We start from the raw sequence: 72,089 nt of genomic DNA on the forward strand, positions 1-72,089 counted from the left end.
GCCTCTTTGGAATTGCTCCGCTCCACCAAAATTATCTTCACTCAATCAAATTTACTTTGGAGCAGTTTCAAGTAACCATCCATCTCTGAAGGCCGTGGAGAAGTCAGTGTACTCTGTAATCCTTCATTACACAAGCCGTAAGAAAGGATGGGCTATAGTTTATCCACAAATAACGCTTCCTAGAGGAAAGACATTGCTTCGCGCAAAGATGCGCTAGTTCGTTTGCTTCTCTCATCGTAAACACTAGGTGGAATTCCTCAAAATTCCCGCAAAGCTCTTGAATTTCATTCAAGGTGGTAGCTCTCTCCGAACGATTAAATCCATGAGAATTCCACTGGTTCACCACAGCCTATGCATCGGTTTCAATTATCACTTTCCCCGGTCAAGTTCATAGGCAAATTGTACTCCATCCTTTACCGCTAGTGCCTCCATGATCAAAGAGCTAGATCCCACTTCATACCAGAGGGCCTGAGCACGGATGAGAGCTTCCATAAAGTTACAGTCATCGAAGTATTAATTCTAGCACAAAGAGAACTTGGGTTGGTGAGCACACTACACGTCATATCGAGAACACAATACAACATGTGATGTGCAGTTGTACGCCTAACTGGCAGAACACCAAATGTGTATGAGCAGCAGAAGCAATAATTTGAAGTTGTAATTTTGTATGGTGGGTAAGTGATATTTACAGTTTTCCAAAAGGAGCGGTTTGAGGTTTATTCGGCAATAGCATGGGAGTAGTGTGTGTGGTATTAGTGAACCCAATGTAAATCTGGGTTTGGGGAGTTCAAAAGCAAACTTTGTTAGTAGGTAGTTGTTTTGGAGAAGCAAGTTTTTGATGCTAAGACCACCACCAATTTTTGGTTTACAAAAAAATCCAAACAATTAAGACACTGGGCCCATACATGTATTCTCGTTGGTCCGGAAAAGGTCCCGTGAATCACGTCTAACTCTTCAATAAGTTTTCTTTGAGATGGAACCAACATGTGAAGAAATTATGGAAGCGTCTCAACTCCCGTAACATGGGAGCCCGCATGATTTATATTGATTAGGCGAGGCCAGCTCTCACAGAGGCATACAAGTTGCGGTTTAAACAAACCAGAGATATACATGGAGAGATAGAGGCTAACAAACTAGATTCTCCTAACTACTCTAACATGATAATGATAATGTGTGATATATGTTTAACACTCCCCCATAATCACAACTATGACAAGTTGAGATTACGTTTAAACTCTTCAAAGCTTCTGGCTGGCAATGCCTTTGTGAATCCATCTGCAAACTGATTTTTCGATGGTATAAATCTGATCTCAAGATGTTTGTTGGCAACACGTTCTCTCACAAAATGAAAATCTATTTCGATGTGCTTTGTCCTGGCATGAAAAACTAGATTTGCAGATAAATATGTGGCACCAAGATTATCACACCATAAGCACGGAGGCTGAGTCTGAATCACTCCAAGTTCTCTGAGCATGGATTGAACCCAAATGACTTCTGCAGTTGCATTTGCTAGTGCTTTATATTCTGCTTCTGTACTTGACCTGGAAACAGTGGCTTGCTTTCTTGCACGCCATGATATTAAGTTAGATCCATAGAAAATAGCAAAACCACCTGTCGACCTTCTGTCATCCAAGCAACCAGCCCAGTCTGCATCTGAGAATGCACTAACAAGTGTTGAAGATGACTTGCTGAGTGTGAGGCCCAAGTGTATGGTGTTGCTTATATACCTGAGAATTCGTTTTGCAGCTGTCCAGTGGGCTGTGGTAGGTGCATGAAGATACTGACACACCTTATTGACTGCAAAAGAAATGTCAGGTCGAGTAAGAGTCAAGTACTGAAGTCCACCAACTAGACTTCTGTAACCAGCGATATCCTCTTGATGCAACGACTCTCCTTCTGTCAAGGACAAGGGTTCTGAACTAGACAAGGGTGCAGGTGAAGATTTACAATTCTGCATACCAATTCTACTTAGCAGTTCAGTGGCATACTTTGCTTGAGATAGATGAATACCATTACTATGTTTCTTAATTTCAAAACCCAAGAAGAAATGCAGATCTCCCAAGTCCTTCAGAGCAAACTCAGAGCCTAGGTCCTTAAGCAGTGCTGTCACGGCTCCATCAGAAGAACTGGTGACAATGATGTCATCAACATATATTAAAACAAATATGGATGTTTTGTGCTTGTTATAAATGAACAAGGAGGTGTCAGATTTTGATGGAACAAAGCCAAGTGACTGGAGTTTCATACTTAACCGTGAATACCATGCTCTGGGCGCCTGCTTCAAACCATACAGGGCTTTATCAAGCTTGCAGACATATGATGGTGCATCTTTATCTTCAAACCCAGAAGGTTGTTTCATGTACACTTCCTCTTCCAAAACATCATGGAGGAACGCGTTCTGGACATCTAGCTGCCTCAGACTCCATCCCCTGGACACAGCTATTGATAACACAAGACGGATTGTTGCAGCTTTAACAACAGGACTAAACGTGTCCTCATAATCTATGTCATACCTTTGCTTGAACCCCTTTGCCACAAGTCTTGCCTTGTATCTGTCTATGGTACCATCAGATTTTTTTCTTGATTCTATAGACCCACTTACAATCAATCAGATTTCTGCCTGGTCGAGGAGGCACTAGGTGCCATGTTTTATTTTTGCACAATGCCATGACTTCATCTTCCATGGCTGCCTTCTACCTCGGATCATCAAGTGCTGTCATTAAACTGTTAGGCTCACCAGTTGTGCAAGACATGCCAATCTTAGAGAAATTTTTGTAATTTAAGCGAGTAGTGACTCCCTTCTGTAGTCTTGTGCGTGGCGCCACAGGAGAAACCACAGGAGGCGGAGTCACAGGAGATCCGTCATCTGCATCAGGTGCTGGCGACTCAGATCCTGAGGGAGATTCTGTCGCACCTGCTGGCGACCGCGATCGAGGCGAGGTGGCGGGCCCGGGCGAATCTGGCACATGCGGCCGAGCGGAAGTGGTGGGCCCCGATGAATTTGGCGCGGGCCAACCAGGCGAGCGAGGCTCGACCGCGCGGGTGACCTCCCGCCACGCGTCATCAGCCGGTTGGTGCGGTGCAGCGACGTCACTTTCCCGATCGCACGCTCGCTCGAGCCGCTCGGGGCCCGAGGCGCGACCAGGAGCTGTCTGCCCGAATCCCGGAGGGGATGTTGTATCCTGCCGTGGGGATCCCGAGGCAGATCCTCCTCGGTGCGCGTCCGTGTCGCCAGCTGGGGGGCACATGAAATCTCGCCCGTTTTGACTCGGATTTTCGTCATCTGAACTGAATTCTGCAGCAGTAATCTCAGGCATAATATGATGATTAGGTGCAAGTTGATTAGTACTATTATTCTCTTCCCCATGATCAACGCCGGTTAAAGTGGAGGGCAAGAGAAGAATTTCTTTGCGAAGTAATGCGCCGGCATTTGGGTGAAGTTTGGCAAAGGGAAAAACTGTCTCATCAAGAGATATACACACGTCCCGTAGCTACGTCAAGACACTTGATGCCTTTGTGTTGTGCACTATAGCCTATAAAGACACATTGTGTCGACCGAAACATGGGCTTTCCGTTGTTATAGGGACGGATGTTTGGCCAACACGCGCAGCCAAACACTCGAAGAGATGAATAGTCGGGTTTGATGTGAAGTAGACGTTCAGTGGGTGTTTCGTGATTAATGACACAGCTAGGCAAAATATTTATGAGGTGTACTTCTGTGAGAAAAGCCTCATCCCAAAACTTTAGTGGCATAGATGCGGCAGCAAGAAGGGAGAGACCAATGTCAACAATGTGCCTGTGCTTGCGCTCCGGTGAACCGTTTTGTTGGTGAGCGTGAGGACAAGAAACGTGATGAGAAATTCCTATCCACTGGAAAAAGGAGTTGAGTTTTTCATACTCACCTCCCCAATTCGACTGCATAGCAAGTATTTTGCAGTCAAATTGTCGTTCCACAAGAGCCTGAAAGTTGAGAAAAACTTGAAAAACGTCGGAGCGTTTTTTAAGAAGATATATCCAGGTATACTTGCTAAAATCATCAATGAAACTCACGTAATAGGTGTGGCGGCCAACAGAGGAGGGGGCCGGTCCCCATACATGTGAAAAAACAAGTTGCAAGGGTTTTATGGACACACTGGTAGATATAGGATATGGTAACTAGTGGCTTTTTGCTCTTTGGCAAGAGTCACAAATAGTTTCACGATCATGCTCATCAACAAATGCGAGCTTATTTTTGCTAAGAATCTGATAAACAATGGAAAAGATGGGTGGCCTAAACGATTATGCCATCGTTCTGAAGACACTTTGAAAACTCCATAGGCTTGCTTATTGAACTTGGAAGTTTTGGGGATCAGTGGGTAGAGGCCTTGCACACATCTACCGCGATAAAGCACCCTCCTCGTGACCTGATCCTTGATCAAAAAGAAGAAGGGGTGAAACTCTATGAAAACACCATTATCAAGTGTAATGCGATGTACTGACAAAAGATTTTTGGATGCATTGGGAATGTGAAGCACATCATCTACAAGAATACCACGGTGTGGGGTTTGAATAATAGACTCTCCAACATGACTTATCATCATACCTGGACCGTTTTCAGCGGTGTGAACTTGATCTTGGCCGTGATACTCCTCGTGCATGGCCATCTTCTCAAGCTCAGAGGTGATATTCTCATTTGAGCCGGAGTCAAGATACCAATTTGAATCAACTCCGTACGAGGCATCTGCCGCAGTTGCAACACGCCTCCTTCTAGAATTATCCTCTGCTTAGCGCCACTTACATTCTTTTTGCAATATGGTTAGTTTTCTTAAAGATCTGGCACTTGTTTTCATACTCCTCATACCCGGCGAAGCGGCCACCTTGATTGTTGTTGTAGTAGTGGTGCGAAGGGCCGTTGTTGTTGTAGTAGCCCTTCCCCCTCGCCGCCGCCATGGTGGCCACTGCCTTGGCCACTGCCGTTGCCGTGGTTGTTGTAGCCGCCGTCGCCGCCGTGGTTGTTGTAGCCACCGCCGCCATGGTTGTAGCCGCCGCTGCCTGAGCCAGGATAGCCGCTAGGGTTTTGGCCACCACCTCCAGAGTACCTGCCGCCGCGACCACCTTGCTTCTTGTTGCGGTAGCCGCCTCTGCCGGCACCTGAGCGACCCCTGGAGGCAGCGTTCGCCGATGAATTGAAGCCACCAGCACCGTTGAACATCTCAGCGCGTTGATCGAAGTTTGCCACCATCGAGAAGAGCGCGTCGACGGTGATGGGCTCGGTGCGGACGTCGAGTGCAGAGATGATTGGCTGATACTCCATATCAAGCCCGGCAACGATGAAGGAGATGAGCTCGTCCTCCCCGATCGGTTTGCCCGCCGCCGCAAGCTCGTCGAAGAGGGCACGCATCTGCCCAAAGTAGGTGGAGGCCGACTGTGATCCCTTCTGGGCGTTCGTGAGAGCCGATCTGATGTTATTGACATAGGACAGGGAAACTGCAGAAAACATGTTTGCTAACGCAGTCCAGATTGCATGTGATGATTCAAGCGAGGCCACTTGAACAAGCACCTCCTTGGACAGATTTCGGAGGAGATATGCTACGATTTGCCGATCTTGAACTAGCCAGGGGTTATGAGCAGGGTTGGAAACTACCTGATCCTTGCCATCTTTATCTTTGCTAGTGATTGTTTTGGGAGGCTCCTCTATAGTCTGATCTATATAGCCAAACAAGCCGGCGCCCAATATCTGGGATCGTGCTTGGGCTCGCCAGAGAGCATAGTTCGTCCGGCTAAGGGGTTCTGATGTGTTGTAGTTGAGGCCAGAAGAGGTGACTGCGGAGGAGGAGGACATGGTTGCGGCGTGGTGGATTTGGGAAGGGAATAGATGGAGGAAGATGAGCTAGATGTTATGGAAGAGGCTTGCTCTGTATACCATGATGAAATTATGGAAGCGTCTCAACTCCCGTAACATGGGAGCCCGCGTGATTTATATTGATTAGGCGAGGCCAGCTCTCGCAGAGGCATACAAGTTGCGGTTTAAACAAACCAGAGATATACATGGAGAGATAGAGGCTAACAAACTAGATTCTCCTAACTACTCTAACATGATAATGATAATGCGTGATATATGTTTAACAACATGAAGTAGATGGCAACTGAGTCTATGACTGCCAAAAGTAGGGATAAGAGAGTACCTCTGGGTAGTAGGCCAACGTCCAAGCAGGTATTTGTGTGAGTGGTAGAAAGGCGGAGGAGGAAGTTTGAGGTGGGATAGGTGCATCCTAAGGTAGCTTTGGGGGAAAGAGGAAACCACACACATGAGGGTACTGGCAATGGGGAGGGCTTCGTCATGTGAGATGTGTAGAGGTATAAAGGTAGTCTTTGTGGAAGTTGACTGTGAAGCTCTGGCAAGCGCAAAGTCATCGAGAATGATCTTGAGTTTGAGTTGAATTGCCGCGTCTAGGGATGCATGTGCAAGAATGAGAGTGTCGTCGACATATTGGAGAATCGAAGGGGGACGATCATGAGTTGAATTTGTGTTTTCGCCCCCTTGATTGCCTTTACTTTGCATCTTTGTTTGCAATAAAGGACCTTTTCAGAGATCGTGCATTGAGGTTGGTGACGAAGGAACGATCTTAGTTGGGCCGGCTTTAGAGTTTTCGCCAAGCCTTAAGCCTATTCTCGTTGTAATATCTTTTCAGTATGGAGGGGGGCTGGGCTGATCGGTTGGGACCCATAGTATTATGGAACATATTGTGGAGGAACGAATGAATATAAGGGCCTCTTTGTAATTGCTTTGCTCCACCAAAATTAGCTTCACTCAATCAAATTCACTAAGGAACAGTTTCAAGTAACCATCCATCTCTGAAGGCCGTGGAGAAGTCAGTGTGCTCTGTAATCCTTCATTACACAAGCTATAAGAAAGGACGGGATATAATTTATCCACAGACAACGCTTCCGAGGAATGACATTGCTTCGCGCAAAGATGCGCTAGTTGGTTTGCTTCTCTCGCCGTAAACACTAGGCGTAATTCCTCAAAATTCCCTCTCCGAACGATTAAATCATGAGAATTCCACTGGTTCACCACAACCTATATATCGGTTTCAATGATCACTTTCCTGAGTCCAAGTTCATAGGCAAACTGTACTCCATCCTTTACCGCTAGTGCCTCCATGATCAAACCGCTAGATCCCACTTCATACCACAGGGCCTGATCACGGATGAGAGCTTCCACATAACAGTCGTGGAAGTATTAGTTCTAGCACAAAGAGAACTTGGGTTGGTGAGCGCACTCCACGTCATATCGAGAACACAATGCAACATGTGCTCTGCAGTTGTACACCTAACTGACAGAACACCAAATGTGTATGAGCAGCAGGAGCAACAATCTGAAGTTGTAAACTATACAGCCGGATGCAAAATAATCCAGGGGGCATTACAACATCACTGACAAGTTTTAGTTACCTACAATACACAGCAGCAAGCAGGTCGATGCATGGGCAGATTTATGAGACCATAAACACATGCCAAAACGAAGAGGTTTTATAGAACATAGACCATGCCGACCTCCAGGAGCGACGCCGGCGGCACCCGCAGCACCACGTCCGGGCCACGGCAGTTGCGCCGGAGGAAGTTGTACCCGACCACCGTCAGCTTCTTCACCACCGACGAGCCAGGCTTGCACTGCACGTGCGAGTGCCCCAAGATGAAGGCAGTGCCGGCCTCCCTCGCCGCCGCCAGCGCCTCCAGCTCCTCCGCCACCTGCTTGTCCGCCTCGGGGCTCACCACCAGGCTGTCTATGAAGAACCTCACCTGCTTGGACGAGTTGTACTCCAAGCCCGTGCCGCCGGGGCTGTCGGCGACCTCGACGGACGCGGCCGAGTGCTGGACACTGTCCTGCAAGTCGTAGCTCGCGTGATCACGGAGCGTGTTGCTTCCGATGACGGTCAGCCCCGGCTCCCACTCCTCCAGCTGCTCGCTCTGGCTGACCTCGCTGCACCGGTAGGAGGCGTTGAGCTTGATGAACATGGCCAGGCTCTCGATGAGCTCCGTCTCGAACGAGTCCACGTCCTGGTGAACATCACGGTAGCCGTACCGCACGATGCACCGGTACGACCGGTGGCCCGGCGGACCCACTCGGCCGACGAGATAGCGCTCGGCGGGGAACACGTACGGCACCGGGACCGACTTGACGCACACGAAGACCAGGACCTTATGGAACGCCGGGAGGTTGGTGACGAAGCGGGAGAAGTTGGCAGGGACGCCCGACGTCAGGTCGGTGTAGACGAGGCCAATGCCCGGCACACGGACCATGCCGAGCTTGTCACCCAGGGCCAGAAGCCACTCCAGGGTCACCTTGTTCTGCAGGTCGAACTCGTACTTCTTGATGGTGGTGATGTGCCACACGAGCATGACGGCCATGAGGATGAGGGCCAGGAGTATAGGGAGCCAGGCGCCCTCCAGGAACTTGATGAGCGACGCCGAGAAGTAGAGCGCCTCCACGGAGCCGAAGAAGAGGAGGAAGCCCAGGGCCAGCAGGGGTGGCTTGTGCCAGCACACCATGATCACAAGGGATGTCAGGAATGTGGTAACCAGCATCACGGTGATCACTGCTAGTCCTGCACAACACCACAAAATTCAGAAACTAACTCGCCGTTCCATTTTAAAGCAATCTGAGAAGTACAAATCAGATTGCATTGGCGACACTAGTTAGTTTATCTTACCGGATGCGTTTCCCATGTGCTTAGTGTCTCTGAATCCAACAGTCACGGCAATGCAGAGGATCATGAGTAGCCAGTTGATCTCAGGGATGTATATCTGCCCATGAATTTTCTCAGATGTGTGTACAACTTTTACCCGAGGGAAGCAGCTTAGGGACTGACTCTGATTGATTATTGAGAATGTTCCGCTGATGATTGCTTGGCTTCCAACAACTGAAGCCAGAATAGCCAGTACAAGAACAGGCCATCTCACCTTATCTGAAGTTTTAATTAAACAAAACTATAAGTTCATATACATCAGATGGTACATAATTTTTACTGCCTTTCTTGAACAAGTAAGAAATGGATTTCAACAAAATAAGAAACTACTATGAGAGTTATCACTAATCGGTTTTGTGGCATACATCTTCACCAAGATAGACAGGAAAGAGTACACATGCAAGTTGTAACACATTTTATTAGGAAATGATTGTGCATCATGAGCATCTCATAAGCATCATTTTTCATTCATTCTAATCTGAAAATGAGGATTAATCCAACCATCATGTGTTTCTTAAAAGGATAAAACCCCAAAAAAATCTGGCAATTGTTCAAAATGCCCTTCTCAACCCTAAGATTTTGGTATGGCCTTCATATCTATATTCATATGAACTCATCCCAAAAAAACTACAAGGGTTAGAACGGTTCAAACCATCAAATTCTAAATAAAATGCAAATTTAATTAATTACATAGATTTTTATCTATTTCAAATTGAGGGATTTCACATGGTTAAATATCTTGAGAACCTATATTTAGCCTTCCAATATTTTATCTTTTTCACAAATACGCACATCTTGTGTATCTTTTCACTGATAGAAGGAAAGAAAATGAGTACAGGGGAGGATACACCACATGACACGAACGCAAGAAGGTATGAACATGGTGCCCAGTGCAGAGAGATAGGGGATGGTCAGCCCAAACAGAGAAAACAACACATCTAAACCCACCAAGCCCCAAACTAGAGAAGCAAGCCGAAACCAATAAGACGTTCATCCACGGGGACGCCGCGAGCGATCGAGATGGCGCCTCCATGAAGGAGAACGACGTGGTGACGCCGTCACCATCCGATTTGACTCGGAGTGAGGAAGTCACGTCGTTGGTCGAAGCCTCCACCACAGAAGGGGGGTGGGGCTACACCTGCCGCTGGAGGGAGGCATCGGGCGCCGCTAGACGCGAGCTTTGGATGTAGCGCAAGGCGAGGCGTGGGGTCATCTTCATGAGTTGGACTCGAAGAAACTCAATGGAGGAAGATGTGGTCAAGCCCACGGCCACCGTATCCAACGTGTTCAACGAAATGTCGCAAAGGTAAAAAAATCTAATTTCCTCTTGTTTGTTCTTTCAATTTCCGATACGAATAGAATGTGAGGTTGATTACGTGTACGTCCATTTGTAGTCTTGATGGTGAAGCTTTCATGCACGCCACAAATGTGTCAAATGATGATTATTTTGTTAAAGATATATTATGGCGGCTGTTATGGATATCCTATGGCGGATGTTATGGATGTCTAGTTAAAGATCAAGATTAAACGTACATGGTTTATTAGAAGTTGATGCATGTAACTCTCTTCTTTAACTCTCTTGTAAACCTCCGTGTATCTCTCTTACTCTGAACGTGCTATGCACAATTGTAACAATCAAGTGTATGCATTTATGGGATAAGCCCCATCCTATGAATATATAATATGCGGGCTCTCCACCAGGAGAGTTGAGACGCTTTACCCATCTTGACATGGTATATAGAGCCTCCTTCTTCCATCGCATCTAGCAAACCCCTCACCACCGCAGCCTTCATCTTCCACCTTGAGCCGCCATGTTCTCCTCCACCCAAGTTTCTCCCCTTGGCCTCAATTACACCACATCCGAGCCTCTCAACCGAACCAACTATGTCCTCTGGAAAGCCCAAGCTCGTTCCCAAATCATGGGGGCTGGGCTATATGGGTACATCGATCAATCCACAGTCGAACCCACAAAGACCATCATGACCAAGAACTCCGATGGGAAAGAAGAGATTGTTCCCAACCCTGCCTACAACCCCTGGCTCATCCAGGACCAACAGATTGTGGCCTATCTCCTCCGGAACCTCTCTAAGGAAGTTCTTGTTCAGGTTGCATCCCTAGAAAAATCCCACGCGATCTGGTCAGCACTCGCTAACAAGTTCGCCGCCCAATCCCTTTCCTGCGCCAACAAAATTGCCGCATCGCCCTCTCAAACGCCCAAAAAGGCTCACAGAGTGCATCTACTTACTTCGGTCAGATGCGAGCCCTCTCTGATGAGCTCGCTGCAACTGGCAAACCCATCAAGGACGAGGAGCTTCTCTCCTTCATCATCGGGGGGCTGGATATGGATTATCAGCCCCTCATCTCGGCGCTGAATGTCCGCGTGGAGCCCCTGACCGTGGATGATCTCTTCGGCATGGTCTCAAATTTCGACCAACGAGTCGAGATGTTCCAAGGAACGGGGGCAGGTGCCTTCAAATCCTCTGCCAATCTCGCTGCCAGAGGTCGTGGCGGGTCTCCCAAGGGCTACCGCAAGGGTGGTGGTCGTGGCGGTGGCTATGGTGGTAACAACAGTGGCAACAACTACAACACCGGTGGCAACAGCAATTACAACACCGGCGGCGGCGGCGGCGGCGGCCACTACCACAACAACAACTACTACTACTCCGGCAATAACCGGCGCCCCTCCTATAACAACAATAGGGGTCATCCGTTTCAAGGTCATGATGAGTATGAAAATAAATGTCAAATTTGCAAAAAAAAAAAACCACATTGCAAAGGATTGTGATTGGCGCTATGTCGAGAACAATTCCCAACGCAAGAAAGTTGCAGCAGCTGCAGATACATCTTATGGAGTTGATACCAATTGGTACGTTGACTCTAGAGCCACAAATCACATCACCAATGAGCTTGAAAAGGTGACCATGAGCGAGAAGTACCGTGGCCATGATCAAGTCCACAACGCAAACGGTGAAGGTATGAAGATAGATCATGTTGGTCATGCAATTGTCAATACCCCTCATCGGAATATTCATCTTAGAAATATCTTACATGTCCCACAAACTGAGAAAAATCTTCTTTCTGTTCATCGTATTGCCATAGATAACAAAGTTTTTCTTGAGTTTCACCCCTACTTTTTGATTCGTGATCAGGCCACGAGGAAAATTCTCTACCGCGGTAGATGTGTGCATGGGCTCTACCCTTTGATTCCTCAGTTTAGAAGCTTCAATAAACAAGTGTGTGGTGTCATCAAAATTTCATCGAAACGGTGGCATGCGCGGCTAGGGCATCCTTCTTTTGATATTATTCAACAAGTGCTTCGAAATAATCAGCTCCCATGTGTTGGTGAGCGTAATCTTGAAACTATTTGTGTTTCTTGTCAGAAAGCGAAAGCTCATCAATTACCATATCCTGTTTCCACTAGTATTTCTACCAAGCCATTGCAACTTGTTTTTTCTGACGTATGGGGTCCAGCTCCTTCCGTTGGTAGACATACTTACTATGTTAGTTTCATAGATGACTACAGTAAATTCACTTGGATCTACCTTATTAAAAAACGTTCTGACGTTTTTCAAGTTTTTCTTAATTTTCAAGCACTTGTTGAACGCCAATTTGACACTAAAATCCTTGCTGTCCAATCTGATTGGGGTGGTGAATACGAGAAGTTAAACTCGTTTTTCCAAAAGTTGGGTGCTTTGCATCATGTTTCATGCCCCCATGCTCACCAACAAAACGGATCTTCCGAGCACAAACATAAGCATATAGTTGAGGTAGGACTTGCTCTCCTAGCCGGTGCCTCCATGCCTCTCAAATTTTGGGATGAGGCATTTCTTACTGCAGTTCATCTCATCAATATGCTACCCAGTCGTGTCATCAACAATGAAACACCCATGCAACGACTCCTTCATACTCGACCAAACTATAACTCTCTTCGTGTCTTTGGATGCGGTTGTTGGCCAAACCTTCGTCCCTACAATACTCGCAAACTCATGTTTCGCTCAAAACAATGTGTTTTCCTGGGTTATAGTGCGCAACACAAAGGCGTCAAGTGCTTTGATGTTCCTACAGGTCGAGTATATATATTTCTCGTGATGTGGTCTTCGATGAAACTGTCTTCCCTTTTGCTCATCTACATCCTAACGCCGGTGCCCTACTTCGCCAAGAAATCCTTCTACTACCACCTCATTTGTCTGGTTTTCATCAAGGGAATGACAACTGTACTGACCACTTGACTAACTCTTCTAACCGTGCAAATGAGATTTGTGATGACGCAGGCTCAAGTGGTGAAGCAACAGAAAACAATTTGGCGTCAAATGGTGAAGAAAATGGCCAAAATGGCCCATATTTCATGTGTCCCCCGCTACGTGACAGGGCTGCTCCCGCATCTGCCTCGGGAACGGCAGTGTCAACGCAGGCGCGATCCGCTCTGGGACCGGAGCGCTACAGCACAGAATCCACGCCAGGAGCGGCTGCTCGCCAACCCCCACCTGCCACGTCCTCACCTGGGGGGCCATGATCCACGCGTGCGTCGCCATCAGGGGACTGGCCGACCACGCGGTTTGGCCCGGACCCACGGGTCTACGTCAGGTGGACGGTGTGCCAGCCCGCTGCAGGCACGGGATCCCAGCCTGATTCAGCTGGCTCGCCTGGGTTTTCTGCGCCATCCACTGAAGCTTCGCCCACATATATGGCCGGAGAAGATCCGACAGCGGCACATGTCACAACAGCAACCTCGGGATTGCCTGGATCCTCTGTCCAGGAGCCGTCTATGGTATTTCCTGCGCCTAGATCATCTACAACAGTCCAGCAACATAGTACACCACCCCGTACAAGACTTCGAACATGGGTAATTCAACCTGTAAATTATAAAGTTAAATTTGGCTTGGCGTGTTCAACAGGAGAACCTAGTACTTTTCAAGAAGCAAGTGTGGATCCCAAGTGGAGGTAAAAATAAGACATGGCACCTAGTTCCTTCACATCGAGGTAAAAATTTAATTGACTGCAAATGGGTGTTCAGGATAAAGAGAAAATCAGATGGTACAATAGATCATTACAAGGCTAGACTTGTTGCTAAAGTATTCAAACAGAGGTATGGCATAGATTATGAGGATACATTCAGTCCTGTTGTTAAGGCTGCCAGTATCCGTCTTGTTTTGTCTATTGCCGTATCCAGAGGCTGGAGTCTCAGACATCTAGATGTGCAGAATGCGTTTCTTCATGGTGTTCTGGAAGAGGAAGGGTACATGAAACAACCTCCTGGGTTTGAAGATAAGAATAAACCTTTTCATGTGTGCAGGCTTGATAAATCTCTTTATGGGTTGAAGCAAGCCCCTAGAGCATGGTACTCACGTCTGAGTTCAAAGTTGCAAACACTTGGTTTTGTTCCTTCTAAATCCGACACATCACTATTTATTTACAACAAGTTCAAAACATCCATATTTGTGCTCATATATGTTGATGATATCATTGTCACAAGCTCATCAAATGAGGCAGTAACTGCATTGTTAAAGGATTTGAATTTAGAATTTTCCCTCAAGGATCTAGGTGACCTGCATTACTTCCTTGGTATTGAAGTCAAGAAAAACAAGGAAGGTGGTCTTCATCTTTCCCAAGAAAAATATGCAACTGATCTTTTGAATAGAGCTGGATTGCAGGGCTGTAAACCATCACCAACACCATTGTCCATTTCAGAAAAAACTCTCTCTTGCTGAAGGAGAACTCCAGAGTCAAGAGGATGGTACTAAGTATAGAAGTTTGGTGGGTGCACTTCAGTATTTGACTCTCACCAGGCCTGATATTTCCTTTGCTGTCAATAAGGTTTGTCAGTTTCTGCATGCACCAACTACAACTCATTGGACTGCTGCCAAACGTATACCGAGATATGTGAAAAATACTTTGAGTATTGGCCTAACCTTTAGCAAGTCATCATCCACACTTGTTAGTGCATTTTTTGACTCTAACTGGGCAGGTTGCATACATGATAGAAGATCAACAGGTGGTTTTGCAGTCTTCTTTGGACCTAATTTGATCTCATGGTGTGCAAAGAAGCAAGCCACAGTTTTCAAGTCAAGTACTGAGGCAGAATACAAAGCATTGCAAATGCAACAGCAGAGATTATATGGGTCATGTCCATGCTTAAGGAACTTGGCATATGTCACACACCAACCCCATGTCTTTGGTGTGACAATCTTGGTGCTACATACCTATCTGCTAATCCTATCTTTCATACAAGAACCAAACACATAGAGATTGACTATCATTTTGTGAGGGAAAGAGTTGCTAATAAGGAGTTGCAGATTCGGTTTGTTCATTCAAAGGATCAAGTTGCAGATGGTTTTACAAAAGCATTGGCCACACGACCATTTGAGGAATTCAAGTGTAATCTTAACTTGGGGAGTTCAGATTAAGGGAGGGTGTTAAAGATATATTATGCCGGCTGTTATGGATATCTTATGCCGGATGTTATGGATGTCTAGTTAAAGATCAAGATTAAACGTACATGGTTTATTAGAAGTTGATGCATGTAACTCTCTTCTTTAACTCTCTTGTAAACCTCCGTGTATCTCTCTTACTCTGAACGTGCTATGCACAATTGTAACAATCAAGTGTATGCATTTATGGGTTAAGCCCCATCCTATGAATATATAATATGCGGGCTCTCCACCAGGAGAGTTGAGACGCTTTACCCATCCTGACATATTTCTCTCAAGATTATGCATCAGAACAATATGATATTCAATGTGATGATGATAATCTTGACATGGGCGAAGAGGGCTTCGTTATGAAGGGAAGAACCACAAATTATACTAACGCTGAAGTTGTGTTCATTTGCATTGCGTGGAAAAAAGTCTCTCTTGATGCATCCGTTGGGACCGACCAAGCCACGAACACGTATTGCCAATGCATCAAGGAGTACTTCGATAAGCGCAGCACTAGTGGCCGTACAGCAGTCGCGCGACCGGTTTTACACCTCCACTTTGCATCATCTATTGGAGTTGCACTTTTATACATCTCCAATATACGTCATCTATTGGAGTTGCCTCTAAATTTTACATCTCCTAGTTTTACATCTCCAAATTTGCATCATATGTTGGAGATGCTCTAAGGAGTGAAAGTATATAAAAGATCACTTCAAGATGAAGCTCGGTTGTTAGATGGGTAAGTTAATTTTTTATGGGGCAAGGCTTGTTCTCATAAAAAATTAACACCCCGTCAACTAAGCTCTTTTCTGGCGCCGTTGCCGGGGAGGCTAGGTAAGCGGCATCCCACCGGAATACCGCATATAGGAAGGTATGGTGGACTCATATGGAATAACTTTGAGGTTTATGGAAGTGGATGCACAAGCAGTATTCCCGCTTAGTACAAGTGAAGGCTAGAAAGAGACTGGGAAGCGACCAACTAGAGAGCGACAACAGTCATGAACATACATTTAAGATTAATCAACAATGAGTGCAAGCATTAGTAGGATATAAATCACCATGAACATAAATATCATGGAGGCTATGTTGATTTTTTTTCAACTACATGCGTGAACATGTGCCAAGTTAAGCCACTCGAATCGTTCAAAGGAGGATACCACCCTATCATACCACATCACAACCATTTTAATAGCATGTTGGCACGCAAGGTAAACCATTATAAACTCATAACTAATTAAGCATGGCATGAGCAACTATAATCTCTAATTATCATTGCAAACATGTTTTATTCATAATAGGCTGAATCAGGAACGATGAACTAATCATATTTACAAAAACAAGATAGGCCGAGTTCATAGCAGCTTCTCTCATCTCAATCAGTCCATCATATATCGTTATTATTGCCTTTCACTCGCACAACCGAACGGTGTGGATAATAATAATAGTGCACGTGCATTGGACTATGCTGGAATCTGCAAGCATTTAATACAAGAGAGAAGACAAGGTAATATGAGCTCTTGGTTAAATCAACAATAATGCATAGGATAGCCACTCAACATTTTTCATCATGGTCTTCTCCTCTCAACCCCCAAAGAAAAGAAAAGAAATAAAACTATTTACACGGGAAAGCTCTCAACAAGCAAAAGAAGATCGAGAAATCTTTTTGGGTTTTCTTTTAATTATTATTACTACAAGCATGGAAAGTAAACTAGCTAAAATATACAACTAATTTTTTTAGTTTTCCTTAAGGTTTTTCAGACACACAAGAAGGCTTAGAAAAGAAAATAAACTAGCATGGATAGTACAATGAAAAAGTATGAGCACCGACAACTGGCATGAGTGTGTGAACATGAATATAATGTCGATGAGAAATACGTACTCCCCCAATCATAGGCTTCTGGCCTAAGTTGGTCTATGACCACTGTTGGCCTAGCGGATATCCCAAGTCGTAGCTGGGGTTGTATTGAGATGCAGCAGCTACTGCCTGAAGAGCTGCAGCTTGGAGGCGAGTTCCCTCTGTCCTCTTCTCATACTCGTTCGCCTCCTCCCTAGTTATAACATATCTTCTTTTTGCCTGAAAGTTATAGAAAGTAGGAGCAGGGAGGGCAACATGGACAGTGCGCTGCCTGTCAAAAATTAGTCGGTACTGGAGGAACTGTTCATTCCTCTCAAAACTAATGGCGAACCATAACACTATAATCTAGATAAGCAGGAGACAACTCCATATCATTTTCATGTATGGGTACACTAAGATAATTAGCTACACGAGTTGCATAAATTGCATCAAACAAATCTTCCCTTGTAACGTTAAGATGCAACCTTCGTGCAACAATGGCCCCCAAGTTATATTGTTTATCACGTAATACCGCACTCTTGAGGACACTCAAGATCTGGAACGCACATGTGACAAGCCTCATCTTTACCGTTAATGCATCTACCTATAAAGAGAGCAAAATAATGTATGGAAGGGAAATGAATGCTCCCTATGGTAGCTTGTGTGATTTCTCTAGATTCCCCCACAGTGATACTAGCAAAAAAGTCTTTATATTCAGATTTGCGAGGTTCACTAACATTACCCCACTGCGGGAGTTTACAAGCAGTATTAAAATCTTCTAGGTTCATGGTATATGATTTATCATAAAGATCAAATAAAACAGTGAGAATTACGCGAGGATGTAAATTTAAACCTCCTCACAAAGGAATCAGTTAGGTAGTGGTACTGTAGGCACTTATCTGACACGAAGTCCTCAAGATCAGCATTACGCACATACGCGTCAAATTCATCCCTTATGCCTGCCTGGACCATAAACTCCTCTGACGGCCATTCACAAGGCCGCACTTGAGCTTCCCTCGGTGGTTCATCGTCCGGCTCACGTATCGCGAGCCTTGGTCCTTGCTTCCGTGAAGAACCACCTTGGTACATTTTCCTATGCATTTTTCTTTCTCTGGAAAATTTCTGAAATTTTAGTGACTCAAAATAAAAGTGAACCAACCTCAACAAGATTGATAGCAACTACTCCCACAGGTGCCTAGAGACTTATATCATGCATTAAAACTACTTTTGACCATATAAATTTGACATGCAAGCTCAAGAACAGGGTCATCTTAGTAGCAAAAATTTGCAACAAATAAAGCATTAGAACAAAAACTAATTGGACCATCGAAGGAGTCACATACCGAAGAACAATCTCCCAAAACAGTTTTGTGAATGGAGCTTTGAGCAAAGATATAAAAAATGGCAGCAAGATGAGCTAGAACACGGGTTTAAGCTATGGGAGGATTTTTTCTGGAGGAAGACGAAATGAGTGGGTGCTGGAATAAGTGGAGGGGGTCCACGTGGGGCCCATGAGGCAGGGGGCGCACCCACCATCTATGCCCTCGTGGCCAAATGGTGGGGCCCCCTGTGTGTTCTCAGTGTCAGAATTTTTAAGTATTCTACAAAATATCATATTTCATTTTCAGGACGTTTGAAGAATTTTTATTTTTTGGGTATTTTTATTGCAAGGATAATTCAGAAAACAGACAGAAAATACTATTTTTGCTTTATTTAATCTAAATAACAGAAAGTAAAAGGAGGGTACAGAGAGTTGTGCTTTCTAACTTCATCCATCTTGTGCTCATCAAAAGGAATCCACTAATAAGGTTGATCAAGTCTTGTTAACAAACTCTTTCCGAATAACATGACTTGATGAAGTTAGAAAGCACAACTCTCTTTACCCTCCTTTTACTTTCTGTTTTTTAATTAAATAAAGCAAAAATAGTATTTTTTGTCTGTTTTCTGAATTATCCTTGCAATAAAAATACCCCGAAAATAAAAGTTTTTCAAACGTCCTGAAAATGAAATATGATTTTTTGTAAAATATTTAAGAATTTCTGGCACTGAGAACACACCAGAGGGCCCACCATTTGGCCACGAGGGCACAGGGCGCGCCCACCCCCTAGGCGCGGCCCCCTGCCTCGTGGGCCCCACGTGGACCCCTCCACTTATTCCAGCACCCACTCACTTTGTCTGCTCTAGAAAAAATCCTCCCATAGCTCAAACCCGTGTTCTAGCTCATCTTGCTGTCATTTTCGATCTCTTTGCTCAAAACTCCATTCACAAAACTGTTTTGGGGGATTGTTCTTTGGTATGTGACTCCTCCGATGGTCCAATTAGTTTTTGTTCTAATGCTTTATTTATTGCAAATTTTTGCTGCTAAGGTGACCCTGTTCTTGAGCTTGCATGTCAAATTTATATGGTCAAAAGTAGCTCTAATGCATGATATAGCCTTTAGGCACCTGTGGGAGTAGTTGCTATCAATCTTGTTGAGTTTGGTTCACTTTTATTTTGAGTCACTAAAATTAAAAAAAATCAAAGAAAGAAAAATGCATAGAAAATGTACCAAGATGAATCCTCAAGGAAGCAAGGATCAAGGCTCGCGATACGTAAGCCGAACGATGAACCACCGAGGAAAGCTTAAGTGCGGCCTTGTGAATGGCCGTCAGAGGAGTTTATGGTCCAGGCAGGCATAAGGGATGAATTTGACGCGTATGCGCATAATGCTGATCTTCAGGACTTCGTGTCAGATAAGTACCTATAGTACCACTACCTAACCGATTCTTTTGTGAGGAGGTTTAAATTTATATCCTCGCGTAATTCTTGCACTGTTTTATTTGATCTTTATGATAAATCATATACTATGAATCTAGAAGATTTTAATACTGCTTGTAAACTCCCGCAGTGGGGCAATGTTAGTGAATCTCGCAAATCTGAATATAAAGACTATTTTGCTAGTATCACTGTTGGGGAATCTAGAGAAATCAGACAAGCTACCATAGGGAGCATTCATTTTTCTTCCATACATTATTCTACTCTCTTTATAGGTAAATGCATTAACGGTAAAGATGAGGCTTGTCACATGTGCGTTCCAGATCTTGAGTGTCCTCAAGAGTACGGTATTAGATGATAAACAATATAATTTGGGGGTCATTATTGCACGAAGGTTGCATCTTAACGGTACAAAGGGGAGATTTTTTTGGTACAACTTATGCAACTCGTATAGCTAATTATCTTGGTGTACCCATACATGGAAATGATATGGAGTTGCCTCCTGCTTATCTAGATTATAGTGCTATGGTTCACCATCAGTTTCTTGAGAGGAATGAATAGTTTCTCCAGTACCGACTAGTTTTTGATAGACAGCGCACTGTCCATGTTGCCCTCCCTGCTCCTACTTTCTATAACTTTCAGGCAAAAAAAAAGATATGTTATAACCAGGGAGAAGACGAACGAGTATGAGAAGAGGACGGAGGGAGCTCGCCTCCAAGCTGCAGCTCTTCAGGCAGTAGCTGCTGCATCTCAATACAACCCCAGGTACGACTTTGGATATCCGCTAGACCAGCAGTGGCCATAGACCAACTTAGGCCAACAGCCTAAGCTTGGGGGAGTACGTATTTCTCATCGACATTATATTCATATTCACACACTCATGCCAGTTGTCGGTGCTCATACTTTTTCATTGTACTATCCATGCTAGTTTATTTTCTTCTCTAAGCTTTCTTGTGTGTTTGAAAAACCTTAAGAAAACCAAAAAATTAGTTGTCTTTTAGTTAGTTTACTTTCCATGCTTGTAGTAATAATAATTAAAAGAAAACCCAAAAGGATTTCTTGTTCTTCTTTTGCTTGTTGGGAGCTTTTCCGTGTAAATAATTTTATTTCTTTTATTTTTTTTGGGGGTTGAGAGGAGAAGACCATGATGAAAAATGTTGAGTGGCTCTCATATGCATTATTGTTGATTTAACCAAAAGCTCATATTACCTTGTCTTCTCTCTTGTATTAAATGCTTGCAGATTCCAGCATAGTCCAATGCACGTGCACTATTATTATTATCCACACCGTTCGGTCGTGCGAGTGAAAGGCAATAATGACGATATATGATGGACGGACTGATTGAGATGAGAGAAGCTGCTATGAACTCGACCTATCTGGTTTTTGTAAATATGATTAGTTCATCGTTCCTGATTCAGCCTATTATGAATAAAATATGTTTGCAATGACAATTAGAGATTATAGTTGCTCATGCCATGCTTAATTAGCTATGAGTTTATAATGGTTTACCTTGCGTGCCAACATGCTATTAAAATGATTGTGATGTGGTATGATAAGGTGGTATCCTCCTTTGAACGATTCGAGTGGCTTGACTTGGCACATGTTCACGCATGTAGTTGAAACAAAATCAACATAACCTCCACGATATTTATGTTCATGGTGATTTATATCCTACTCATGTTTGCACTCATTGTTGATTAATCTTAAATGCATGTTCATGACTATTGTCGCTCTCTAGTTGGTCGGTTCCCAGTCTCTTTCTAGCGTTCACTTGTACTAAGCGGGAATACTGCTTGTGCATCCACTTCCATAAACCTCAAAGTTATTCCATATGAGTCCACCATACCTTCCTATATGCGATATTTACCTGCCGTTTCAAGTAAATTTGTATGTGCCAAACTCTAAAGTCTAAGCCTTCAAATGAAATTCTGTTTTATATGCTCGAATAGCTCATGTATCAACTAGGGTTGTCTATATCTTCCATGCTAGGTGGGTTATTTTCACGATGAATGGACTCCGCTCATCACTCACGAGAAAATGGCCGGTAACTGGATGCCCAGTCCTATGCTCAAATCAAATCAAAATAGTTGCAAACAAAACTCCTCCAGGATTGTTGTTAGTTGGACGGCACCCGTTGTTTCGGACAAGCCATGAATTGATGTTTGTTGGTGGTAAGGGAGTATAAATTTTCTGTTTGGGAACCGCTTATAATGTGTGTGCATGGAAGATATCGACATCTCTTGGTTGTTATATTGATAATGAAAGTATGCCACTCAAAATATTATTTATCTCTGTTTCAAAACTCGAGCTCTGGCACCTCTGCAAATCCCTGCTTCCCTCTGTGAAGGGCCTATCTATTTAATTTTATGTTGAATCATCATCCTCTTATTAAAAAGCACCAGTTAGAGATCACCGCTGTCATTCGCATGCATTGCTATTAATTTCCATCGAGTATGACTGTGACTGGATCACTTTTACCATGAATTACAATGTTTAGTCAGTCCATGATCTTCAAGGGTGCTCTGCATTTATGTTTTACGGTCTCAGAAAGGGCTAGCGAGATACCATCTTGTTATATCATGTTATGATTGTTTTAAAAAAGTGTTTGTCATCCGGGATTTATTATTATTGCTCGCTAGTTGATTATGCCATTGATATGAGTAAACATGAGACCTAAATATTATTGTGAATATGGTTAGTTCATAATCTTTGCTAAAACCTTGAATGCTAGCTTTACATATTTGCAACAACATCAAACAGAGTTTGTAAAAGTTTTTCTTTATCACTTTCAGTTTGTCAACTGAATTGCTTGAGGACAAGCAAAGGTTTAAGTTTGGGGGTGTTGATACGTCTTCAACGTATCTACTTTTTCAAACACTTTTACCCTTGTTTTGGACTCTAACTTGCATGATTTGAATAAAACTAATTCGGACTGACGTTGTTTTTAGCAAAACTGCCATGATGTTATTTTTGTGCAGAAATAAAAATTTCCGAAATGACCTGAAAATCCATGAAGATACGTTTTGGAATTAATGAAAAATATTGGCGAAAGAATCAGCATCAGGGGGCCCACACCCTGTCCACGAGGGTGCAGGGCGCCCCCCCGGGGCGCGCCCCCTGCCTCGTGGGCCCCCTGGGACTCCGCCAACCTCAACCCCAACTTCATATATTCACTTTCAGGGAGGAAAAAATCAAAGAGAAGGATTCATCGCGTTTTACGATACGGAGACGCCGCCAAGCCTAATCTTCCTCGGGAGGGCTGATCTGGAGTCTGTTCGGGGCTCCGGAGAGGGGAATCCGTCGCCATCGTCATTATCAACCATCCTCCATCACCAATTTCATGATACTCACCACTGTACGTAAGTAATCCCATCGTAGGCTTGCTGGACGATGATGGGTTGGATGAGATTTACCATGTAATCAAGTTAGTTTTGTTAGGGTTTGATCCCTAGTATCCATTATGTTCTAAGATTGATGTTGCTATGACTTTGCTATGCTTAATGCTTGTCACTAGGGCCTGAGTGCCATGATTTCAAATCTGAACCTATTATGTTTTCATGAATATATGTGAGTTCTTGATCCTATCTTGCAAGTCAATAGTCACCTACTATGTGTTATGATCCGGCAACCCCGAAGTGACAATAATCGGGACCACTCCCGGTCCGTACTTTGAGGAGTTCATGTATTCACTAAGTGTTACTCTATTAAAAGGAGGCCTTAATATCCCTTAGTTTTCAATAGGACCCCGCTGCCACGGGAGGGTAGGACAGAAGATGTCATGCAAGTTCTTTTTCATAAGCACGTATAACTATATTCGGAATACATGCCTACATTACATTCAGCATCGCCAATTGCCTTAGTCACAGTTTCCGGTGGGGAGCTACCTGCAGTGGTGCTTGAAGCTGAGATTGCTAGGATCGTTCGGACTCAGACTCAATGAAAGTGGGAGGCTATACCGCATGGCAAGGATGCCTTTTTGGTGTCATTCCCCTCCTTTAACGATCTTCGCCGAATGGCTGACCTAGAGGTTCGAGTCAAGTCGCATGGTGTTGAAATTTCTTTTAAAGAATGGAAAGTTGAAGATGTCCCATCTTATGTTTCTCTGGAGACTGTTTGGGTGCACGTTTACGGCGTTCCTCATTCACTACGACATTTCCTCGGGCTTTGGGCTGTTGGATCGGTCATTGGAGCAACTCAACATGTTGATCTTTATGCCCTACGTCATCATGGTATTATACGCATTCAGGTTGCGGTGCGCTCTTTTGATATATTCACCTATAATAATGACTAGGGAGAAGATTCCACAACCGCAGAGGCATTTGTCAAGCTTGATGGGTATAACTTTTGGTACCAGGTTGAAAAGGATGACTATATTCCGGATGCAGATTTCATACCTCTAATCTGGATGCAACATGATGATGGCCCAGATAGAGGTCATGGCCGTGATGATGAAATTAACAATGGTGATGTTAGCAAAAAAGCAAAGAAAGGAAACTCTGCGAGTGTGAATCCTCCTTCAAACTCGAGCTCGAGCACTCCAGTTCCTATGCTGACTGCATCTCTCGCCGCGCGGTTGTCTGAACTGCAGCGCACTACAGGGCCTTCGAACATGCTTGGCGAGATTGCTGTAGGTTACACTTCACCATTGTCGTTCCCGGCGCCGCCTCCGGTATCCGTCAACCTTGGTACACCGCTGCACCAACCTCTTCTGCAGAATGAGCTGCCTTTGCTCAAGACGCCGCGAGTGGCGGCCGTGGAATCTCCAAGCACGGACGTGCATGCTTGCATGGGTGCAACTGTATCAGCCAACAAGAACTCATCTGTGGGGTTGCATGGCTCTGTGTAACCGACGCTACAGGGGGCCGATGTCGCTGAGCTGGGCTCGTCAACAACTACCGGCGATGGACGCCCAGTACAGCCCATGACTGCTCAGGCAAAGGTTCTGCAATCACCTGCGTCGTCGCCCTCGCTACAGAGCGCGCCGAGCTGTGATCTGGCTGCTGCTGTGACACTTGGTCCAGCCACGGGGCGCAGCATGGAGCTATCCTCGTCACCCGTTGCTGACGTTCTAATGGAGCCAGGAGCTGCTGCACCGTTGGGATCGCCTCCGTCTTCTCCAACGCCGCAGCCGGCGCTCCATTCTACTCCAACCAAGCTGACCGATACTCCGTTACGGCGCAGTGGTCGTCACTTCACCTCTGCTGACGGGTCCTCGGCCACGGATGAGTGCTCCCTCTCCAAGGCGATGCGGCGTCAGGTGAAGCGTAACCTCGACCCTCCTACAGGTACACCTTGCAATAAATCATTTCTTTCTTTTTGTGATTCTCGTATTTCCTCTAGTTTAAATAACGTTGGAATTAAAATTGAAAAAAATGATAATGATGTGTGTGTTTCGGTGGGGGTGCTTAAACACATGAAGATAGACCGATTAAAGATTTCTCCAAAGTGTTCGAGTCCCCTACCATACCCTGAAATCGAGGAGGAACCGGCGGCTGCTTATGACGGTCCGCTTCTCTCCCACTTGGTTGGTGTGGTATCTGAGGTCGGATTAGATGACACACGACTTAGGTCCATGTTATGTGACTTCACCGCGTCCTCGCGTAAATCAAAATCCCACTCCTCAAAAAACAAACAAAAACCGCCCAAGAAGGCGAAGGTATCCACCCTAACCCAAGTTTCCACATGAGAGGCATGTTTTGGAATAGCAGAGGTCTTTCAAACTTGGCTAAACATAAACACGTCGGTGACTGTGTGCGTGACCATGGGTTAGATTTTGTGGCAATTTCCGAGGCTGGTAAATGTGACTTTCGTGCACATATCTTTGATCACCTATCAGGTGGTTTGGACTACACATGGCATTGCTTACCACCACGTGGAAGGTCCGGAGGAATCTTACTTGGGATACAGACCACAACCATGGACTTGTTACCTTATTCGGTTGGTGAATTTCACAGCAAATTCCACCTACGAAATAGTGCTGACAATTATACATGGAGTCTGGTCACAGTCTATGAGGCTGCCCAAGATGAGAATAAATCCGCTTTCCTTCGGAATTGGTGAACTTGGCTAAGGATAACCCCCATCCAATGCTTATTGGAGGCAACTTCAATATCCTTAGACACCAGGAAGAGAAAAATAATGATCGTTTTGACACACACTGGCCTTTCTTATTCAACGCTGTAATTGACAGTTTGAATCTTCAAGAAGCTAGTATGTCGGGGCGACAGTTCACTTGGGCCAACAACCGTCCGGTGCCGACATACAAGAAACTCGATCGGGTACTCATGGATGCCGAATGGGAATTAAAATTCCCTATGATAACAGTGCGTGCCAGCGTATGGAGTCACTTTCGGACCATGCACCCATCATTCTTGATTCTAACTCTACTAGCTCTCCCACTGTTCGCCGTCCATTCAAATTTGAATTGAGATGGTTACATCGGGATGGTTTTGCGGATATAATTAAGAATTTATGGGAGAGACCTGCCGTTGGTCGCACACCGATTCAACGATGGAACTTCAAAATTCGAGCCATGAGGCGGTCCCTAACTAGATGGGCCAAACACACAAGTGGTATATATAAAAAAGAAAAGCAACGCCTTTCCACTATTATAGATGACCTCGACAAAATAGCAGAGACTCGCATTTTGTCTCAACAGGAGATTGATATGAAAAATCAATCCAATGAGCAGATTGCACGTCTATTGCGAGAAGAGGAAATCAAGTGGTATCGAAGATCAGGTGCCCAATTCATTTTGGAGGGAGACAACAATACACGATATTTTCAAATGATCGCCAATGGGTGGCATAGGAAGAAGTGTATTTTTAGCCTCCAACAGGATGAGGGACGGATCGAGGGTCAGGCAGAGCTCAAGCGTTATATAACCAAATACTACAAGTGTCTGTTTGGAGCTCCAGAGGAAGGGAACTTTACTCTAGATGAGACCCGGACAGATGACATTCCACAAGTCACAGAAGAAGAGAATGATATCCTGACGGCACCTTTATCTGAAGAGGAGGTGCGAGCTGCGGTGTTCCAAATGGAACATAACAAAGCTCCAGGCCCTGATGGTTTCCCCGCGGAGTTCTATCAGAACTTCTGGGATGTCATCAAGACTGACCTAATGGAGTTGTTCAATTTTTTTCATGCCGGCCAACTAGACCTATCTAGGCTTAATTTTGGCGAGATTGTTTTGTTGCCAAAGACTAAGGAGGCTGAACAGATTCAACAGTTTAGACCGATCTGCCTCCTTAATGTCAGCTTCAAAATCTTCACCAAAGTTGCAACTAATAGGCTCAACGCGGTCGCCGATCATGTTCTTCAGCCATCCCAAACGGCTTTCATGCAAGGACGAAATATACTCGATGGAGTAGTAATCCTTCATGAGACCGTCCACGAGATGCATCGGAAGAACACGAGTGGAGTAGTATTTAAAATCGACTTTGAAAAGGCATACGACAAGGGCGATGCTAGGCGTAAACCGGATGATTTGTTACAAATTTAGGTCGCCCCCAGAACCGTCCGATCTGACACTCCCAGCCGCAAGATCGGACAACACCACGACCAAGTCATGGCAACAACTCCAAGGCAGCACCGACGGCGCCCAGGTGGCGCTCATCGCACCTCCGACAAACCGCCGCGGCGCTTCATTACAACTCCGGCGATCCCCGTGGCGCTTCAATGCAGCGGACGTTGATGCCACCGGAGCTGCGATGCAGCGGCCATGTCGTCGTCGGAGTTGCTATGCAGCGGCCCCGACACCGCCGGAGCTGCTATGCAGCGGTCGTCGAGGCCACCGGAGCTGCGATGCAGCGGCCGCGACGCCGCCGGAGGTGCGATGCAGTTCTCGTTGATGCCGCTGGAGGTGCGATGCAGCGCCCGCGAAGCCGCCGGAGCTGCAATGCAGCGGCCATGTCGTCGTCGGAGTTCCATTATAGCCGCGGCCGTGCTCCATTGCAGCTCCGATGAAGCTCCATTGCAACCGCGGCAGAGCTCCATTATAGCCGCGGCGGAGCTCCAATCACCCCGTACGTGCTCCATTGCAAGCCGACGGTGCTTTCAATGCAACTCCGACGAAGTTTCAACGCCCCCCCTGTGGCGCTCCATCGCAGCACCCGCCGTCGCCGGCGATGCTTTACTGCAGCGCTGACGCCGGCGCGGAGGTGGTCCATCGATGCTCCATCGCAGCACCCGACGCCACCGACGATGTTTCGCTGCAGCCCGCACCGGCACGACGGGCTCCACCGCAGCACCCCGACGGTGCCGCCGACGGAGTTGCACTGCAGCGCCCCACCGCTTATTGCTGCTCCATCGCAGCGCGACGGCGACGGGTGGACGTTGTACATGCAGGACGATGACGACGGGGGTTGCTGCGACGCGGCACGATGCGACCGCGATGGTGGATGCTTCGTCGTCTGCGGCACCGGCGGCCGCCATTGCAGTCCCTCCGGGTGGGAGCTTCACCATGCAGCACGCGTTGATGTGGATTTGGCCGGCGTCGCCTCTTCCTTTCAATAGGAGGTGGAGGGGGAAAAAGCGAAGGAAGAAGATGAGGAGACCGGCGAGTGGACGAGAAGGCACCAGGAAAGAGACAAGGCTCGCGGGGGAAGCGGTGGGCTCGCGTGGGCAGGGGACACGTGTCGCGCAGAGGACCAGGTTTACGCGACGCTGTTTTCAGCCGGTCTAAAGCAAGCGTTTTCCCTACGACAAAGTCAAATGGTCATTTCTCCAACAGACCCTAAGAATGAAAGGTTTCTCAGATAAATGGCGCGAGTGGGTCCAAAATTTTGTTACTGGAGGTAGTGTGGCTATAAAAGTCAATGATGATGTAGGTCATTACTTCCAGACAAAAAAGGGATTACGGCAGGGTGACCCAGTGTCTCCAATGTTATTTAACATTGTCGCTGACATGTTGGCTACTTTGATCAAACGCGCCAAACAGGACGGTCAAATTGCAGGAGTAGTGCCACATCTTGTGGATGGCAAACTCTCTATCTTGCAATATGTCGATGATACAATTCTTTTTATGGAACATGACCTAGATAAGGCTAAAAATATGAAACTATTGCTTTCAGCTTTTGAGCAAATGTCAGGTCTGAAAATTTAACTTCCATAAAAGTGAAGTGTTCTGTTTCGGAGAAGCCAAGGAGGCGGCTGCACAATATGTTGACTTGTTCGGTTGTGCACAAGGCCAATTCCCGATTAAATATTTGGGAATTCCGATTCATTATCGGCGTCTCACTAATGCGGAGTGGAAACATGTTGAAGAGCGATTGGAGAAACGGTTGAGCAGTTGGAAAGGCAAGTTGCTCTCCGTTGGAGGGCGACTAGTTTTGATCAATTCTGTTCTCACAAACATGGTTCTCTACATGCTCTCATTTTTCCAAATTCCCAAAGGGGTTCTGCAAAGACTGGATTACTTTAGATCCAGATTCTTCTGGCAAGGAGATAGTGAAAATAAAAAGTATAGGCTAACCAAATGGAGTGTGGTTTATTGACCAAAAGACCAGGGAGGTTTAGGTGTTCAGGACATCCAGGTTAAGAATGATGCCTTACTCGGTAAATGGCCGTTCAAGCTACTTACCGAGGATAGTGTTTGGCAAACCCTGTTGCGCAATAAGTATCTAGGCCAAAAAGCGTTGTCCCAGGCATATTGGAAACTTGATGACTCACATTTTTGGTCTGGTCTGATGATGGTAAAGAAACATCTATTCCGCTTTGGATCATTCGCGATAAAGGACGGCTCCGAGATACGTTTCTGGGAGGACAGGTGGCTAGGAAACACCACTCTTCAGGAACAGTATCCAGCCTTGTACCGAATTGTACGCAATAAGAATGATACTCTTGCACACGTGCTCAACTCCTCCCCGCCGAATGTATCATTTAGGAGGGATTTGATTGGCCTCCGCCTTGCGTCATGGCAACATCTTCTATCCCGTTTGGATTCGGTTAACTTGACACAAGGGAGGGATGTGTTTCGCTGGAATCTCAGTACATCGGGATCCTACACAGTTGACTCTATGTACCGTGCACTCTCGCACTCAGAGGTTCCATTGGATAATAATAAACTAATATAGAAATCAAAGATGCCACTAAAAAATAAGATTTTCATGTGGTATCTTCGGAGAGGAGTTGTGCTAACAAAAGACAACCTCGCTCGACGCAACTGGCAAGGAAGTAAGAAGTGTAGTTTTTGTACTCATGACGAGACAATTAAACACCTCTTCTTTCACTGCAAGTTCGCACGTTCTATATGGTCAGTCATCCAAATAGCGTCCAATTTGTATCCGCCAACAAGTGTTGCCAATATATACGGTCACTGGCTTGATGGAATACCAAATGCTTTTAGTAAGCTAATACGGGTGGAAGCGTCTGCCTTATTATGGTCGCTTTGGCTATGTAGAAACGATTGTGTTTTTAATGGCAAAACCTCTTCTTCTATGCAGGTTATTTACCGTTGTACGCATTGGCTTCGTATGTAGTCTACGCTACAGCGAACCGAGTATCAATCGCTGTTCAAGGCGGTGTGTATGCGGTTGGAGCGGGTGGCCAGGGAGGTTTTTACCCAACATGGGTGGCAACATAATCTCCGGATCGGTCCACCTCCTCCGTCGACATGGGCATAGTTTTGGACTCATATGGCTTTACTGTTGCCAACTTGTCGCTTTTTTATATATATATACTTTGCTAGACTCTTTGTTAAGGCTGTGTGCATCTTAACTATGCAGAGGCCGGGTGTCGCTCATTATGCTTTGTATCCACTTGATGCTACATTATGAGTTAATAAAAGCGCCCTTTATCGAAAAAAAGGTTTGTTCTCATCAACACGTTTTACGAGCCTACTGATGTTCATATTGTCTTTTTTCGAAATACCCAAGGGGGCAAGGAAAAGATTGGACTAATACAGATCAAGATTTTCTTGATTGAACAAATGGTATTTGGAAAAGAAGATTACAGATCATTATAGAAAGTTATGGGAGTGAAATCAGCATTGGATATATAACAAGACTAAATTTCAATTTAATTAAAGCAAACTACGAATTAGTGAACTTTTTATATATTATATGTGTGAGAGTACAGTGATACGACATGATTTAATTTTGTTCACAAGAATAATATTGTCTTTTTTTGCGGGAAAATAATAATATTGTCTGATATTCAAGTGGTACGTATCAGGTTTTTTTTTCCTAAAAATAGATGAGCTGCAACGTCAGTACATACCTGGAACTGCTATGTAAAATCCAACTTGAGAGTTTGAGTAAAAGTCATGATGTTTTGATAAGTAAGCTGCCTGACCCATGTATGCCAGAATCAACGCGGGGTAAACCAAAGAAGTGAAAGCAAGCTGTGATAAAACTAAATGATCAGTACATTAAAACTAATATATGAAATATAATGTTCGAATTCACATGCAGCATCAACAGTTTACCTGGATTGCGCTGTATGAGAAGTGTCCAAGATCGGCGAACATTGCTTCAGATCCTGCACCGTCAGGCAAGCTAGGTAGTTAACTTCTGCTTATTGTATTCAATACGAACGCGAGAAAGGAACAACTGAATCATGCTAATATGCATAGCTCCATAGCACATAATATACCTGTCATGCAGAGCAAAATTCCACCGAGTGACATCCAGCCATATTTCCTAGTCTTCTTTAGGAACTTGAACATGTAATAGGGATTCAGAGCTTGATAGACATGAGGATTCCAATGTATGATATTATAAAGGCCAAGAGCACTCATGCAGAGTAGCCAGGCTAGAACTATCGGGGCAAAGATAAATCCAACTCGATGTGTGCCAAAATGCTGGAGGGCAAACAGAAATGCTAATATGACGCATGTTATTGGAATGACGGCATCTGCATGTAAAAGAGATCAATCATCAGAGCCAACAAAGAGGTTTGAAATGGCTATGTGCGTCCTCGAGTGCTGAGGCCGGGAAAGTTGTTCTTCCATTATCTAAAGAAAACAGAGGTTTGAAAGGGAAATATCATGGCAAGACCATTTACAAGTATATTATAGCGCCGAAAGGTTTATTTTTGTAATCACTCTCGTGTTCTGAACCAAATGGTGTACATGACTTTGTGTACATTCTCGAGTAAAGATCCAAAGCATATGACCAGGAAGTGAAAATATACAGACTTTTCATTTGTTTTTTCTATAAAGGGTGGATTTTATTGACTCAAAATGAAGCATCAAGAGAAATACAAAGACAATGACACACACCCGGCCTCTGCATAGCTAGGATGCACACAGCCAACACCAGCACACACACAGAGAGACTTTTCATTTGTAGTATCGTAGAAATGTAATTATGCAAAGGAACAATAAAGCATGTGATTCAGTGATTGATTTTCCTCTGGTCTAGTTGCTAGTCATCATTATCAATGTTCCTGATGAGACATTACATTTTTTTACCTAATATATGGTGACTGGTGAAACATTAGCAGGATATGAATATCTTGCTATACTGATAGAACTAAGATCCCGAATGTCTCACTGATACTTCTCAAACATCGATATCAGATGCCGAGGGCACCCATTATCCCCTTTTTGTTTCGTCTTTAAACAATTCTACATAAAAGGAGGATATGCCGGGGATACTCTTGGAATATGTCCAACCCAAAAGACCACAAAACAAAGTCAACGAGCATAGTATTGAATGATTTTTGCATGCAAGTAGTCCTAACTGGTCCTTTTCCAAAAAAAATAGTAGTCTTGACTGGTGGACTGGAGTTTTGACCAGTATCTATCTTCTTTCCCGAACAAGCATGTACTAGTATGTTCTTAGTCTTTACTTTATTTAAATCGCTTCCGAAGATTACTGAAAACAAAACGAATAATTTAAAAGAAAGGCTCACATTCATGGTGATCTTTGGACAAGGAGAACTCAAGGCCTGACACAGCTGAGAACACTGTCATGGATGACAGACAAAATCCAAAGTTAGCAGCCAGTCATTAGTGTATTGATTGATTGAAAACAGGCAAAGAAAGGTTGGGGGTGGCAAGGCAAGTAACCAGATATAGCCGGCGTGAGGACACCGTCCCCAATGACCATGCAGGTGCCAATGAGAACCATGATGAGGAGGGCGGTGTGCAGGTTCTTGTGCTTCTCCAGCCACACCTTGACGCGGGTCTTGTCCACGGTCTCAGGGTTGCGCTCCAGCTTGTAGGTGGAGAGCTCCTCGTCCGCAATCTGCCTGTTGGGCAGGAGGCTCACATTGGCGTGCCGGCAAATCAGCGAGTAGAGGGCGAACGTCCCTCCTGCGAAACAACGAGAGGAGATTGTTGGAGCATGCCGAGGTCCTGAAGAAGAAGAAGAGGAGAAGGAGTTGTCGGTGGGCGGAGCGTACCCTCGCCATTGTCGTGGGCTCGAAGGACAATGGAGACGTACTTGATGAGAGGGATGAGGGTGAGCGTCCAGAAGACGAAGGAGAGGACGCCGAAGATCTCCTCGTTGGTGTCCGAGTGCTGGATGTCCTCGGCGAAGGTGCTCTTGAAGACGTAGAGGGGGGAGATGCTGAGGTCCCCGTACACCACCCCCAGGCTCTGGTATGCCAGGACCATGGTCGTCTTCCATGAGTCCCTCTGCAAGTGCAACACCAACATGAACAACAGGTTGCTCCCTTGATTACTCAGCGGTCTGGGAGAGAGAGAGAGAGAGAGAGAGAGAGAGAGAGAGAGAGACGAACCTGCGGGGATCTCATGCCCCTCCCGAACTCAAGATCCATTGCTCCAGAAATCAATCAATCACACATAACACTCGACTTTTACTGATTTCCTGCTGCAAGAAACAGGCAAAAGCTAATCTTACACGCACTGGCGTTACCAAAATCTATCCAGACAAATCTGCTTGCCCAAAAATACAAGATGCAAAAGGAAGAAAATATATTCTAGTACCTCGAAACAAAACAAAGTAGAAGAGCGGAACAGTGCAAGGATTGAGCGAGCTGAGCTGAACGCTGGACGGGCGGAATGGGAGGGAAGGGGATAGAGCTGGGCAGCTAGCCGAGCCGACCAGAAAAAGCGAAAGGCACATGCCACGGTGAAAAAGATGGTGGAGCCCCCCCTCCTCTGCCCGGAGGGGAGGGGGTTACCGTAGTAACCGTACCGAGATGGGAAAATAGGAGGGCCACGTCCGCGTGTTCTGGGAGACCCAACACCACTCCCACTCCACTCCCCCTCACTCCCTACCAACAACACAAGAACCAAGAGCCAAAGAAAGAACGGCAACGAAACCGGAGGGAAATGAGGGAGGCCAAAAATAAAATACTACTCACTTTCAAGGTCACATCTAAACGCGAATCCAATCCATGGGCGTGCTGTGCTGTGTGCGTGTGTGGCCACGAACTAAGCAATCCAAAATCTCCGAGGAGCTACTAGATGAGATGAGAGAGAGCGAGAAAGGCACGTGAGACCGGTAGGGAGGGACAAATGCATGTGGTCGCCCTCCCTCTCCCCTCCCTACTTTACTGTGGAGCAAGGCAGCAAGCAGTGCAGGTGCAGCAGGGCCATGGAAAGCCAGCCCCAGCCCCTCTGTAGATGTAAATGTACATGTAGATGAGTAGCGTGTCATAATCCTTCCTGGAGAAACCAAAGCAAGTTGGGATTCTTCCGTGTGGTCTGTTGCTGAGAAGGAACTCCTTGTCACGGATTAATGTGAGAAGAAGGGAATTACAGTAGCGGTGGTTATCGCTGTCCTAATCCGAGCTGCTACTAGTTGTAGTTGTCGCTCCGGGGTCCGGGATTCCTGTCCGCTTCTCGGGGAGGCATGGATTGGATGGATGGATGGGCCACAGGGTCTACATCCACAAGGAACCGATGCTATTGCTAACCAATCAATCAATCAATCACAGGTTCGCAACTTTTACCAACAAAACACATAGGATAGGAATAGGAAATGCCTACCGACCAAGGAACCTAGGTGCTCCAGCACGCTATAATCAATCACAGGTTCGCAACTTTTACCAACAAAACACATAGGATAGGAATAGGAAATGCCTACCGACCAAGGAACCTAGGTGCTCCAGCACGCTAGTGCAAAATGCAATCTTCTCTTTCTTGCTCATCAACCATGACCGACGATCTCAAATCTTTTTTGCTCAAAGAAACTAAGCAGATACTGTACGACTAGCAAAAGGAACCACACACAGGCCCTCTTCCTTCCGAAGGAACAAAATGTGTTTCCTTCTTTTATTTTATTTTCTTTTCTTATTCAATTATTGCTTGTTCTAATGGAATAGTAAATGTGAGTAGTACTTACCGGTGGAGTCAGTACGTAGTATTTATAACGCAGGGAAGGGAAACGCATTCAAGCCTGTGTGAAGAAATAAAGCAGGAAATTAAGGAGCGGTTCAGGACAGGCAAAGACTTGCAGACCCACCCACCCAAGCATTTAAACCCCAAACCAAAACCACTGCCAGCGAGTTATTTTAGTGATCTCCACCAATAAATTCCGGGCAGATAAGAAGAGATGAACTACTACTACCTGTGACTTACTTATCTCCACTCGTGGGCGTCGCAATGCATACGCTCCAGTCTCCAGATGAACATCATCTGCGGCCGGCTGGTTTCGGTAGTAGCCATCCTACTCACAGCGGGCATTGTGCTACTCCTACTGCTCCTACTCTTGTGGCAGTTGGTTGCCTGCTGCTGGTGATACTCCCTCCATTCCATAATGTAGTGTCTATAGATTTTTGAGGAAGTCAAACTTTGCCAACTTTGACCAAGTGTATAGAGAAAACAGTCTACATCTACAATATCAAACATGTACATTCTGAAAATGTAACTCATGATGTATCCAATGATGTACATTTGGTATTCTAAATATACCTACTTTTCTACGTAAATATGGTCAAAGTTTGTAATATTTGACTCTTGCAAAAATCTATAGGCACTACATTATGAAACAAAGGGAGTAATTCTTAAGGGAGTGGTCTGCTCTCTGTGTGGTGGTGACGCGGGTGTGCGGGCCGGGAGAAAGCTGGGGCAGATATCGAGGGAGGTGCCATGTCTGGAGCACGCCCATCTATATTGTTTAGTTTTGATTTGGTTTCAACAGCCGACAGTGAGGAGTGACCAGGCTTCAACGCCGGAAAACACCAGTCCTATCCCTACCCTAAGCCGGACAACCAATGATAAAAACATGTAAGTAGGTCTCTGTACAAAAATTGTCCATGCGCTTGCAACGAGGGAAAGCGTCCATGCATCCTACTTGCCTCACATGATGATGGGAAATTAAAATTCTCTTAGTGCATAAACAAATCAATTAAAATGAAGTACAAACATTTATCAAAGCAACTAAAGCGAAGCTCAACATCACTACTCCATGAGATAACTGGAGTGAAACCTGTCATTGCGGCACGCGTTCGGATTAGAATATCTGCACTACTTTGGGCTATATGAAACTGCAGGAACAATATGATTTTTAACAGACAAAATATTTTCTTTTTTTGCAGGTTATCCTTAGAAAATACGGCCTGGATCCGTATGTGGTCGTTACTCACTCATATGGACTCCAGGGAGCATTTGGTTACTGGATGCAACCAGTGTGAGATGGTAGCACGGGGTATCTTCAACCGGTTTAGATGACGGTCTAATAATAGGATAAGTGTTTAGTCATCTTTTCCTATTTTCATGCCGGTTGTGGCTATGATTTTACTATGTTTTTTATCTCTTTTTGCTCCGTTTGCAAGCTGTATTAGATCTCAGACTATGTCTTTTGTTGGCACTTTTTAATAATATGACTGCATGCATCTTTCGGATGCAGAGGCCGAAGGTAATCTTCCTTTTCGAAAAAAATGAGACACCTGATAGTGCTGGAGATACTCTCAATCTTGATAAGGAGATAACAAAACGGATGGCCCCGCCGGTCCGCCTCGTCTCCGGTGGTCTTAGGCCAAAGGCGGCGCGTGGATCTCGCCCCTTGTCGGCGGAGGGCTCCGTCTTTAAATGTTTCTTCGGATTTTGTTAGGGTTTGTGTCTTGCTCGGGAAGAGCATACGGTGACGGCTCCCTGAAGATGGAATAAGATTCTCCTCGCCTAGCCCCTATCCCGGTTGTTTGTCTAGCATCGTCCATGGGCGTGTGGAGGTGTCTCCCCGCCTAGCCCACATCCCAGTGATGTGCCTAGCATCGTCGATGGGCATGTGGAGGTGTGTCTTCGGCGAATCTGTCCTTTGTGGATTTGCTCGGATCTAGTCGTAGTTCGTCTATGTTCGTGTGTCCTCAGGTTAAATCCTTCTTATCTACGTTACTCTTCATCGACGGCGGTTGTTGTTCTGCTGCGTTGTTCCTGGGACTTTAGCATGACGACTTTTCGATTGCCTACTACAACAAGTTTCCCTCGGCTCTGGCGAAGGAGGGGCAATCGCAACGACGCATCTTTGGCTCGCTTCGAGGCTTTGTATTGGTCGTTAGGTGGTCTAGGATCCGAATGTATTTTTATTATTTCTGTTGTACGGTCATGATTAAAGATGAATAGATTAAAAGTTGTCTCAAAAAAGTTAACAAAAAGGACTTTGTTTTTTACTGTGCAAAAGTGCATAAAATCTGGCAATCAAGAAAAAAAATCAAGTGGTTACTCTGAAGATTATGAATAGAAGAAAGCATGTTTATAACTCTCAAATATGGTTAATTCAGTGCTGAAGAAGTGGTTCCTTTCCTTTTTTTATAAAGAACCTGTCGGGCCCGTGGGACTGGGGTACCCAGGCCCGTCTGCCTGCGGCCCATCACGCGGCGCACTTCCTGGGCCCCTCGTGCGGCCCACCTTTGGATTTCATGAGCAAGGCCCTCACGAGGACCCCCTCCTCACGAGGCGCACGTCAGCAAGCATCGTCAGTAGCCTTGCAAGGCGGCTCCCGAAGCCCTATGGGAGGCGACCAAGTCAAGGTCGGCTTGGCGGAGCTGCGCCGCTCTATGTCTTCACGTGGGTGACGCGCGTGGTGACGGGCGGAGCCAGAAGGGCGCCAGCAGGCGCGGATGTGGAGGGTTTCCTCTTTCGTGCTAAGGGAGCAAGGACAGCGCACCGGTTCCCGAAGCAGTCCCCAAAGGTTGCTCGTTTGGTGCAAGAAGATCAGGACATCGGGCTCGCCAGGACGGAGGTCATCACCGAGCCCACCAACGTGTCATGGCAGGAAGCTTTAGCAGGCGAAGACCATGTTTAGTCAGGATAAGCTGTACTCCTGTCCCCCTTCGAATTGGCCGTTGTGGCAACCCTTCACGCCTTGTATTTTCGGGGGACGAGGCCAGGGCAAGTATAAGTATAGGCAGGGCGCCTCCGTAGAGAAGGATCGAAAGAACCCCATCCTCCTAAGGCTTTTCGCTTTCTCTTGTACACACATACTCATCCTCCCTCGTGAGGCAATCAAACCACAAAGCAGGAGTAGGGTCTTACACCGCAAGATGGCCTGAACCTGGGTAAACGGTCGTGTCTGGTGTTCATCTTTCCCCTCGCTCGAGCACGCCAGAGCATCGTCGTGGGGTTGTGGGTCGCGAGGCAGGGCTTAGCAAGGTTCAGCGAGCACACCCCGGAGTTCGAACCTTTCTTGGGTCTCCAGAGCCCCCAATTCTGACACATGCAGCTATTGGTTGAAATTTTCTTGACAAATGTTGGATGAGTGCCTAGATTTTATCATATATGTCTCCAATTAACCATCAATTTATTTAAAAATAATAATAGATTGAACTTGGAATTTCCAAACACCTTAGCGTAATGTATATTTACTCACTTAACATTGAACTTTACAAATATCAAGTAGGGATGTAAATATGAGAACGTCGTGTGCTATTGGCCCATTTGAACCTAAGTGTGAACATAAAGTCTTATGCCCTATTTGTTTGGGCTTTTACTTTTACTTTTGGAGCTTTTTTAGTTTGGCAAAAAAGCCAAAAAAAGCTCCTAAATAGGTCTTTATTGCTTTGGCTTTTGGCTTATAGCATCATATAACAATATTGAATCAAAAGCCAAAAGCAGAAGAAAAAGACCCCTATTTAGGAGCTTTTGTGGTTTTTTTGCTAAAGTGGAAAAGTTCCAAAAGCAGAAGCACCCAAACAAACAAGGTCTTAGTGTCACATATGAAAATTTTGTAATTTAAGATGTGAACATAGAGGCATATGCATACCATGGTTTCAGTGCATTTTGGTTGTTTTGGAATTTATTTGACCATTTTATAAATCCTAAATACAATTTAGGATTTATTTAATATAAAGTCTTTGCCTGAAAATGATTTTTCAAAATATGCATATGCACTACTGCAGGATGCTGCTAACGCGACACTACGATCAGAGACCCTTCAACGAAACTGTGTGCGATGCAATAATGCAAACGGTGGTGTAAAAAACCATCAAAAAGGTGCAAAACGTTTGCGATGGAGGATGCATCAAACACGGTTCAGATTTTAGTTGCGTGTGCGATGCAGTGCATATGGTTCAGTTCAATTAACTGTTTGCAATGAGGAGGAACAAAAGAAACGGACAGCCAGATGAAGGTGTGTGCGATATACAGCATACGGTTCACTCAGATGAACCGTTTGTGATTAGGCAACACAAAAGAAACGGTCAACCGGATCAAGGTGTGTGCGGTATACGGCATGTGGTTCACTCGGATGATCTGTTTGCGTCGAGACAAGAGAACAGAAACGGTTCAACTTAACAAGATGTGTGTGATACACGGCAAACAGGTTTGTATTCAGAAACGTGTGCGAAGACCGATAACAACACAGACGATTGCTGCTAACAAGCCGTGTGTGTTGTGAGCAAACGATTGCTGGTATACAATTATGAGTGATTGATGAAAACATCACCGACGGGTTCCATTGTTTAGTTCGTGTGCGATGTGATTTTCTTTGTCCGCACAACATCTACGCTCTGTCTACAGAGCATCAACATATATACTTAAAAAGACAACATTGCATAACCAAATTAAGCATACAATTAGACAAGTGACTACACACATAACATTTCCACACACCAAAGTAAGCAATTACATGCATACTAAACTAGGAGAATGAGGATCTAATCATCTACTTATTGTTGCGACAATGCTTGCCATTGCTCTGCTTCCGACTGGATCCCTGGCCGTTTTGGGGAAGGAGGCACTTCCTCATGTCAACGATCCACATATACATGTCGTAGCTCGTGTACGCCTCCTTGGCTGCGTACACGACGTGAGCTTTGTCGAGTTTCTCCATCCAGGCCGAGTGCCAGACACGCCTGTCCTTATTGAACGAATCCTTCATGTCTCTGTAGTAGGGGTCGATGATGGCCTCGGCGAGGTGAACCAGTGAGTCCTTCTCATGCTCCTTGCTGCCCCAGATCTTGTATTGGTTCTGGATGTCGACAAGATTCTGGCAGGCGATGCCCGAATTCTCGAGCGCCTTTACATCGTTGGTGATGTCCACCGTAGCGAACATGTAGTGGGGGCTGTTGACAAAACTGGCGAAACGCTCGCAAGGCCTTGTGGCCAGGCAGTAGTGGTAGACGAGGATGTGGTGGCGCACGCAAATCTGGGCAACGGCGACCTTGGGACGAGACCCGACACGAGCGCGGGTGTACTCGAGGTCGAACCCGATCACCTTGTACATCTCCTCGGCAAGCAACAGCTCCATGATGTGGATGGAGTGCTTCACCCAGACCGGGTCGTTGGTGTACACCACCGAGAGGTCCATGAACCTTCTGTGGGTGTCCACCACGGCACGCATGGTGAACTGCTGCTCGTCATCGGCAGCCGCTCGGAGCGCCATTGGAGCCGCGCAGGATACCCTCTAAGAATTTCTCATGGTGGGTGTGCTTCTTGCAATGGTGGGGCGCGATCGAAAGGTTGTAGAGACAGAAGGGTTAAATGGCCGCTGTAATAAATGGGGGCCGACCGACCTGTAATCGTCACGTCTTGTCACGGCATTCATAGCGGAGGATTTCAGTGCATGCTTGACAACACCGCACCGCACGCGTGGACTCGAAGAGGTGCCAAAAGTATCGTCGGTGAGCCTGTTCCCGCACTACCGCGCAGTTTACAGCGCAAGTTTCCCGCCCGGCTAGTTGGCCACGCGTCGGCTAGAAGAGGGACAAATCGTGCACTACTGCATGATGCTGCTAACGCCACACTACGATCAGAGACCCTTCAAGAAACTGTGTGCGATGCAATAATCGCAAACGGTGATGTATGAAAACCGTCAGAAATGATGCAAAATGTTTGCAATGAATGATACATCAAACACGGTTCAGATTATAGTTGCGTGTGCGATGAGGGGCATACGGTTGATCTGTATGAACTGTTTGCGATGAGACAGAACAACAGAAACGGGCAGCCAGATCAAGGTGTGTGCGATATACGGCATACAGTTCACTCCGATGAACCGTTTGCGATGAGTGAGGTGAACACAAATGATTCAGCGTAACAAGATGTGTGTGATACCCGGCAAACATGTCGGTAATCAGAATTGTGTGTGATCATTATAGACAGCCCATACGGTCTTTTTTTGTGAATTGTGTGCTCGTCAGGGCACACAGTTCAACAAACCAACCTGTTGGCGATAATGTAGAAGATCTTTGTTGAATACATATTACTAACCGTGTGCGATGAGATTGACACGATAAACAGAGATATATACAGTTTGCTTAATTTAGTCCTTCTTCTTCTTGTTGTTCTTGTTGGATGGCCCCGCGACATCGTCTTGGCGAGGACGCTTCTTGCCGCTGACCGTTGGCTTTTCATCGCCGCCGTCGTCTGATACGTCTCCGTCGTATCTACTTCTCCAAACACTTTTGCCCTTGTTTTGGACTCTAACTTGCATGATTTGAATGGAACTAACCCGGACTGACGCTGTTTTCAGCAGAATTGCCATGGTGTTATTTATGTGCAGAAACAAAAGTTCTCGGAATGACTTGAAACTCCACGGAACTTATTTTTGGAAAATATTAAAAATATTTGCGAAAGAATCAAGGCTAGGGGGCCCATCACCTGTCCACGAGGGTGGGGGGCGCGCCTGCCCCCTGGGCGCGGCCCCTGCCTCGTGGGCCCCCTGTTGCTACACCGACCTCAACTCCAACTCCATATATTCGTGTTCGGAGAGAAAAAAATCAGGGAGAAGGATTCATCGCGTTTTACGATACGGAGCCGCCGCCAAGCCCTAAACTCTCCCGGGAGGGCTGATCTGGAGTCCGTTCAGGGCTCCGGAGAGGGGAATCCGTCGCCATCGTCATCATCAACCATCCTCCATCACCAATTTCATGATGCTCACCGCCGTGCGTGAGTAATTCCATCGTAGGCTTGCTGGACGGTGATGGGTTGGATGAGATCTATCATGTAATCGAGTTAGTTTTGTTAGGGTTTGATCCCTAGTATCCACTATGTTCTGAGATTGATGTTGCTATGACTTTGCTATGCTTAATGCTTGTCACTAGGGCCTGAGTGCCATGATTTCAGATCTGAACCTATTATGTTTTCATGAATATATGTGAGTTCTTGATCCTATCTTGCAAGTCTATAGTCACCTACTATGTGTTATGATCCGGCAACCCCGAAGTGACAATAATCGGGACCACTCCCGGTGATGACCGTAGTTTGAGGAGTTCATGTATTCACTATGTGTTAATGCTTTGGTCCGGTACTCTATTAAAAGGAGCCCTTAATATCCCTTAGATATCCCTTAGTTTCCATTAGGACCCCGCTGCCATGGGAGGGTAGGACAAAAGATGTCATGCAAGTTCTTTTCCATAAGCACGTATGACTATATTCGGAATACATGCCTACATTACATTGATGAATTGGAGCTAGTTCTGTGTCACCCTATGTTATGATTTTTACATGATGAACCACATCCGGCATAATTCTCCATCACCGATCCAATGCCTACGAGCTTTTCACATATTGTTCTTTGCTTATTTACTTTTCCATTGCTACCGTTACAATCACTACAAAACCCAAAAATATTACTTTTGCTACCGTTACCGTTACTTCCATATTACTTTGCTACTAAATACTTTGCTGCAGATACTAAGTTATCCAGGTGTGGTTGAATTGACAACTCAACTGCTAATACTTGAGAATATTATTTGGCTCCCCTTGTGTCGAATCAATAAATTTGGGTTGAATACTCTACCCTAAAAAACGTTTGCAATCCCCTATACTTGTGGGTTATCAAGACTATTTTCTGGCGCCGTTGCCGGGGAGCATAGCTCTATTCTTTGAGTCACTTGGGATTTATATCTGCGGGTCACTATGAAGAACTTGAAAGACGCAAAAACAACAATTTATCCCTCAACTACGAGGGGAGGTTAGGAACTGCCATCTAGCTCTGCACTTGATTCACCTTCTGTTTTGAGTAAGCTTGCGACACCTAAACCTGCTTCTGCTATTCATTCTGATATGTCGCATGTTATTGATGATGCCACTTCTGCTATGCATGATACTTATGATGAAACTACTTCTATGCTTGATACTACTGTGCCACTTGGTGAATTTCTTTATGAACAACTTGCTAGGGCTAGAGAGAATGAAATTATTGAAACTGATACTATCGATGATAGTGATGATGAAGGCTCTCCTAATAAATATGAATTGCCTATTGTGCCTGAGGGCTATGTTATGGATGAAGAAACTAAAAGAGACTTTCTTGCTTGCAATGATAGAAGTGATCTTAAGAAATTATTAGCTAAGCTTAAACAAAAAACTCTGAATGCTAGAATGAAATATGATCCTGCTTATGCTACTTCACCTATCTTTGTTACTGATAAGGATTATGAATTCTCTGTTGATCCTGATATAATTACTTTGGTTGAATCTGATCCTTTTTATGGCTATGAATCTGAAACTGTTGTGGCACATCTTACTAAATTAAATGATATAGCCACCTTGTTCACTAATGATGAGAGAACCCGCTACTTTTATATCCTTAAAATATTTCCGGTCTCATTAAAGGGTGATGCTAAGATATGGTTTAATTCTCTTGATCCTGGTTGTGTGCGTAGTCCCCAGGATATGATTTATTACTTCTCTGCTAAATATTTCCCTGCTCATAAGAAACAAGCTGCTTTAAGGGATATATATAATTTTGTGCAAATTGAAGAAGAGAGTCTCCCACAAGCTCGGGGGAGGCTTCTCCAATTACTTAATGCTTTGCCTGATCATCCTCTCAAGAAAAATGAAATACTTGATATCTTTTATAGTGGACTAACCGATGCTTCCAGAGACCACCTGGATAGTTGTGCTGGTTCTGTTTTCAGGGAAAGAACACCGGATGAAGCTAAAATTCTATTGAATAATATGTTGACCAATGAAAATAATTGGACACTTCCTGAGCCAGCTCTTGAGCCAACTCCTGAGCCTATTCCTAAACCAACTCCGAAGAAGAGGGGTGTTCTATTTCTCAGTCCTGAAGATAGCAAGAGGCAAAGAAATCTATGAAAGAAAAAGGTATTAAAGCTGAAGATGTTAAGAATTTACCTCCTATAGAAGAAATACATGGTCTTAATTTACCACCTGTTGAAGAAATACATGGTTTTAATTCATCACCTATTGAAGAAACTCATGGTCTTGATAACCCGACACATGTAGTAAAGGTAAATTCTCTCTATAGATTTGATGAAGGTGATATTCCTCGTTATAAGTTTGCTAGCCAATGCTTAGATGAGTTTGATAATTTTATTGTCAAACAAGAAAATTTCAATGCTTATGTTGGTAGACAATTGAAACACAATTCTTATATGATTGAACACTTGGGTGATTATATGTCTAGAGTTAAAGGTGAACTTAAACTCATTAGTAAACATGCTTCTATGGTTACCACTCAGGTAGAACAAGTACTTAAAGCTCAAAATGATTTGCTCAATGAATTAAATAGTAAGAATAATGATTTTGCTGTTAGAGTGGCTACTAGAACTGGTAAAATGACTCAGGAACCTTTGTATCCCAAAGGCCATCCTAAGAGAATTGAGCAAGATTCTCAGAGAAATAATATTGATGCACCTAGTCCTTTTAAAAAGAAGAGAAAGAAAAATGATAGGACTTTGCATGCTTCTAGTGAACCTATTGTTGAACCACCTGAGAATCCAAATGATATTTCTATCTCTGATACTGAAACACAATCTGGTAATGAACATGAACCTAGCGATAATGTTAATGATGATGTTCATGTTGATGCTCAGCCTAGCAATAATAATGCTGTAGAAATTGAACCTGCTGTTGATCTTGATAACCCACAATCAAATAATCAACGTTATGATAAGAGAGACTTTGTTGCTAGGAAGCACGGTAAGGAAAGAGAGCCATGGGTTCAGAAACCCATGCCTTTTCCTCCCAAACCATCCAAGAAAAAGGATGATGAGGATTTTGAGCGCTTTGCTGAAATGATTAGACCTATCTTCTTGCGTATGCGTTTGACTGATATGCTCAAAATGAATCCTTATGCTAAGTACATGAAAGAAATTGTTACTAATAAAAGAAAGATACCGGAAGCTGAAATTTCCACCATGCTTGCTAATTATACTTTTAAAGGTGGAATACCAAAGAAACTTGGAGATCCAGGAGTACCTACTATACCATGCTCCATTAAAAGAAATTATGTTAGAACTGCTTTATGTGATCTTGGAGCCGGTGTTAGTGTTATGCCTCTCTCTTTATATCGTAGACTTGATTTGAATAAGTTGACACCTACTGAAATATCTTTGCAAATGGCTGATAAATCAACTGCTATACCTGTCAGTATTTGTGAGGATGTGCCTGTTGTGGTTGCAAACGTTACCATTTTAACGGACTTTGTTATTCTTGATATTCCTGAGGACGATAGTATGTCTATTATTCTTGGAAGACCCTTTTTGAATACTGCAGGGGCTGTTATTGATTGCAACAAAGGCAATGTCACTTTTCATGTTAATGGCAATGAGCATACGGTACACTTTCCGAGGAAACAACCTCAAGTTCATAGTATAAATTCTATTGGAAAAATTCCATCAATTATTTTTGGAGGTTTTGAATTTCCTCTTCCTACTGTCAAAAAGATATATGATATTCTTATTATTGGGGATGTGCATATCCCCGTTGAGGTAACATAGTGTTATTCGAAATTTCTCCGGTTTCATGTTACTCGAAATGAGTTTGTTAACAAGACCTGATCAACCTTGTTAGTGGATTCCTTTTGATGAGCATGAGATGGATGAAACTAGAAAGCACAACCTTCTGTACCCTCCTTTTACTTTCTATTATTTAGAATGAATAAAGTAAAAATAGTATTTTCTGTCAGTTTTCTGAATTTTCCATACAATAAAAAATACCCCAAAAATAAAAGTTCTCCAAATGCCCTGAAATTAAAATATGATTTTTCTGGAATATTTGAGAATATCTGGCACTGAGAACACAGCAGGGGGAGCAAGCACCTGGCCACGAGGGTCCAGGGCGCGCCCACCCCTACAGGGCGCGCCCCCTGCCTCGTGGGCCCATGGTGGCTCCCCTCCACTTATTCCTGCACCCACACACTTCTTCTTCCTCCCAAAAAAATCACCATCCAGCTCAAGCACGAGTTCTAGCTCATTTTGCTGCGATTTTCGATCTCCTTGCTCAAAGCACCTCTCACAAAACTTCTTGGGGGGATTGTTCCTTGGTATGTGACTCCTCCATTGGTCCAATTAGTTTTTGTTCTAGTGCTTTATTCATTGCAAATTTGTGCTTCCTAGGTGACCATGTTCTTGAGCTTGCATGTCAAATTTATATGGTTCCAAGTAGTTCTAATGCATGATATAGGCTCTAGGCACTTGTAGGAGTAGTTGCTATCAATTTTGTTGAGCTTGGTTCACTTTTATTTGAAGTTACTAAAAATTTCAGATTTTTTCAGAAATAACGAAGAGATTTTTGAGGGGCTCATCGAGCCGAAGCTCGAAGGAAAAGCAAAGTGAGGAAGCAGAGAGGCCCAAATATAATCTGCCTCGCACCGCGGAGGTTCGGCCGTGTGAATGGCCTTCCAATGATTTCTTGAGAGCAGCCGGGATTTATGATGATTTTTATGAATTGGCTGAGAATGCAGGCCTCACCGACTTCCTCCGCGACCAACGCGAACAGTATCTCTTACTCACCAATAATTTTGTGCAAAACTTCTACTATTATCCTAAGGAATCACCTCCTTCAGTAGAGTTTCATTTATATGATGTGGTTAATAAGATGTCACTAGATGAATTTTGCAGGGTTTGCAAAATACCTTTCGAGGGTAGTTTGGAGGAACCACATCATAAAGATGTGGACGGGTTTATTGACACTATTACTGTAGGGGAAACTAGGAAGGTTTTCGATGCAAGAATCACTAGCATACATTTTCCTGTTTTACGCTACTTTGCAATATTTGCTAGTCGTTGCTTAATTGGTCGCGGAAACTGTGGAAACCTTAGTGTTCCTGATATTATTATTTTGTTCCATGGTTTATTCCGTGACGACTCTGTTAGTATGGGCGGTATTATTGCCAAACGGTTAAGTCTAAACCGTACAAAGGGCCCCATCTTTGGAGGTGTTTATGCTTCACGCCTTGCCGTATATTATAACATACCTATTAGGCACTATGAAAAATAAGAAAAATTGCTGCCTACGGTTTATTTAGATTATAAGAGCATGGTAGCGCATGATTTTATTGTAAAGAATAGGGAAAGGGAGCTTAAATACAAATTGTTCTTTGATAAACATCATCCTGAGACTATTACCTTGCCTGCTCCTTCCTTGTTTAATTTATCTGCAGGCCAGTATCTCGTTCCGCTGGCGGCCATTCACGCCTACCGGAACCCTACATCAGCCACAGAGCCAGAGCCTGAACCACAATTTGATCCTCCACGACAGTCTAATTACTAGTGGGATCCGGAGATGATTGCCAACCAGTGGCAATCAGAGTCCTCCTCTTCGCAGTACGACCCCAACTACAACTATGGATATCCTCCAGGCCATCCGTGGCAATAAACCAACTTAGGCCAAAAGCCTAAGCTTGGGGGAGTACATATTTCCCATCGACATTACATTTATGTTTGCACACTCATTGCTAGTTGCGGTGCTCATACTTTTTCACTGTAATATCCATGCTAGTTTATTTTCTTTTTATGCTTTCTTCTTGTGTGTTTAATAAACTTTAAGAAAAAAAATAGTAGTAGCTTTTAGTCAGTTTACTTTTCTTGCTGTTTGGGAGCTTTCCCGTGTAAATAGTTTTATTTCTTTGGGGGTCGATAGGAGAAGACCGTGATTAAATTGTTGAAGTGGCTCTTATATGCATTATTGTTGATTTAACCAAGAGCCCATATTGCCTTGTCTTCTTCTGTTTAATGAATGCTCGCAGATTCCAGCTTAGTCCAATGCACGTGCACTATTATTATTATTCACATCATTCGGTCGTGCAAGTGAAAGGCAATTATGATGATATATGATGAACTGCTTGAGATGAGAGAAGCTGGTATGAACTCGACCTCTCTTGTTTTTGTAAATATGATTAGTTCATCGTTCCTGATTCAGCCTATTATAAATAAACATGTTTGCAATGACAACTAGAGATTATAAGTTGCTCGTGCCATGCTTGATTAGCTATGAGTTATAATGTTTTACCTTGCGTGCCAACATGCTATTAAAATGGTTGTGATGTGGTATGATAGGGTGGTATCCTCCTTTGAATGATTCAAGTGACTCGACTTGGCACATGTTCACGCATGTAGTTGAAACAAATCAACATAGCCTTCACGATATTTATGTTCATGGTGGATTATATCCTACTCATGCTTGCACTCAATGTTTATTAATTTTAATGCATGTTCATGACTGTTGTCGCTCTCTAGTTGGTCGCTTCCCAGTCTTTTTCTAGCCTTCACTTGTACTAAGCGGGAATACTGCTTGTGCATCCAATCCCTTAAACCCCAAAGTTATGCCATATGAGTCCACTATACCTTCCTATATGCGGTATCTACCTGCCGTTCCAAGTAAATTTGTATGTGCCAAACTCTAAACCTTCAAATGAAATTCTGTTTTGTATGCTCGAATAGCTCATGTATCAACTAGGGCTGTCCTTATCTTCCATGTTAGGCAGGTTATTCTCAAGAGGAGTGGACTCCGCTCCTCACTCACGAGAAAATGGCTGGTCACCGGGATGCCCAGTCCCATGCTTTATGCATATAAAATCAAAATAATTGCAAACAAAACTCCCCCGGGACTGTTGTTAGTTGGAGGCACTCGTTGTTTCGAGCAAGCCATGGATTGATGCTTGTTGGTGGAGGGGGAGTATAAACTTTACCATTCTGTTTGGGAACCGCCTATAATGTGTGTAGCATGGAATATATCGCCATATCTTGGTTGTTATGTTGACAATGAAAGTATGCCGCTCAAAATATTATTTATCTCTACTTTAAAATCGAGCTCTAGCACCTCTACAAATCCCTGCTTCCCTCTACGAAGGGCCTATCCATTTACTTTTATGCTGAGTCATCACCCTCTTATTAAAAAGCACCAGCTGGAGAGCACTGCTGTCATTTGCATCCATTACTATTAATTTATATTGGGTATGACTATGACTGGATCTCCTTTACCATGAATTACAATGTTTAGTCAGTCCTTGATCTTTAAAGGTGCTCTGCATTTATGTTTTGCGGTCTCAGAAAGGGCTAGCGAGATACCATCTTGTTATATCATATCATGATTGTTTTGAGAAAGTGTTGTCATCCAAGATTTATTATTATTGCTCGCTAGTTGATTATGCCATTGACATGAGTAAACATGAGACCTAAGTGTTATTGTTAATATGGTTAGTCATAATCTTTGCTGAAAACTTGAATGCTGGCTTTACATATTTACAACAACAAGAGCAAATAGAGTTTGTAAAAGTTTTTCTTTATCACTTTCAGTTTGTCAACTGAATTGCTTGAGGACAAGCAAAGGTTTAAGCTTGGGGGAGTTGATACGTCTCCGTCGCATCTACTTTTCCAAACACTTTTGCCCTTGTTTTGGACTCTAACTTGCATGATTTGAATGGAACTAACCCGGACTAACGCTGTTTTCAGCAGAATTGCCATGGTGTTATTTATGTGCAGAAACAAAAGTTCTCAGAATGACCTGAAACTCCACGGAACTTATTTTTGGAAAATATTAAAAATATTGGCGAAAGAATCAAGGCCAGGGGGCCCACCACCTATCCACGAGGGTGGGAGGCGCGCCTGCCCCTGGGCGCGCCCCCTGCCTCGTGGTCCCCCTGTTGCTCCACCGACCTCAACTCCAACTCCATATATTCGTGTTCGGGGAGAAAAAAATCAGGGAGAAGGATTCATCGCGTTTTACGATACGGAGCCGCCGCCAAGCCCTAAACTCTCTCGGGAGGGCTGATCTGGAGTCCGTTCGGGACTCTAGAGAGGGGAATCCGTCGCCATCGTCATCATCAACCATCCTCCATCACCAATTTCATGATGCTCACCGCCGTGCTTGAGTAATTCCATCGCAGGCTTGCTGGACGGTGATGGGTTGGATGAGATCTATCATGTAGTCGAGTTAGTTTTGTTAGGGTTTGATCCCTAGTATCCACTATGTTCTGAGATTGATGTTCCTATGACTTTGCTATACTTAATGCTTGTCACTAGGGCCCGAGTGCCATGATTTCAGATATGAACCTATTATGTTTTCATGAATATATGTGAGTTCTTGATCCTATCTTGCAAGTCTATAGTCACCTACTATGTGTTATGATCCGGCAACCCCGAAGTGACAATAATCGGGACCACTCCCGGTGATGACCGTAGTTTGAGGAGTTCATGTATTCACTATGTGTTAATGCTTTGGTCCGGTACTCTATTAAAAGGAGGCCTTAATATCTCTTAGTTTCCATTAGGACCCCGCTGCCACGGGAGGGTAGGACAAAAGATGTCATGCAAGTTCTTTTCCATAAGCACGTATGACTATATTCGGAATACATGCCTACATTACATTGATGAATTGGAGCTAGTTCTGTGTCACCCTATGTTATGATTGTTACATGATGAACCGCATCCGGCATAATTCTCCATCACCGATCCAATGCCTACGAGCTTTTCACATATTGTTCTTTGCTTATTTACTTTTCCGTTGCTACTGTTACAATCACTACAAAACCCAAAAATATTACTTTTGCTACCGTTACCATTACTGCCATATTACTTTGCTACTAAATACTTTGCTGCAGATACTAAGTTATCCAGGTGTGGTTGAATTGACAACTCAACTGCTAATACTTGAGAATATTCTTTGGCTCCCCTTGTGTCGAATCAATAAATTTGGGTTGAATACTCTACCCTCGAAAACTGTTGCGATCACTATACTTGTGGGTTATCACCGTCGTCATCGTCGTCCTCCTCCTCGTTCGACCATTCCTCCTCATCATCATCGTCGTCCTCTTCTTCGTCTTCCGACGGCTCCTCGTCCGTCTGGTTGTCATCTGACGACTCCGGAGGCGGCGGCCCTTCCATGAACCGGATATAATGAAGGTCTGGGCTCGACGCCGGACTAATGGAAGACGAGCGGGATGATTTTGATGTTGACCTATCATCGGGCGCCAGACTGCTGGCCGAATGTCGTCCTCGCTATCGCTCGACATGGCTGCAGAGTGTGTGCCAGTGTGTAGCGCGGCCTGCCGGGGACGATGAAGATGGTGGACACTTAAGCGGGGAATGCATAGAAGAGGAACTGCCAATTGAAGCGGGGATTGAAGCGGGGGTTGACGTATTATCTAACCGCTGATATAATCAACCGCAATTATTTGTACCCAGTCGCTCCAAATTTCCGGGGTTGCGCAGGACTCCTATTGGCTATTTGGCTGGTTTCCTTTTTCAGGACAAAAACAAGGAACGAGTTTTGGGATTATGCACTGGTACCGGTACGAATGGAGTAGGACAGTTGGCAAGCAATACATTGAGCTCTTCTTATTGATAAAGCCAGTAATAATCAAACTAGAAAGGAAAAGAAAAAAGACAAAGAAAAATATCTGCACGAATCTTCGTGTAACATCAATGGCATAGGACCTAGATGTGCATTACTTAGAGCACATCTAGATGTGCTTTAGCAATACTGTCAAACAAAACCCCTAATCATCATTGCAAATAGCGCATAGAACATGGCTAATGCGATAACGACAACTACACATGCTAGTTCCTTCTTGTCTCTTGCTTTCATCTGTTGCCTGTGATTGATTCTTTCTTGCTTCATCATACTGATTGTACATTCCAGATCAGCCAGTTTCTTCTTCAGCTTTACATTATCTTCTGCGAGCTTGGTGATAACACTCCGAGCCCTGCCATGCCATTCTTCATCCAGCCAGTTAACAAAGGCACAAGCCTCATATCCCTGCCAATGTTAGATAGTATTATGGATGAGCGGTGGCATTAAATGAAGTAAAATGATGAACTTAATTAGCACTAACCTCTAAGGGGCAACTGAGAAACCGCCTGCCAATGTTGAATCCCTCCGTGCATACACGTCGAGCGGGAGTGTGCCCGTGCACACAACTCAGCTTTTGGTACTTCTCGGTGGCGCAAAACTTGGAGTCGAACTCGTGTTGCGGGAGTCTAGAGTCAAGCTCCGGATCCGGCGGCAGATCACTTTCTTGGGGGGGGGGGGTCATTCAGGACAGATTCAGCAAGGATCTATACTTTGGAGATGCTAAAAAAAGATCGGGATAGATTGGAACCTGACAGGACGATTCAGATCTGTAGTACACCTGCCTTCTGATGACCTTAGGCAAGTGCTCGGCGGCGATACGAGCAGGAGCAGCCGCACCGAAACCATCAGCACCACTCGTCCGCATTCCCCCAATGTCAGCGCCATGCGAGGGAATTTGGAGGCTATGTAGGGATTTGGGGGAAATGGGGAAACTGTGGAGATAAGCTAACAGTCGGGAACTACTAATGGCACTATATATATGTTGTATACGGCACACTGTTTGTACATGTCGTTTGTGTTGGGTATTACAACGTCACACACGATTTCCGCACCAAATCGTGTGAGAAGACAACGTAGGTTAGACACGATTGTCATTACATAACCGTATGTGATGTACTACCCTGTCCATATAATTGAGTTACGGTGAGATACGATGTAAAGATCCGCTCTGCATATAGAGATGGCGGCGGCGGCCTAGGCAGCGGCTACCGGAGAAGATGTCAATCCTCGGTCGGTAGGCGGTGGCGGCGTCATAGGAGGTCAATCCTCGGTCTGTGGCGGGATATAGGAGGAGCTCAACCATCGAGGTCGGCGGCGACGTGATTCGAGCACATCCATCACGGTCGATGGCGGGATAGTGGAGGTCGAACTTCAGGCGGCAGCCGCACTAAGCTTTGCTCCTCGACCCTGCTGTCTCGGCGTACCGCCACATCGCGCTTGTCTGTCTGCTGGGTGGAGGTCACCGCGTGGCTAATTAATTAAGGTATTCTTTTCGTGAGTGGCTTAATTAAGGTATTCAATTCCTAAGTGTAGTGTTGTACTAGTACTTTGCGTGTAAATTGACTGGCCATTAATTTTTGCCATTGCATGTCTGGATAACAACATGGAGCGCCCTTAGTAATTTTTAAAATAAAACCTTGTGATTTATGCATGCATCTCTGGGCAGCAGTTAATCCATGTATTAATGTTGTTGTTTTGTTTTTAATTACCATTCGTCTGCTGCAGATGGAACGAGCTCGATGGATGAAGAATCGAAAAACCGCAGATTTTATCAGTGGCGTGATAGAGTTCATGAATTTGGCTGAAAGTACAAAGAGGAGAATTGATGATGCGGATTACATCCTATGTCCATGTACTGATTGTGCCAATACAGAGTCACATGAAGTTGCAGATGTCCAGATGCACTTAGTCTCTAGGGGATTCATGGATGGATATACACGTTGGGCAGACACGGTGAAGAGGAGACCCAGGGCAGCAAGATGCCAAACCCCGATCAGTGTCACATGGATGTTGAATCTAACATCGGGGCAGAGGCGTCAAGCTACCAATGTGAAAGGATCGATATAGTTGACTAGAGGGGGGGAGTGAATAGGCAACTAACAATTTTTAGCTTTTATTTACCAATTTAAACTTTGCATCAAAGTAGGTTGTCTAGATATGCAACTAGGTGAGCAACCTATATGATGCAACAACAACAAGCACACAAGCAAGCAAGGGATATAACACAAATAAGCTTGCACAAGTAAAGGCACGAGATAACCAAGAGTGGAGCCGGTGAAGACGAGGATGTGTTACCGAAGTTCCTTCCTTTTGAGGGGAAGTACGTCTCCGTTGGAGCGGTGTGGAGGCACAATGCTCCCCGAGAAGCCACTAGGGCCACCGTATTATCCTCGCGCCCTCACACAATGCAAGATGCCGCGATTCCACTATTGGTGCCCTTGGAGGCGGCGACCGGACCTTTACAAACAAGGTTGGGGCAATCTCCACAACTTAATTGGAGGCTCCCAACGACACCACGAAGCTTCACCACAATGGAATATGGCTCCATGGTGACCTCAACCGTCTAGGGTGCTCAAACACCCAAGAGTAACAAGATCCGCAAGGGATTAGTGGGGGGAATCAAAATTCTCTTGGTGGAAGTGTAGATTGGGGCCTTCTCAACCAATCCCTAGAAAATCAACAAATTTGATTGGCTAGGGAGAGAGATTAGGCGAAAATGGAGCTTGGAGCAACAATGGAGCTTAGGGATGGAAGAGGTGGTCGAATCGGAGACACCCCTTATATAGTGGAGGAACAAATCCAACCGTTATCCACCAACTCAGCCTGCGTAGCACGGTACTACCGCGTCGGGGACGCGGTACTACCGCAAGGGCACACGGTACTACCGCAGGGCCCCGCGGTACTACCGCCCGTGCAGCAGAAACTAGAACAGCCCAGATGCAATGAAGCATAGGGCGGTAGAACCGCTGGCGCGGTACTACCGCTCCCCCTTGCGGTACTACCGCAAGGCAGGGATAGTCCAGATTTTGGGAAGGCACGGACATATAAAAATACATCCGTGGCAACTTCCGCTGAGTTGGGATCTATGCAAAAATCCGACACGATAGTACTGCAAGCCAGGAGCGGTACTACGGCACGGGGTGCGGATGTAAAAAATTACATCCGCTCCTACTGCCGCGCAAGCTGCTGAGCCTGGCCAGAGTGCACGGTACTACCGTGCCCCTGGCACGGTACTACCGCGTAGGGTGCGGATGTAAAAAATTACATCCGCCCCTACTACCGCAATAGCAACAGCGCCTTGCCTGAGGCCACAGTACTACTGCTCCAGGGAAGCGGTACTGCCGTGGGCACTTGCGGTACTACCATGCCAGAGGCCGGTACTACCACAAGGGCCTGCGGTACTACCGCTCCTAGGAGCAGTACTACCGCATGCCCCGGTTCAGCAAACACGACATTTTGCATAGACAAGAAAAGACGGAGGATGCTCCAAAGAGCCAAAGGAAAGGCGGTGCAAATGGAGTAGACGTGTACATGATGATTCCACCCAAACCTTTCCAAAGCGGACCCCCTCTTAATAGTACGGCTTTCCTACGACTCAAATCCACCGAAAAGAAACGTAGAGAAACACCGTCTTCAATAGTCTTCGAGGGGCACCAAATCGTCTTGTGCCTAGTGAAGAAATGTCTGAAATACTCAATGCACATGATTAGTCCGCAGAAGCATTGTCATCAATCACCAAAACAACTAAGGGATAAATATGCCCTTACAATCTCCCTCTTTTTGGTGGATTGATGACAATACAGGATTTGCACAAAGGGAGATAACATAGAACATGAGCAAACCCCACATCTCTAAAATATAGACGGCTCCCCCTAGATGTGTGCTATCTAGATAAGTGCTTTGGACTGCACGGCACACATACTAGGATCAACACTCCCCCTATATTTTATAGACAAGGCATATCTTGCAACAATAAGGCTAACGCTAAGCAAGATGATAAATATGAGCATAAAGTAAATAGTACAGGATAGCATAAGCTCAATAAGGTACGATAGAGCGAATATGTCTTACACCATATGATAGAAAGGTCTCACAAGCGCAAACCAAACCAAAGCAAACGAGGTTCAACGGAACGAAAGCAAGCGAAACAAACACGACACACGGCTCGCAAATCCTACACTCTCTCCCCCTTTGGCATCGAGACGCCAAAAAGGCAGAGAGGACACCTACAACACAAGTGGTGGCTCAAGCGGAGTAATCACTCGCATGCTCTCTGTCGGACTCGGCGGCGAGGATGGGCTCCTCCTCAGAATCAGTCCACTTGTAGCCTTGTTTTGCCATCCATTCAGCCTCTGGAGTGATGAGCTTCTCGGAGCCGCTGGAAATGTCCTCTCCAAAAGTCCTCAAGATCCTCTTGTTGCGGCGGCGACTCTCCTTGGAGGCAACGTGAGTTCGGTACTGCCCCTTTGCTTGCATGCAGAACAAGGCCTTCATCTTGGCCTTCAGCTTCTTAGCCCATGAGGGCTCAGAAGAGGGAGGAGCATACCCAGCAGAGTTGTCCTTATCTTCGTCCTCCTCCTCAATCTCCTCCTCATTAACATCCATCTTAGCAGCCTCAGCCTCAGCACGAGTAGTAGTGTTGGCCCACTGGGTCTTGACACGGAGCTTGATGGGCTCATGACGAGTCCAGTCAGGAGCAAGAAACTCATCATCAGGATACAACTTCTCCCAAGTCTTCGAGATCAACAGAAATAGGTAAGGTCCATAGATGGGTACCTTACGGTTGAACACCGCAAACCGAAGCTCGCACCACATGATATGTGAGACATCAAGTGGTTGCGTCTGAGAATGGTGCACCTCCTCACAAATGAGCATCATATGTACAAGATAGGCATGCACCTTGTCCTTGTCACCAATGCGTGGAAAGAGGGAGTTGCGGAAGATGCGATGCATGATGTCAAGGAAGGAGTTCAACACCCATGCCTTCTTGCCACTGGGAAGCAACTTCTCAACATAGTAGGGCTGAAGCTTGTTCTTGTTGGCTGACTCGGAATTGGCATGAGGGCGAACACCAATGGGCGTGTTGAGCCCCTCATCAGGAACCTGAAGCAAATCCATGAAGTCCTTCCATGTAGCAGACATCCGCTGTCCATTGGTCATCCAGGTCATCTTCCGTTCCTCATCAGTATGAAAGTGGACCGAGGCAAAGAACTGGGCCACAATCTCAGGATCAAAGTCCAGGTGGAAAGAGATCACATCCTCAATGCCAAACTGCTCCACCAGATCCAAAGCCTCACCAAAGTAGGCACGATGCTTATCCTGCCGCATATGGTTCATGTCAATCCAGTGCACATCCACATAGATTTCTGCTTGGCCTTGATCACATTCAGATAAATGAGATTCTGCTGCTTGGTCTAGAACATGTTATTCCCTCTGAAGTTGGCACGAGGATTCACATAGGCGTTGATCTTCCTTCGAGTGACAAACTCAGCAAGGGGTATCTCATCCATGCCCATGGAGGGCTCCTTGTTCTTGGTGGCAGTGCTCTTGGTCCTGCGTTGGGGGGCATTGGAGCCCTCTGGAGCTTCATCTTGGTTGCGCAAACGCTTGGAGCCCGTGTCACGGCTGGGATTGGAACAGCGTGCATGGGCACCAGAGCCACCACCTATGACACAAAACACAAAAACACGCAAGAGAAGCGAGAAGGATCAATGCAAAGACCACAACAAAACAGGGGAAACAAGTAGAACCCGCACTTGGTAATTGCCACTTGGGAGATTTGACAACAACGGTAATACCGCATGGGTGCGCGGTACTAAAATTTTAGTGCTGCTCACTGGCACGGTAGTACCGTGCTAGGGTGGCACGGTAGTACCGTATCTCGGAGCGGCAGTAAAATTTTAGTGCCGCGCCTCGCGCGGTAGTACCGCTCTGGAGGAGCGGTAGTACCGTACGAGCGGTAGTACCGCACCAGAGATGCGGTAGTACTGCACGGTGTCAGATCCGAATCCTCAACTGGATCTGAGCACACCCGTGACAACGAAGAGGTACTACGGTTGATCAAATCTACCACGGGGCAACATATCAAGTACAATCTCTACGCATTACTACTCTCCTACATCCTACTCTTGCAAAGATTTGGCCTAAAATCTCAAGAACAACATGCATCTCCCCAAAAACCTAGAAGCAAAAGAACGACCCAAGGAGAGAGCGATTTGGGGAGAAACCTTGTTTCATGGCAAGAGGAAGTGGTGGGGAATGATCCCACTGGTCGGAATCCGAGGAGAGCGGCCGGAGACGGAGATCCGGCGAGGGTCTCCAGCGCCGTTCTTGGGCAGGAGAGAGAGAGAGACGGCGTGGGGAAAATGAGTTGAATGGGTATGGGGGAGTTGGAACTCCCCCTGCCCGCTCTTAACCCCCACGCGCTCTTGACTGCGCGGTAGTACCGCGTGTCATCGTGGTAGTACCGCCTGGGCGGAAGTACCGCACCGAGGGCGGTAGTACCGCTCCTCCAGCGGCAGTAAAAAATTACTGTCGTGCTGGGTGCGGTAGTACCGTGCGCAGCTCCCGCGGTAGTACCGTGGCAGGCCACGGTAGTACCGTAGAACCAAGAAAATGCACGTTTCGAAAGCAGAGAAGAACATGGCCTTTGCAAAGCAACATTCCAGCGAACGGACACACAAAAGAGCTAACCCACGAGACAACACACTCAAGCAAGGCACAAAGAAGGGGAAGCAAGAGGCAACAAGGACTAAACATGCAACACAACCTCTCCAAAGAGAGGGCGGTGGCCGGAACCACCTATGTTTGAGTCAATTGGTATGGCACCGCAAAGAATTATCCTTGGGCCCATGACCAAAACTCGTCTTTGAAGCACAAGTACCATCAACAATGGCTAATGTGAAAGAGTTGATCAATTTATGCATAATGGGGGGAGGGAGAGTTCATTGAGAGAACAGCACTCCCCCTATGTCCATGCCTACACGTAAACAAGATAACAAGTTGAGTATGGTAGGGTGTGCAAGGGTTCAAGCAACATTGCTCGAATCAATGATATTTAGCTCATTCCTTAACTCGTGAAATCTTGCTTCATCCAAGGGCTTCGTGAAAATATCTGCAAGGTTATCATGTGTGTTGACATAGTTGAGCTCGATCTCCCCTCGCCTAATGTGATCCCGGATGAAGTGATACCGAATCTCAATATGCTTCGTCTTGAAGTGTTGAACCGGGTTGAGAGAAATCTTGATGGCACTTTCATTGTCGCACCAAAGAGGCACTTTGTCACAAATGACACCGTAATCCTTTAAAGTTTGCCTCATCCATAGGAGTTGTGCACAACAACTACCGGCCGCCACATACTCCGCTTCGGTGGACGAGAGAGACACACAACTTTGCTTCTTAGAAGACCAACTTACCAAAGAGCAACCAAGGAATTGGCACCCTCCGGAGGTGGACTTCCTATCCACTTTGTCTCCCGCCCAATCCGAGTCCGAATATCCTGCAAGCTTGAAGTTTGCTCCTCTTGGGTACCACAAGCCAAAGTTTGGGGTATGAGCCAAATATCAAAAGATTCGTTCGACCGCCATAAAGTGGCTTTCCTTAGGTGCGGCTTGAAACCATGCACAAATTCCCACACTCAACATGATATCCGGTCTAGATGCACAAAGGTAAAGCAAGGAGCCAATCATGGAGCGATATACCTTTTGATCCACCACTTTACCATTAGTATCAATGTCAAGTTGGCATTTGACGGGCATTGGAGTGGAAGCCGGCTTGACATCACTTAGCTTGAATCTCTTGAGCATGTCTTGAGTGTATTTAGCTTGGTTGATGAAGTTTCCTTCTCTTCTTTGTTTGACTTCGAATCCGAGGAAGAACTTCAACTCTCCAATCAAAGACATCTTGAACTTTGAGGTCATGAGAGCAGCAAATTCCTCATTGAAAGCTTTGTTGGGGGAACCAAAGATAATATCATCAACATATAGTTGGCACACAAACAACTCCCCTTTGACCTTCTTAGTAAAAAGAGTGGGGTCGATTTTCCCAACTTCAAATCCACGATCTTGCAACAACTCGGTAAGGTGCTCATACCACGCACGTGGGGCTTGTTTAAGGCCATAGAGTGCCTTATCGAGTTGATACACATGATCGGGGAAGTAGGGATCGTCGAACCCGGGGGGTTGTTTGACATACACCAACTCATTAATAGGACCATTAAGAAAAGCACTCTTCACATCCATTTGTTGCAACTTAAAGTTATGATGAGAAGCATAAGCAATCAACAAACGAATGGATTCAAGGCGAGCAACGGGAGCAATGGTTTCACCGTAGTAGATACCCTCGACTTGGGAGTAGCCTTGTGCTACCAATCTTGCCTTGTTACGAACGATGGTCCCATGAGCATCTTGCTTGTTCTTGAATATCCACTTGGTTCCAATGACATTGTGGTTCCCCGTCGGCCTTGGCACCAATCTCCACACCTTGTTGTACTCGAAGTTGTTGAGTTCCTCATGCATGGCATTGAGCCAATCCGGATCTTCGAGCGCCTCATAGACCTTTTGGGGTTCAACACAAGAGACAAACGCGTGATGTTCACAATAGTTTGCCAATTGTCTACGAGTGCTTACCCCCTTTTGAATGCTTCCAAGCACATTCTTCATGAGATGACCCTTGGTAGAGAGCTTGGATGCAATCTTGGCGGCACGACGCTCTAATTCCTCCTCGGGGGTGAGTTTAGGAGCGGTCACTTGATCATCTTGAGCGCCGTCTTGAGCTTGTTCTTGATCTTGAGCTTGCTCTTGATCTTGGACTTGCTCGGAGGAGAGAACTTGACCTTGGGCATCACTTGGTGATTCAACACCGTCTTGAGATTGATCTTGCCCTTGGTCTTGTTCATGATGTTGAGGGCCTTCACTTTGTTCTTCGGAAGCGTGTGGGCCTTGGGTTGGTGATGGCTCCGCTTGAGTGGAGCATTGTCCTTCTCCTTCGGCCTAAAGGGGTTCCTCAATGGGTAGGATAAAACCAACTCCCATTCTTCTTATGGCTTGGGGAGGAATTTCATCACCTACATCACAAGTGCCACTTTGCTCCACTTGGGAGCCGTTATTCTCATCAAACTCCACGTTACACGTCTCCTCAATAAGTCCCGTGGATTTATTGAGGACACGGTAAGCATGAGAGTTTGTAGCATAACCAACAAATATGCCCTCTTGAGCTCTAGCCTCAAATTTAGACAAACGAACACCTTTCTTGAGAATGAAACACTTACACCTGAACACCCGAAAGTACTTGAGGTTGGGCTTGTTACCGGTGAGTATCTCATATGGAGTCTTGTTCAAGCCTTTGCGGAGATAGAGCCGATTTGATGCATGACACGCGGTGTTGATGGATTCGGCCCAAAAGTTGTATGGAGACTTGAACTCCGCCATCATGGTCCTTGCCGCATCCATCAACGTCCGGTTCTTCCTCTCTGCTACACCATTTTGTTGAGGGGTGTATGGTGCAGAATATTGATGCTTGATCCCCTCATCACTAAGAAACTCATCCAAAGTGTAGTTCTTGAACTCGGTGCCGTTGTCACTTCTTATAGTCAAGATCTTTGCATTGTGTTGACGTTGGGCTTCATTTGCAAAGTCAATGACGGTTTGTTGGGTCTCGCTCTTCCTCTTGAAGAAGTATACCCAAGTGTATCTAGAATAATCATCCACAATCACCAAGCAATACTTTCTATCCCCAAGACTATCAAAGGATGGAGGCCCAAAGAGGTCCAAGTGAAGGAGCTCCAAAGGCCTCTTCGAGTAAATGATAGTCGTGGGAGGGTGAGCCTTTTCATGTAGCTTTCCTTCGATACAAGCACTACAAGCACGTTCTTTAGCAAAACTAACATTTTTTAGTCCACGGACATGGCCCCCCTTGAGAAGACTTTGCAAAGATCTCATATTGACATGGGCTAAACGGCGATGCCAAAGCCATCCCACGTCAACTTTAGCCATTAGGCATGTCGCGGTCTTAGTGGGTCGCTCTGAAAAGTTAATCACATAGAGACTGTTCTCGACATGCCCAACAAAGGCTACTTTAAGAGATTTGCTCCACAAGAGGGCCACGGTATCAATATCAAAGAAAGTGGCAAAGCCCATGAGTGCAAGTTGACGAACAAAAAGTAAATTGTATGCAAGGGACTCAACGAGCATGACCTTCTCGATCGTGAGATCATGAGAAATGACAACCTTGCCGAGTCCCAATACCTTAGAGGACGAGGCATCACCCCACTCGACATTGGTGGGCATAGATGGAATCTTGTGCACGCCCACCACCAAGTCCTTGCTTCCGGTCATATGATTTGTAGCTCCACTATCGAGCAACCATGATCCCCCACCGGAAGCAAACACCTACAAGAGATCAATGCTGGGTTTAGGTACCCATTTTGTAATGGGTCCTCTGATTTTAGTGACAAGGGTCTTAGGAACCCAAATAGATCATTCAATGTACTCATAAGGAGAACCAACAAATTTGGCATAAACATGCCCATCACTAGCACGGCACAACACATAAGAACGGTTAAAGTCGCCGGCTTTGTTGGAAGGGGTGGCATTGCCCTTGTTGACACCACCACCCTTCACATTGTTCTTCTTTTCCTTGGAAGCACCCTCTCCTTCCTTCACAAAAGTTTGCTTGAGAGGAGGAGGTCGTTTGGTCTTGTCATTCTTCTTCTTGTTCTTGGACACGGGTGCGAACCCAATCCCTTCCTTGGCCACAACTTCCTTTTGATTGCTCAAAAGGTTGTTGAGGTTCTTCTCACCTTGTATGCACGACACAAGGCCTTTCTCAAGTTGCTTCTTCAACTTAGCATTCTCCTCAACAAGATGCACATGCTCACAACATGGGTTAGTAGCATTTGCATTATCAATTAAAACCATGTGAGGAAAAGTGGCTTTCTCCTTGGTTAGCTTCACTTGGAGTTGATCATGAGACTCCTTGAGGTTAGCATGAATACCTTTCAAGGCCTTGTGAGCCTTGTCAAGTATATCAAACTCCTCCTTGAGTCTAGCAAGATCAACCCCAAGCTTGGCCTTCTCGGAGTTTAGCACACGAGATACAACAAGTGCATGATCAAGATCTTTCTTTAATTTAGCGTGGTCATCGTTGTATGACTCCTCAAGAGCCAAACGAAGACCTCACTCTTCCTCAAGAGCATTGGAAAGATCCGAAATCTCATCGTCATAGTCACGACTATGCCCCTCCATCTTAGAGATGGTATTTTCTTGAGCCTCGATCATGTCATTGGCTTCACCAAGTTGTTCCAAGAGAGCAACGAAGTGCTTCTTGGATTTACCCTTGAGTTTACTCATAAAAGACTCAAATTCATTTTCCTCCACATTGGACCCCTCATGTTCATCAATGCAATCCGTCAACGAAGGATTATTGATGATGGTAGTTTTGATGTTGGGGGTTACCTTGTTGGTGGCTTTAGCCATGAGGCACTTGGCGGTGATGTTCTCATTGGGTGAGTCGAAGAGAGACACCCGTGGAGTTGTCGCAATGGCAACGGAGGCCATGGCAACCGAATCACTGTCTTCATCATCATCATCATCCTCATGGTACTCTTCTTGTGCCACCAACCCCTTGGGAGGAGTCTTCTTGGTGAAGTTGCTCTTGTTGGGAAAATACTTGGCCTTGTCCTTTCGGATGAGCTTGCCACCATTGTCTTCCCTCTTCTCATAAGGACATTCCGCAACAAAATGGCTCACATTGCCACAATTATAGCAAGTCCTCACTTGTTGCTTGACCTTTGCGCCACCTGAGTTGTTCTTGTTGAAGTTGGGCTTTGTGTTCTTCTTGCTCCAAAATTGCCTTGAAGCAAGAGCCATGTGTTCATGATAAGCATACTTCGTATCTTCGGGGTTGCTCTCCTCTTCTTCCTCTTCGTCCTCTTCTTCCACACTAACCTTGGCCTTCAAGGCAAGGTTGGGCTTCTTTGCTCTTTGAGAATGTAACACCGCATTGTCGGCGGTCTTGTCCAAGATTCTCATAGCCACAAACTCATCCAACACTTCACTTGAGGACAAGGTGTGGAAGTCCGGCCTTTGACGAATGACGGAGGACATGGCCTTGAGGAATTTGCGCTTGATCCAATTTTCATTCGTATCCTTGCTCCCATGATCTCGGAGTGAGACCGCGAGAGTAGTTAATCTCCGATAAAGCTCTCGAGGTTGTTCATCTTCTTTCATTGCAAACTCATCGGTTTCGTCTTGCACCACTTCATAGTTGGAGCGTTGAATGCTTGTGCTTCCCCGGTAGAGGGAAACAACATGGCGCCAAGCATCCTTGGCCACGGTGAAGGGCCGGAGATGAGCAAGATCTTCGGGTGGAATAGCATCTTGGATGATGAAGAGAGCATTCTCATTGAATTCAATATCCGCGGCTTCTCTAGGGGTGAAGTTGCTTCAGTCGTGCGGATAAAAACCTTCTTCAATGATTCTCCAAAGATTAGTATTAACATGATTTAAATGGCGCTTATAGCGATAAACCCAAGAATCAAAATCCTCATTTTTCACAATCTTAGGGGGAGGACCGGCATGATTCAAATGAGTGGAAGGAATCGGTCCACCATAAGTAAGCGGAGGTTCCACATGGGCAAAGATGCCGTTGCCATTTTTACCACTAGAAGAAGGGGCCTTTTCACTAGTAGCTTCCCCCTTGTTAGAGTTAGCATCCATCACCTTGTTAGTGGGACCACCCACTTTCATCGGTGCGGTGGATAATTTAAGTCCTTCTAAGAATTTGTTAAACATGCTTTCAACCTCGGTCATCATGGAGGTTTTCAATGTGTCCAAAGCCACATTGAATTCCTCACGAGAGACCGCGGTTTCCCCATCGGCCGTAGACGAGATTGGATTCACACCGGAGTGCTCCTCACTGCCGTCTACGGTGTCAACCATACTCTTCGGACGGTAAAGTCCTTAATAAAGAGATGAGGCTCTGATACCAATTGAAAGGATCGACATAGTTGACTAGAGGGGGGGGGGGTGAATAGGCAACTAACAATTTTTAGCTTTTCTTACCAATTTAAACTTTGCATCAAAGTAGGTTGTCTAGATATGCAACTAGGTGAGCAACCTATATGATGCAACAACAACAAGCACACAAGCAAGCAAGGGATATAACACAAATAAGCTTGCACAAGTAAAGGCATGAGATAACCAAGAGTGGAGCCGGTGAAGACGAGGATGTGTTACCGAAGTTCCTTCCTTTTGAGGGGAAGTACGTCTCCGTTGGAGCGGTGTGGAGGCACAATGCTCCCCAAGAAGCCACTAGGGCCACCGTATTCTTCTCACGCCCTCACACAATGTGAGATGCCGTGATTCCACTATTGGTGCCCTTGGAGGCGGCGACTGGATGTTTACAAACAAGGTTGGGGCAATATCCACAACTTAATTGGAGGCTCCCAATGACACCACGAAGCTTCACCACAATGGAATATGGCTCCGTGGTGACCTCAACCGTCTAGGGTGCTCAAACACCAAAGAGTAACAAGATCCGCAAGGGATTAGTGGGGGGAATAAAATTTCTCTTGGTGGAAGTGTAGATCGGGGCCTTCTCAACCAATCCCTAGAAAATCAACAAGTTTGATTGGCTTGGGAGAGAGATCAGGCGAAAATGGAGCTTGGAGCAACAATGGAGCTTAGGGATGGAAGAGGTGGTCGACTCGGAGAAGAAGACACCCCTTATGTAGTTGAGGAACAAATCCAACCATTATCCACCAACTCAGCCTGCGTAGCACGGTACTACTGCGTCGGGGACGCGGTACTACCGCAAGGGCACACGGTACTACCGCAGGGCCCCGCGGTACTACCGCCCGTGCAGCAGAAACCAGAACAGCCCAGATGCAATGAAGCAGAGGGCGGTAGAACCGCTGGCGCGGTACTACCGCAAGGCAGGGATAGTCCAGATTTTGGGAAGACACGGACATATAAAAATACATTCTTGGCAACTTCCGTTGAGTTGGGATCTATGCAAAAATCCGACACGGTAGTACTACAAGCCAGGAGCGGTACTACCGCGCGGGGTGCGGATGTAAAAAATTACATCCGCTCCTACTGCCGCGCAAGCTGCTGAGCCTGGCCAGAGCGCACGGTACTACCGCGCCCCTGGCGCGGTACTACCGCGTAGGGCGCGGATGTAAGAATTACATCCGCCCCTACTACCGCAATAGCAATAGCGTCTGGCCTGAGGCCACAGTACTACCTTTCCAGGGAAGCGGTACTACCGTGGGCACTTGCGGTACTACTGCGCGAGAGGCCGGTACTACCGCAAGGGCCTGCGGTACTACCACTCCTAGGAGCAGTACTACCGCATGCCCCAGTTCAGCAAACATGACATTTTGCATAGACAAGAAAAGACGGAGGATGCTCCAAAGAGCCAAAGGAAAGGCGGTGCAAATGGAGTAGACCCGTACGTGATGATTCCACCCAAACCTTTCCAAAGCGGACCCCCTCTTAATAGTATGGCTTTCCTACGACTCAAATCCACCGAAAAGAAACATAGAGAAACGCCGTCTTCAATAGTCTTCGAGGGGCACCAAATCATCTTGTGCCTAGTGAAGAAATGTCTAAAATACTCAATGCACATGATTAGTCAGCATTGTCATCAATCACCAAAACAACTAAGGGATAAATATGCCCTTACATAATGGAACACCGGAAAGCCGAAACGCCCACTGGAAAACCAAGACGTCCACGCAGATGATGACGATCTTGATATGCCAGATTTTGCTGCTATGATTGCAGATTTCGAGGGCCCAGAAGAGGATATGATTGGGTACAAGGATCTGCCAACCATTGATGCGGACTCCAAGAAAGAACTGTATCTAGGTTGCAAAAAGAAATATTCCAGGTTGAGTGCCACCCTGGCGCTTCTTAGATTTAAAGCAGCAAACGGTCTATCAAACAAGGGCTTCACAGAGATCTTAGGTATTTTCAAAGATATTCTTCCTGAAGATAATGTGCTCCCCAGAAGCATGAATGAAGCGAAGAATTTTTTTGCCCATTGGAACTTGAACTACAGAAGATACACGCTTGTGTGAATGATTGTATATTGTACCGTGGTGAGTACAAAGATTTTTGTGCATGTCCCACATGCAAGCATGCACGATACAAGCGCAGGAGAGCAAAGGACAAGTACAAATTGGACGATGAGATCAAGAAGGAATCCCGTTCAAGGTTGTTTGGTACTTGCCTTTAATTCCAAGGTTGTGGCGTTTGTTTGCAAACCCTAGAGAGGCAAAGAGGTTGCAGTGGCATCATGATGAGTGAATTGCGGATAGGTTTATGAGGCACCCGAAAGATGGGGCTCAGTGGGAATTAATCAACAACAAGTTTGAAAAATTTGCCAAGGATCCTAGAAGTATAAGGCTCGGGGAGTGTACTTACGGGATGAATCCTTTTGGCGATATGAGCACTGATAATCCCCAAGTGCAGGGAATCATCGTAGAAATTCCCAATGGTGGAAGTGATAAGAATGGAGTGTCGAACACACAAGGAGCTAAAGGTAAGATCAATATTCTCTCAAGTCCTATCTGCCACTGATACGACTCTACGTACACCGAACGTTTGCTTCCAACTAGAAACGAGAAGGAAAACTATGTTGTGGGTATGAAGAGGATAACTTTGCATGGCATCGGAGAGCTAAAATATAAAAGTAGGTGCTGTTATCATAAAGTTAGAATATGTTACTAAATATTATAAATAGCAAGTGTGGAATAATGATGGGTCGGTGTGCGGAATTATCCTAGGCAATTGTTAACAAGACCGGTAGTCATCATCGCAATTTCATATGAGGGAGAGGCATAAGCTAACATACTTTCTCTTCTTGGATCATATGCACTTATGATTGGAACTCTAGCAAGCATCCGCAACTACTAAAGATCATTAAGGTAAAACCCAACCATAGCATTAAAGCATCAAGTCCCCTTTATCCCATACGCAACAACCCCCTTACTCGGGTTTATGCTTCTGTCACTCTAGCAACCCACTATAAGCAAATCATGAACGTATTGCAACACCCTACAGCGGGAATCCCTCACGCTTGCGCGACACGGAGGGCACAATAGGACAACACCAAAAAACATACAACTCATACCAATCTAGATCATCAATCAACCCAAAGACAAAGGATATCTACTCAAAACATCATAGGATGGCGACACATCATTGGATCATAATATGTGGCATAGAGCACCATATTCAAGTAGGGATTACAGCGGGGTGCAGGAGAGTGGACCGCGTAAAAGAGATAAGGATGGTGATGATGATGGTGATGTTGTTGAAGACGATCACCGCGGCGATGATTCCCCTCCCGATGGCACTCCGGCGCCACCGAGAGAGAGGAGGAGAGGTTCTCCCCCTTGTGCTTCCTCCTCCATGGCCTCCCCCCTAGATGGGGAGAGGTTCTCCCTCTAGATCTTGGCCTTCATGGAGATGATGGCCCCTCTGGGATACTTCTCCATGGCCTCCGGTGATGATGGCCCCCTCTGGCAGGGTGCCAGAGAGGGCCTAGATTGATTTCTCGTGGCTATAGAGGCTTGCGGCGGCGGAACTTCCGATCTAGGTTATTTTCTGGGGGTTTCTATATTTATAGGATTTTTTGGCGTCGGTTTCACGTCAGGGGGGTCTCCGAGTCGTCCACGAGATAGAGGGGGGCGCGCCCAGGGGGGTAGGGCGCGCCCTCCACCCTCGTGGACGGCTCGGGACTCTTCTGGTCCATCTCCGATGCTCCGTGGGCTTCTTCCGGTCCATAAAAAATTGTCAAAAATTGGCACGTCAATTGGACTCCATTTGGTATTCCTTTTCTGTAAAACTCAAAAACAAGGAAAAAAAAACAGAAACTGGCACTGGGCTCTAGGTTAATAGGTTAGTCCCAAAAATCATATAAAATAACATATAAATGCATATAAAACATCTAAGATGGATAATATAATAGCATGAATACTTCATAAATTATAGATACGTTGGAGACGTATCAGCATCCCCAAGCTTAATTCCTATTCCTCCTCGAGTATGTAAATGATAAAAGAAATAATTTATGAAGTGTGAATGCTAGCAGGTGCACAAGTTTGATCAATGATAATTTCAATCACCTTTTCTAGCATCATTACATGTCATAACAATAGCTCATCTCATAAAACTTCTCATGATCAAGTAACAAGCTATTCACATGTTAAAGCATAAACCATAAACTTTGTTGAAAACCAACAAACTATGTTCTCAGTCATCAAACAATTGAAATTCATCTTATTTTCAGGAAGGGTCTATGTAAGAGCTTTGATTTAGCAAATCCCACATACTCAACTATCATATAGTCTTTCACAATTTCTAACACTCACATGATATTTATGGGTTCAAAGTTTTAATCGGACACAGAGAAAGATAGGGGCTTATAGTTTCGCCTCCCAACCTTTTACCTCAAGGGTAATGTCAACAATAATACTTTATTAAAATCTACATCCAAGTGGATATATATATATCCGGATCGCCCCAACACAAAGTGCTTGCCAAAGGAAAAAGTGTAAAAAGGAAAGGTGAAAATCACCAAGACTCTTGTATACGGGTAGAAGGTAAAAGTAAAAGATAGGCCCTTCGCAGAGGGAAGCAGAGGTTGTCATGCGCTTTTATGGTTGGATGCACAAAATCTTAATGCAAAAGAACGTCACTTTATATTACCGCTTGTGATAAAGACCTTTATTATGCAGTCCGTCGCTTTTATTTCTTCCCTATCACAAGTTCGTATAAAGCTTATTTTCTTCACACTAATAGATCATACATATTTAAGGAGCAATTTTTTATTGCATGCACCGATGACAACTTACTTGAAGGAACTTACTCAGTCCATAGGTAGGTATGGTGGACTCTCATGGCAAAACTGGGTTAAGGAATGTTTGGAAGCACAAGTAGTATCTCTACTTGGTGCAAAGAATTTGGCTAGCATGAGAGGGAAAGGCAAGCTCAACATGTTGGATGATCCAAGACAATATAACGTTTCAGATATAGGAAAACATAACCCATTAAGTTATCTTCCTTGTCCAACATCAAATTTTTAGCATGCATATTTTAATGAGTTCTCACAATTACAAAAGATGTCCAAGATAGTATATTTATATGTGAAATCTCTCTTCCTTCAATATTCTTTCATGAATTGTTCAAGTGACCAATTCTACGTTTGCTAACTTTCAATAAGTTTACTACCTATACTTATTATGTGTGAAGTCATTACTCCCCATGTTATAAGCATATGAAACGTATATAAATTAAGATTTATGACATTCAATTCATTCAACCATTTACTCATAGGATATACGCGAAGCACGTGAGTAAATGACAAACTACCCCAAAAAGATATAAGTGAAGAACACTGAGTAGTCAAATAATTAACTAGCCATGGGAGGATTATTTTTCATTCAAGATTTCAGATCCAATGATTTTATTAAAACAGCAAGTAAAATTGAAAATACGCTCCAAGCAAAACACATATCATGTGACGAATAAAAATATAGCTCCGAGTAAGGTATACCGATAGTTTTGAAGACGAAAGAGGGGATGCCTTCCGGGGCATCCCCAAGCTTAGGCGCTTGAGTCTTCCTTGAATATTACCTTGGGGTGAATTGGGCATCCCCAAGATTAGGGTCTTTCCACTCCTTATTCTCCTCATATCGATATCTCACCCAAAGCTTGAAAACTTCAATCACACAAAACTTAACGAAACTTCGTGAGATAGGTTAGTATGATAAAGAGTAAACCATTCACTTTGGTAATGTCAAATACAAGGTTCATAATTTTTCTCACACAATGCCTACTGTACCATACCATTTCTACAATTTATATTGAGAAATATAAGCCATAGAAACTAGAAAATAAGCAAACTATGCAACGAAAACAGAATCTGTCAGAAACAGAACAGTCTGTAATGATCTGAACAGCAACCATACTTCTGCTACTCCAAAAATTATGAAATAAATTGGTGGACATGAGGAATTTGTCTATTAATCTTCTTCAAAAAGAATCAACTCAAAATCACTCTTATGTAAAAAATGACAGCTAATCTCGTGAGCGCAAAGTTTCTGTTTTTTACAGCAAGATCACATTAACTTTCACCCAAGTCTTCCCAAAGGTCTTACTTGGCACTTTATTGAAACAAAAGCTATAAAACATGATTACTACAGTAGCTTAATCATGTAAACACAAAAAAACAGTAAGGGTAAATATTGGGTTGTCTCCCAACAAGCGCTTTTCTTTAATGCCTTTTAGCTAGGCATGCTGATTTCAATGATGCTCACATAAAAGAAAAGAATTGAAACATAAAGAGAGCATCATGAAGAATATGACTAGCACATTTGAATCTAACCCACTTCCTATGACTAGGGATTTTGTTAGCACATAATTTATAGGAACAAGAATCAACTAGCATAGGAAGGCAAAACAAGTATAACTTCAAAACTTTAAGCACATAGAGAGGAAACTTGATATTATTGCAACTCCTACAAGCATGCATTCCTCCCTCATAATAATTTTCAGTAGCATCATGAATGAGTTCAACAATATAACCATCACGTAAAGCATTCTTTTCATGATCTACAAGCATAGAAATTTTACTACTCTCCACATAAGCAAAATTCTTCTCATTCGGAATAGTGGGAGAAAACTCGAAATAGTGGAATCATTACTAACTAAAGTCGACACTCTTCCAAATCCACTTTAGATGACAGTATTATTCATACTCCAAAAGATATAAGTGATGTCCATGGAGCATTCTACAATTAATATAGACTAACCAATATCCAAGCTCAAAATATATAAGTGAAGCCCACGAAGCATTCTATAAAACCATACTCAAAAGATTTAAGTGAAGCACAAAGAGCAATTCTATAAGATCATACTTAAAAGATATAAGTGAAGCACATGAAGTATTCCATAAATCAATGAAGGTCTATCTCATACTAGCATGGTTCTTAAAGAAAAAGCAAAACACAAAGGACACAAATCATGTGACAGAACAAAAACCGAGGTATACCGATAATTGTTGAAGAAGAAAGATGGGATGCCAACTGGGGCATCCCCAAGCTTAGATGCTTGAGTATCCTTGGAATATTTACTTGGGGTGCCTTGGGAATCCCCAAGCTTGAACTCTTGCCTCTCTTTATTCTTCTCACATCGGTAACTCCTCGTTCTTCGAACACTTCATCCACAAAAACTTAACAAAAACTTTGTGAGATCCGTTAGTATACTAAAGAAAATCACTACCTTTAGGTACTGTTTCAAACTCATTCCAATTTCATATTAGCACTTTATCTACTGTATTCCAACTTCACCATGGTTCATACCCCCCGATACTACCCATAGATTCATCAAAATAAGCGATCAACACATAGAAAACAGAATCTTTCAAAAACAGGACAGTCTGTAGTA

At 44.9% G+C, this 72,089-nt stretch overlaps 1 protein-coding gene across 2 annotated transcripts; it reads right to left on the reverse strand.

The window, feature by feature from the left end:
- Positions 1-7,319: 7,319 nt before the first annotated feature.
- Positions 7,320-34,276, reverse strand: LOC109761451 (putative potassium transporter 8). 2 transcript variants are annotated; one of them, XM_020320264.4, is made up of 10 exons: positions 33,631-34,276; positions 33,423-33,514; positions 33,084-33,318; positions 32,749-32,994; positions 32,592-32,645; positions 31,329-31,589; positions 31,162-31,214; positions 30,954-31,077; positions 8,694-8,948; positions 7,320-8,588 (listed from the first exon to the last, which is right to left on the reverse strand). In XM_020320264.4, exons 2-10 carry the CDS (start codon positions 33,459-33,461, stop codon positions 7,513-7,515), a joined length of 2,343 nt encoding a protein of 780 aa, XP_020175853.1. In that variant the 5' UTR covers positions 33,462-33,514; positions 33,631-34,276; the 3' UTR covers positions 7,320-7,512. The 2 variants fall into 2 exon arrangements, with proteins under 2 accessions (XP_020175853.1, XP_020175854.1); XM_020320265.4 differs by having other exon boundaries at positions 33,423-33,511; positions 33,631-34,245.
- Between the last annotated feature and the right edge of the window lie 37,813 nt (positions 34,277-72,089).

This window comes from Aegilops tauschii, chromosome 4 (assembly GCF_002575655.3).
Source record: "Aegilops tauschii subsp. strangulata cultivar AL8/78 chromosome 4, Aet v6.0, whole genome shotgun sequence".
Taxonomy (NCBI): Eukaryota; Viridiplantae; Streptophyta; class Magnoliopsida; order Poales; family Poaceae; genus Aegilops; species Aegilops tauschii.

Excerpts from the sequence above, each read along its gene's own strand:
- LOC109761451 (XM_020320264.4), bottom strand. The coding sequence starts at position 33,461 with ATGGATCTTGAGTTCGGGAGGGGCATGAGATCCCCGCAG. Across the intron at positions 33,319-33,422 it reads GGGGCATGAGATCCCCGCAG|AGGGACTCATGGAAGACGAC; the intron begins GTTCGTCTCTCT and ends TTGCACTTGCAG. Across the intron at positions 31,215-31,328 it reads AATTTTGCTCTGCATGACAG|GATCTGAAGCAATGTTCGCC; the intron begins GTATATTATGTG and ends CTGACGGTGCAG.